Genomic DNA, 60,948 nt, shown 5'->3' with positions numbered 1-60,948 from the left:
ACATGTACCCAATGCACTAAAATGGTCACAGACCAGCAGAACATAGTTCGTGATTGAATGGCCAACTGCTATTTCTATATTCAATAAGAGAACACAGTTTTATTATTTGTTTGTGGGATGTGGGTGTTGGTGGTGTCTATCATTTATTACTTGTCCCTAGTTGCCCTTGAGAAGGTAGTGGTGGTGAGCTGCGTTCTATGATATAATTAAACAAAATAATCCTGAATTACTCTTCTGTTGGTTAAGGTCAGTCATCATTTACAGTTAAAGAATTTCCTGGACCATGCCTAGAAATTCCAATGCTTTCAAATGGATTCTTGGGATTTGGAGGGAACATTATACCATTTTGTTTCGGTGTTTCACTCCTAGGATTTGTTATTTTCCACTGTCAGGATTTGTAATGTGTGACTCCAAACTATTTATTTTCCCTTAATGTTAGCAGCTCCTTCTGTTGCAGATTTACTAATTAAAACTGTTAATTTTGAATAACGACTACAGAAAATATTTATACTAGAAAGAATGAGATAGGCCTCAGATTTTCAGATGAAATGGCTACATTCCAATCTTAATCTGTACATTTCTTTTTCCAGATGCTGCATTAATTCTGGTTTAGTATTTTCCCCTTTTATTCAATTTTGGCAGTTTTTTTTATTCTTTTATATAGATGGCTTTTCAAAGAATGGGAAACACCGTTTTTAAAAATTGTTTCTAAGGGTGACTAAACTCGAAACATTTTTTTCTCTCGCCAGATGCTTCCAGACTTACTGTGTCTCTCCGACACTGTTGCTTGTTTCAGATTTCCAGCATCCGCAGTTCTTTTTGTTTATTATATTATACGCTGCTTATATATTAAAAACCGTCATTCCAAATCCAAAATAAGTAGCCTCACTTCAAATCAGTCCCACTTTAAGGATGTATCATTAAATAAATCTTGGAACTGAAGTGCAACAATTAATTTAAGGAGAGGTTGCTTTTCCCACGTTCCGCGTGAAGTCCTAAAGCACAGGAAGTGAGGAATCACAGACAGCCTGCCGGGAGTGGTAGTTTATACTCGAGAGCTTTCTTTCTGTTTTCAGTGGAAAAGACTGCAACTCCCGGCTTCCTACAGACTGTACATGTTCGCTGATGCATTGAACAACCACAGACAGAGTTCTTTTGTTAGCATTTTCACATTCTGACTGCACATCAACTGGAAGCAATATGACCGACGAGCAGGAGATCATGTGCAAATTGGAAAGCATTAAGGAAATAAGGTAAGGATAAAGTACTTCAGTGCATCGTCAATGCATTTCTTTAGCTTCGAGAACGTGGTCCAAATGAAATGTGGGCTGATGCTTTATCCCTTATTTGCAATGGTGGTATTCAGTTTAGACTTTACTGTTTTAAAACTCTTGTGAACATTATTCAGTATATACCCCGCCACTGTGGCCAGAATAGATTTACACATCTGTCAGATTTCACTCCGAGTAAATATTGAGCGTTTTTTTTTAGATTTTACTCTTAAACAAGCCTCTGATTTGTTTCGCTGCTCACAAATCGGAGCATTAAAGAGTTCCCTGATGTTGACAGTTGTTTGACCAGATGAACAGCAGCCGGAATTGTGCTTTCTGCCGGAATCTCTGAGCACTGCTCTGTGACTCCTGCCCTGCGTACTAGTTCCGTTAGACAATACGGATTCAGAAACTAAATACGCTGCAGATTCATTTTTTAAAAGTGCTTGTTATCGAAAAGCCTTTTCCATTCGAGAGGACCACCCCTGGTGATGTACTCTTGACCCAGATTTAGAAATTGCCATAAACTTTTCACAAATTGCGCCCTGTGTGGTTTTCAAATAGAACGAGCAAAGTTGTCAGGCCTTACTTGGCTGTTCATTAATGTTGTTATCGGAGAGCCCATTGTGAAACGGGAGATGTTGAGTTTTCAGTCTTTAAATGTAGGTTTGTCTGGTGCTGTATAAATGCAACTGATGTCCTTAGTTGAAGGGTCAGGGAGTACACTCTGAGCGCTGTGGAGAGGAGCCCAAAGAAGAACTGCTGTCCAAATCTGTCATCTTTATGGCAACTCCTGCAGTCCAATGTTAAATGTATTGTTTAACTTTGCACTTAGAGTCATAGAGTCTTAGAAATGTACAGCACGGAAACAGACCCTTCGGTCCAACTTGTCCATGCCAACCAGATATCCCAAGCCAATCTAGTATCACCTGCCAGTAGCTGACCCATATACCCCCCAAACCCTTCCTATTCATGTACCCATCCAGATGCCTTTTAAATGTTGCAATTGTACCAGCCTCCACCACTTCCTCTGACAGCTCATTCCATATACGTACCGCCCTCTGCATGAAAAAACTTGCCCCTGAGGTCTCTTTTATATCTTTTCCCTCTCATCCTAAACTTATGCCCTCTACTCCTGGTCTCCCCCACCCCAGGAAGGAGACTTTGTCTGCTTATCCTATCCGTGCCCCTCATGATTTTATAAACCTCTACAAGGTCACCCCTCAGCCTCTGATGCTCCAGGGAAAACAGCCCCAGCCTGTTTAGCGTCTCCCTAAAGCTCAAATCCTTCAACCCTGGCAACATCCTTGTAAATCTTTTCTGAAACCTTTCAAGTTTCATAACATCTTTCTGATAGGAAGGAGACCAGAATTGCACACAATATTCCAAAAGTGGCAGCTTGGAGTTAGAGATGTTTGGGCAGCATTGAGTCTCCCTAATTTTTGCCCAAGCTTCTAGTTTCACCGAAGAACAATGACAGAAGTTGTTAGGCTTGACATAGCTTCTGTACAAGAGGCCAGGCTCTTGAGAGTGGATCATTAAAAGAAAAACATTGCATGTTCATCTGACAGAGAAAGAGTTCAAGGGAAACATGCGAACAAGGCAAAGGCTATGAGGTAAGACATTTGTTACTATTTGGTACAACCCTCCACAAATAGTTCAGAGTGTGTACTCTCCATCTGCTTTTCAACTCAAACAGGGTAAATTAGCTTCTTATTTGTACCTATGGTCCAATCTGTGCACTGCACTATATGATAGAGGTGAAAGACCAATTTTGTGGAGTTTGACATTGACATCAGCAGTGTGCTACATAAGAACATCTCTAACTACTGGGGGATTTCAGTACAAGAGTGGGCATGGACCGTAAGGTATGGCACACTGATCTTGGTTATTATGGTTTGGAAAGAAACTACTTGCATTTTGCACTCATGATGAGCTTTGTATAACCAGCACCCTCTTTTAGAACACATCATGCCACAGGGTGTCATAGAAAGATCCAAAATTTAGGCGTTGTCACCAGTTGGAATTGATTGCCACCAGATTTGATTCTCAACAAAATTTTTAACACATGGGGCTACCGCAGAACTGACAGTGATACAAATCACTCATTGTGAACCAGGATTAGGGAGCAACACCTGAAGAAGTTTCATGAAAGCAGAAATGGAATCCTCATATCAACACCAACTGTACTGCCTATCCATTTAAAAAGAAACTATGCCTTGGCTTAACAGATCATGTACTCTCTGGCATTCCCAAACAGAGTGCAGAAGTGAAATGGAAAGAAACCTGTTTCAAGACACTATATAATTCCACAGTCTCAAAATATGGGAAGCAAGAACAGAAATAAACTGGTTCAAAACTCACACCTCAGATGAAATCTGTCATTGAAGTTAAGTAGTCTGTTCTCCTTAATAACAAGAGTGATTAGAGCGAGAAGTCTCTGAATGCATTAAAAGTGACTTTTAATAAAGTCCAACAGACTGCTAAGCACTATGTCAGTGGCTATTGGTTACAACCTTGTATTTCCAGGATTTTCAAAATAGGTTACAGGTACTAAGGGTTAAAAAATGGAACAACATGTCCATTAACAAAGAAAGTGACTGCATTGAAATCAAAGACAGTGGAAGGGAGGAATTTCTTCTCTCTGAGGGTAGTGAATGTATGGAATTCTTTACCACAGAAAGCTTAGAGGCTGAGATGGACAGATTTTTAATTTGTAAAGGAATCAATGGTTCTAGGAAAAAGGCTGGAAAGTGGAGTTGAGGATTATCAGATCATCCATAATCTCATTGAATGGTGGAACAGATTTGATGTGCTGTCTGGCCAGCATTTATTGCCCATCCCTGGTCGCCCTTGAGAAAGTGGTAGTTAGCTGCTATGACACAGTCCAACTGTAGGTTGACTCACAATGGCCTTAGGGAGGGAATTCCAGGACTTTGACCCAGCAACAGTGAAGGAATGGTGATATAGTGGTCAGGATGGTGAGTGGCTTGGAATGGAACTTGCAGGTGGCAGCGTTTCTAAGTATCTGTTGCCCTTGTCCTTCTAGTTGTAAGTGGTTACGGGTTTGGAAAATGCTACCTGAGGATTTTTGGTTAATTTCTGTAGTGCATCACTGCTACATTGATGGTGGAGGAGGTGGATGCTATTGGATGTGGTGCCAATGAAGTGGGCTGTTTGTCCTGAATGGTGTCAAGCTTCTTGAGTGTTGTTGGAACTGCACTCATCCAGGCAAGTGGGGAGTATTCCAATACACTCTCTTGACTTGTGCCTTGTTGATAATGGACAAGCTTTGAGCACTTGGGAGGTTAGTTACTCACCACAGTGTTCCTAGCCTCGGACCTGCTGCTGTAACCACTGTATTTATGTGGCAAGTCCAGTTAAGTTTCTCATTAATTGTAACCCTGAGTATGTTGGTACTGGGAAACTCAGTGATGGTAACTCCATTGAATATCAAGGAGTGGAAGTTAGTTTGTTGCTCGCTGGTGATATCATTTCTTGAATTTTGTACTGCCTGGATGTAAATTACCACTTGTCAGACCAGGCCTGGATATTGTCCACATATTGTTGCATTTGAACATGGGCTGCTTCAGTATCTGAGGTGTCACGAATGGTGCTGAACATTGTACTATCATTGGCGAACATCTCTACTCTGACATGATGGAGGGAAGGTCATTTATGAAGCAGCTGAAGATGGTTGGGCCGAGGTTACTACCCTGAGAAACTCCTGTAGAGATGCCCTGGAGCTGGGATGACTGACCTCCAACCACTATTACCATCTTCCTATCTGCCAGGTATGACTCCAACCAGCAGAGAATTTGCCCCGATACCTACTGATTTCAGTTTTGCTAGGGCTCCTTGATGCTACACTTGGTCGAATGCAGCCTTGTGATGTCTAGGGCTGTCACTTCTGCCTCACCTCTGGAATTTAGTTCTTTTATTCACGTTGGTACCAAGGCCGTAACGAGGTCAGGAGCTGAGTGACCCTGAATCCGACTGGTTCTATGCTTCATGATCTTATAGTGTCATCACTGGATATTGTATACAGACAGGGAAACTCGAGGAACACTGCTTTGTATTTTATTTTAAGGAGGATACAGTCATTGAGGAAATATTGGCAGAGCTGAATTCTGAAACTGCATGAAAAGAGTTAGTAAAGCTTCTTATCAGTTTACTATGGACAATGATCCAGGTACTGCTGCTGCTGCAACAGACTGAAATCATCAAGCCTGACACACATGCAATATTGTGCAAACATATCTAACTGTCCACTCCAGATTACGTGATGCAAACATGCCACCTTGTGAAAGGAGATGAACATCCACGGCAATTTGCAACAGCAATCTTGTTGGACATTGTGGGAAAAGCATTTGCTCATATTTGCTTTGTCACACTGCAAAGCCTGGCTTAATCTCATGGAATATAGGGATAACTAGCCATTTGGATACAGAACTGGCTTAAAGGTAGAAGACAGAGGGTGGTGGTGGAGGGTTGTTTTTCAGACTGGAGGCCTGTGACCAGTGGAGTGCCACAAGGATCGGTCCTGGGCCCTCAACTTTTTGTCATTTACATGAATGATTTGGATGCCAGCATAAGAGGTACAGTTAGTAAGGTTGCAGATGACACCAAAATTGGAGGTGTAATGCACAGCAAAGAAGGTTACCTCAGATTACAACAGGATCTGGACCAGATGGGCCAATGGGCAGAGAAGTGGCAGATGGAGTTTAATTCAGATAAATGTGAGGTGCTGCATTTTGGGAAAGCAAATCTTAGCAGGACGTATACACTTAATGATAAGGACCTAGGGAGTGTTGCTGAACAAAGAGACCTTGGAGTGCAGGTTCATAGCCCCTTGAAAGTGAAGTCGCAGGTAGATAGAATAGTGAAGAAGGCATTTGGTACGCTTTCCTTTATTGGTCAGAGTATTGAGTACAGGAGTTGGAAGGTCATGTTGTGGCTGTACAGGACATTGGTTAGGCCACTGTTGGAATATTGTGTGCAATTCTGGTCTCCCTCCTATTGGAAAGATGTTGTGAAACTTGAAAGGGTTCAGAAAAGATTTACAAGGATGTTGCCAGGGTTGGAGGATTTGAGCTACAGGAAGAGGCTGAACAGGCTGGGGCTGTTTTCCCTGGAGTGTTGGAGGCTGAGGGGTGACCTTATAGAGGTTTACAAAATTATGAGGGGCATGGATAGAATAAATATACAAAGTCTTTTCCCTGGGGTCGGGGAATGCAGAACTAGAGGGCATAGGATTCGGGTGAGAGGGGAAAGATATAAAAGAGACCTCAGCGGCAACCTTTTCACGCAGCAGGTAGTACGTGTATGGAATGAGCTGCCAGAGGAAGTGGTGGAGGTTGGTACAATTGCAACATTTAAAAGGCATTTGTATGGGTATATGAATTGGAAGGGTTTGGAGGGATATGGGCCGGGTGCTGGCAGGTGGGACTAGATTGGGTAGGGATATCTGGTCAGCATGGATGGGTTGGACCGAAGGGTCTGTTTCTATGCAGTACATCTCTATGACTCTAATGCATCTACCCCAAATCTCAGTGTAGAATCAAAACTGGAAGGCCTGTAATTGAAATGATCTTCTCAGTCTTACAGCAGCAAGAGAAATGTTATGAACAAAGGAGCCCACTGCATGTTTTGAGAGAGCTGGAATATGGAGCAGGGATGTACTGTTGAAGTTGTATAAACCTTTGGTCAGACCACATTTGGAATATTGTGATCAGTTTTGGGTCCCAAAAATGATATGGTTCAGGATGCTGCCACCCATCAATACTGACAGTGTGATAGTGTAATGCTGGAGGTTGTTGGTAGATTCACATATCTAGATCCCACTCTCACCAGCAGCTGTCACTTGATGCTGAGATTCACACTTCATAAAAATGCTGTAGCTGTCACATCCAAACATGACTGATGGAATGCAGTCCGAATGAAAACAAAATACAAGTCTGCAAACTTGTGCTCAGTGCAATTTTTTATGATGGTGGGACCTGGACAGCAAGTACTAGGCAGGAAAAGCAGCTGAACAGATTCCTCTTTCACTGTCTAAGGTGTATCTTTGACATCCCTTAGCATGGCAAGTTCACCAACTCTGACGTCAAATTCTGCTAAGCCAATAACGTCTTTCATTATTATTATGATTATTCTGTTATGGCTTAGGGCAGGCTAAGTTGACTAATGCCCATTACCATGCTCAAGGATAGCATCCAAGTACCTTGTGAGCAATCCTTCCTCTAAGCTACTTGGCTGCTCCAAGGTTCCACCTGTAGTGGTTGGCAATCTGGTTGGTACACTGCTGCTTTGACTTTCTGTTCCAGACGTTGCTGCCAATTGCAGACTAGGCAATGTGAATGCTCTTAAGAGGCTTTGCCAGCTTGTTCTAGCATGCTTCAGTTTGGTCCAGATGAACTATCATTGCAGAGTAATGCACCTTTTGTGTTGTTAATGCAAACAAATGAAGTTGAAATACATCAGGAACTGATGTGAAGCCAATTGGAGGCTATTCAACCCATCATACCCATGCAACCTCTTTGCAAGAGCAGCTCAACTAGTCCTGCTCCTCCGCCTGTTCTCTTTGACGCATTGATTCTAATTATTCTAACCCTATTTTCCAACAATTGGCCTAGCCTTGTATACCTTGGTTCATATCGAAGTACTTCTTAAATATTGTGAGGGTGTCTGCCTACCACCCTTTCAGACAGTGAACTCCAGTTTCCCACCACACTCAGTAAAAAAAAAATGCTTTCCTTACATCCCCTCTAAATCTCCTGCCCCTTGACTTAAATCTATGGCCCCCAGTCATTTATCTCTCCAGTAAGGTGGAACAGTCTCTTCCTATCTACCCTATTCATGACCCCATAACTTTATACATGTACCCCCTCAGTCTCCCTGATCCAACTCCAGTCACCTCGCAACTAAAACTTTCTAGACCAGGCAATATCCTGGTAAATCCACACCCTCTCCAGTGCAATCACATGTCTTCTGTAATATGGATTCCAGAACTGGACAAAATACTCTCGCTGTGGCCAACATAACCAATCAGCAGAACTTCCCTTATCTTAAGCTCTATGCCTTGGCTAATAAAGGTAAGTATCCCTTATGCCTTCTTAATTACATTATCTACCTTTCCTCCTACCTTAAGGGACTGGTGGACATTCACACCCAGGTGCCTCTGATCCTTGGTGCTACCCAGGATCCTACCGTTCATCATGCATTCTCTTGCTTTGTTTGTCCTGACCAAGTGCATCATCTCATATTTATCCAGATTGAAATCTATTTGCACACCGTGATTAGAGGACAAAATTAATAATTGTATATACTTAGTTTTCATTTATATAAATTGGAAAACAAGCTGTTTACTTTATATTTCCTTCTGTGGATAATTGGGTTGCATTTAAATTCAGAAAGTGATCTCGAGCTTAAAAATGTTGGAGGCGACTGTTCTAAATGCAACCTTGGTATAAAGAACTCCATTCTCAGCAATTTGAAAGATTCCTCCAACCATACAGTACTGTGAACTCAGGATGTTTATTACAGCTTAAATTTATAGCTTAAATGAAATCATATTTTCCTTTGGTATTTTGTGCTTCATGGTTGGTATTTGTAAATTCTTTTGCCAAGTTACAGTGTCCTTTTAGTTCCACAGGAGCCACATGAAAAGTACAACACCCCAGAGCTCCAGACAGAAAGTAGTTTTATGGGAGGAAACTTGTTACAGGCATTTCTAACATTAAATAGCCAAAGAATTGTTTCCAGTGTTTTGTAGCTTTTTTTAAAATCACATATAAACCATTTGGACAATACCTGAACAGTGAATTATTTGCAAGACTGGCTGGAATGAAAGCCAGGAGCAGAAATTGGGTCACCAGCAGACTTGTGGGATTAGGACTGAATGATCAGGATAGGGGTCTCATAGAACAATAAAACACTTGGAGCATAGTTGATTATCCAACACAGTACCTATTCCTGCTTTCTCTTGCATACCTTATGATCCCTTTTAGCCTTAATTCTTTCTTTAAAATATTCAAAGTTGTGGCCTTAATCACTTTCTTTGACAGAGAATTCTGCAGGCTCACCAGTCTCTGGATGATCCTCATGTTTGTTCCAAATGGCTGACCTCATGTCCTTTAAACTGTGACCCCTGGCTTTGGATTTCTTGGGCACTGAGAACATCTTTTCTGCATTTATGGTGGCTTGTCCTGGTGGCAGTATTTATGGTGGCAGTATTATAGGTATCTATGAGATGTCTCTTGCGTTCTTCTAACCTCCAGTGAAAAAAGTCCTAACCAGTCCAATCTTTCTTCATCTGTTTGTCCTACCATCTTAGCAATCAGCCTGGTAAACTTCATTGCACTTCATCCACAGCCAGAATATTGCTCCTCAAATGAGGAGACCAAAACTGCAAATTGTAATCAGCTGTGGTCTCACCAAGGCCCTGTACAATTGCAGCAAAACATCCCTTTAAATGCTTACTGTCAGCAATTGGTACAAAAGGCTACTCAGATCTCTACCCCCTTTACACAATCTATTGCCATCAAGGTTACAATCTGCCTTCCTGTTTTTGCTAACAAGATGGACAAACGTGACTTTATTCACATTATACTTTTTTTTTAGATTACTTACAGTGTGGAAACAGGCCCTTCGGCCCAGCAAGTCCACACCGACCCGCCGAAGCGTAACCCACCCATACCCCTACATTTACCCCCTGCCTAACACTACGGACAATTTAGCATGGCCAATTCACCTGACCCGCACATCTTTGGAATGTGGGAGGAAACCGGAGCACCCGGAGGAAACCCACGCAGACACGGGGAGAACGTGCAAACTCCACACAGTCAGTCGCCTGAGGCAGGAATTGAACCCGGATCTCTGGCGCTGTGAGGCAGCAGTGCTAACCACTGTGCCACCGTGCCGCCCCTTCTTTTGCATTTGTGCGTTCACTCAGCTTGTCCAAGTCACACTGAAATATCTCTGTATCCTCCTCACGGTTCAGCCTCCCATTCAGCTTTGTACCATCTATAAACTTGGAGATATTAAATTTAGCTCTTTCATATCAATTATTGATATATATTATGAATAGCTGGGGTGCAAGCACTGATCCCTGCGGTAACCCAGTATTTACTGTCAACCACTCAGAAAAGACTCATTTATTCCTATGTTTATTTCCCCTGAATGCCAGCCAGTTCTCTATCCATGTTGGTTCACTGCCTGTAACCCCATGGTCTTTAATTTTACATGCTAATCTCTTACATGGCACCTCATTGAAAACCTTCTGAAAATCCAAGCAAACCACGTCCACTGGCCCCTCCTGTCAACTCTATTGGTTACATCTTTGAAACATTCCAGTAGATTTGTGAAACATGATTTTCCTTTCATAAATCTATGTGGTCTCTGTCTGATCTTGTTACTGTTTTCAAAGTGCTGGGCTATTAAACAGTTTAAAATGGACTCAAGAATTTTCTCCACTGCTGACTGATGTCAGGCTAACCAACTGATAATTCCCTATTTTCTCTTTACCTTTTCTTTAAACAGTGGGATTACGTTAGCAATCCTTCAATCCACAAGAACTGTTCCAGCATTACAGAACTTTGAAAGATAACAACCGTTCCACCCAATATTTCTAGGGACACTTGTTAAGGCATTCTGGGATGTAGATTATTAGGCCCAGATGACTTAACAGACTTTAATCCCATCAATTTCCCTACCAATACTAATTTCCTTCAGTTCCTCTATCTCACTTGTCTCTATGTTCCCCAATATTTTTGAGGTGTATTTGTGTCGTCTTTTGTGAAGCCAGAACCAAGAAACATATTTAATTAGTTTGCCATGTCTTTGTTTACCATTACAATTTCCCCTTTTCTGACCATGAGCCGTTTGTCTTCACTAACATTTTTCTTTTCACGTACCTGCAGAAGCTTTTGCAATCAGATTGCAATGACCCCCAAGCTTACTCTCGTACCTTTATTCACCCCTTCTTAATCTTTCACTTTGTCTTCCTTTGTGTAAATCAAACTACCCCTAACCTTCAAGTCTGCTGATTTTTTTTTTGGTCAATTTGTGTGGCCCTGTCTTGGATTGAATATTATCCCTAATTTCCCTTGTTAGTCATAGCTGGACCATCTTTCTTGTTTGATTTTTGTGCCAGATGGGAATGAAAAATTGTCATCCATGCACACTTTAAAAATATTTTCCATTGTCGATCCTTCATTGTCCCTTTTCAATAATGTTCCTCAGTGTAACATAGCCAATACACTCCTCATACTTTTTGTAATTTTCTTTATTTAAATACAGGATCCTAGTCTCAGAATCATCTACATTACTCTCTATCTTAATCAGGAATTCTATCATATTATGGTCACTCTCCGCAGTGCTTTTGCATTACACAATACCCAGTCTCGGATGGCTTGTTCTTCAATGTATTGATGCAGAAAACCATAGGCAATGTTTGTTCAGAGAAGGGAAACATATGGATTTGGGCAAGGACAGGGACTGCTTTTAATTGTAATATGAAAGGAATATTATGGCATACTCATGATAAATCTCTGATTTTACAAATGCGCTGAAAGATGCTCGATAGCCAAGTCCCAACTCTCTACAGTGATTACTAGCGTCATGTTTAAAGAAGAATAAGCAATTTCAGAGCAGTGAAAATATGAGTATTATTTGGTGAGTCTTTTTAACCTACTTCTATTGTTGGATATATTTTTGCTGAATTTTCTCCTATCAATTACATCCTGTTTTATGAGACTGTTCATGATCAATATCTCTTGATGCTATTAAATACTCGTTTTAATATAGTTTTTCCAATGAAATTAGACATTAATCCATAGGACGAGAATTTTTTCCAGCAAGATTATTGTGGGTAATTCTTCTTGGCCTGTATTAAAGTAAATTGAAAGCAGAACTAGTCTACAGATCATTAGACACATCAAAAGGAAAATAAAGATGTCAAGAGACTGAGTCTGTGCCAGATTGAACATGGACTAGTTATAATAAAAATATAATGAAGAATAATGGAAATTATTTGCATCTGTTCTAGTGCAATGCCAGAATTACTTTTAAAATAAATCCCTGGGAAATAAGAATACAAATCTATATGAAATGAAAGAAAGTACTTGGGTTCTTCTGTTCAGAGTTCTGGCATTGTGTATAATTGCATTCATTGTTTTGTCAATGCTTAGCCCTTGGTTTTATTCTCATTAACCTCTCCCTTCTCTCTCCATCCATCCCTGTCATGTCCTGGTATTGAAATGGTGTGCCTTACTCTTGCCTTTCTTTGAGGTTTAGTTCCAAACAACTAGAAGTGCTCTGCTATCTGTCTCATGAGACCATGCTTCACATGGTTCCTGAGACTTGCTCCTTCTGATGAAGGTAGACAGGTGTTGTAGTTGGGGAGAAAGTGAGGACTGCAGATGCTGGAGATCAGAGCTGAAAATGTGTTGCTGGAAAAGCGCAGCAAGTCAGGCAGCATCCAAAGAGCAGGAGAATCGACGTTTCGGGTATGAGCCCTTCTTCAGGATTCCTGAAGAAGGGCTCATGCCCGAAACGTCGATTCTCCTGCTCTTTGGATGCTGCCTGACCTGCTGCGCTTTTCCATCAACACATTTTCAGCAGGTGTTGTAGTTGGGCCAGATCCTGTTGTTAGTGTTAGTGTTCTCTTGTTGCTATTAAATGCTATATGCTAGTTGATCTCTTGAATTTCATTCAGTTTATTTTAATGTTGAGGGGGGAAAAAATAAATGGGTGATATAAGACAGGCTACCAAGTTATTTCTTAAGTTCTTCTGTTGCAGGCTTCCCCATCCTACCCTATTGCTGACAGACAAAACGTTCTAGTTCCTTAACACATGACTATGAGCGGCCTCAAAAATATTTCATTTATAGAGTCATAGAATCATACGGGACAGACCTTAGTCCAACCAGTCGACACAGACCATAATCCCAAACTAAACTAATCCCACCTCCCTGCTCTTGGCCCATAACTACCCAAACATTTCTTGTTCATGTATTTATCTGAATGTCTTTTGAACGTTGTAACTGTATCCACATCTACCACTTTCTCTGGTAGGTCATTCCACACATGAACCACTCTTTTCATGTAAAGAAAAATTGTCCTTCATGTCTTTTTAAAACTTTCCTCCTCTCACCTTAAAATTATGCCCCCTAGTCTTAAAATCCCCTGCCCTAGGGAAAAAAAATCTATCATTCACCTTATCTATGCTCATTATTTTATAACCCTCTATATTTTGAAATACTGCATTCAATTCTGGTGTTGCTCCTATTGGACAATGTCGTTAAACTTGAAAGAGCTCAGAAAAGATTTACAAGGATGTTGCCAGGCTTGGAGTATTTGAGCCAGAGGGAGAGGCTGAACAGGCTGGGGCTGTTTTCCCTGGAGTTGTTGGAAGCTGAGAGGTGACTTTATAGAAAATTATAAAATCATGAGGGGCATGGATAGGGTGAATAGTTAAGGTTCTTTCCCCAGGCTTGGGGAGTCCAAAACTAAACAGTATAGGTTTAAGGTGAGAAGGGAAAGTTCTATACCTAAAGGTCTGAGCAATGAAGGTAAACATGCGAAATGCCTTCTTAACCACTCCGTCTATATGTGATGCGAACTTCAAAGAATTATATCTCTGGACCCGTGGGTCTCTCTCTTTTACAATGCTATCCAGGCCCTACTTATAATTGTACAAGTCCTGCACTTGTTTGTTTTTACTAAAATGTAATACCTTGCAGTTATCTAAATTAACTCCATCTGGCACTATTTGGCCCATTGACCCAATTGATTAAGATCTTGGTAATCTTAGATAACCTTCTTCTTTGTCCAGGAGAAAGTGAGGTCTGCAGATGCCGAAGATCAGAGCTGAAAATGTGGTGCTGGAAAAGCGCAGCAGGTCAGGCAGCATCCAAGGAGCAGGAGAATTGACGTTTCAGGCATTCCTGATGAAGGGCTCATGCCCGAAACGTCGATTCTCCTGCTCCTTGGATGCTGCCTTACCTGCTGCGCTTCTTCTTTGTCCACTCTACCACTAATGATGGTGTCCTCCACAAACTTACTAATCATGTCTCCTAAATTCTCATCCAAATCATTTATGTAAATAACAAACAAAAAGTGGACCCACCACTGATATTTGTGGAACACTGTTGGTCACAGGTCTCCAGTGACAACCCTCCATCATTACTGTCTGTCTCCTGCCTTTTCAGCAATTTTGTACTCAGTTGGTAATCTCACCTGAATCCCAAGTGATCTAAATTTACTAATTAGTTCACCAAGTGGAACTTTGTCAAAGGCTTTACCAAAATCCAAATAAACTATGTCTACCAGTCTGCCCTCCATCTTCTTGGTTACTTCCTCAAAAAGGTCATGTGAAAAAGTAGCAAGATATCAAACAACTAAACATGACCATACCTGGAAGTACTGAGAAGAGCAGATAACCTGCAAGAACTAAATTTGGCTGTCAGCTTTGACTCAGTCTTAACACTCTTTCCTGTGGATCTAAACCTGACTGTAGCATCATAAGCACATAACCTAGGCTGAAGCTCTCGGGCAGTATAGACGAGGTTATTAGAGGTGTTGCCTTTTCAGATAATATATTATTGAGGCTCTGTATGTCCACCAGGTCAACTAAAAAGATTGCATAATGTTGTTTCTAAGATGAGAATTCTCCCAGTGTTCAAATCAGTATTTAATCCTCAACTGACAGCATTAAAACAGATTACCGAGTCATTTATTTCTTCGCTATGTGATGGATTGGCTGTCAACTTTACTTATATTACAACAGAGACTACATTTCAAAAGCAATTCATTGCACTAATGACTACACTGTTAGACTTAGTAATGACTTGAAAGGTACTTTTTTTTTGTTTTTTTTAATCGTTACCATAATTTATAATGCAAAAAGTTCTGCATTATTTATAATGCAGAGAATAACCAAATTCTTCAAACAACTCTTGTTCAGCCACCATTTTCCTACTTCATTCAAGTCAGATCACCTAAAAGTATGAGGAATATACAGAGCATTAGTACAATTGGTCTATGCTTGTGTTTATGCTCTACACCAGTCTCATCCCGTCTTCTTCATCTAACCTTTTTAACATAGCTTTCTATTCCCTCTTCTCTCATGTACTAATGTAGATGCCCTGTTCAAGAGGAATGGAAACAGAAAGCAGGAATTTCAAACTGGCACTAGAAAAATGCTAGAGTACTTTATTAATGAATAAAAATCCAGTGCAATCAAATACAGTCAACATGACTTTGTGAAAATGAAATCATGCTTGGCACATTTGTTGAGGTTCTTTGAGGATATAACAAGCAGAGTGGATAAAGGGGAAGTGGTACATGTAATATATTTGGATTTCCAGAATGCTTTCTATAAAGTGCCACGTAAAAGCTTATTGCACCAGAGGTGAGCTCACAATATTAGGGTTAATATATTAGCATGGATTGAGAGTAGTTAAAACAAAAGATTGGGAGTTAGTGGGTTTTTTTTAAGGTTGGAAAGGTGTAGCTAGTGGAGTGCCACAAGGATTAGTTGTAGGGTCACAATTATTTACTGTGGAGGAGGGGGTAGTGTTAATGAATCAAAATTTGCTGATAATACTAAAATAGGTGTATGTTGTAATGAGATCATGAAAAATCTGTAAGGGAATATAGATAGGTTAAATAAGTGGCTAAAACAATGGCATATAGATTAGATTACTTACAGTGTGGAAACAGGCCCTTCGGCCCAACAAGTCCACACCGACCCGCCGAAGCACAACCCACCCATACCCCTATATTTACCCCTTACCTAACACTACGGGCAATTTAGCATGGCCAATTCACCTGACACGCACATCTTTGGACTGTGGGAGGAAACCAGAGCACCCGGAGGAAACCCACACAGACACGGGGAGAACGTGCAAACTCCACACAGTCAGTCGCCTGAGTCAGGAATTGAACCCGGGTCTCAGGCGCTGTGAGGCATTAGTGCTAACCACTGTGCCACTGTGTCGCCCACCAAAGATAGATATAGATTCTTCCTACCAAAGTGTACGTTCATTCAAAGTACAGATTGTTAGTTAAATGGAGAGTGATTCCAAACAAATGCAGTACTGAGCGATCTGTGTGTAATTGTGCAGAAAACACAAAACATTAGAATATAGGTCTAGCAAATAACTAAGAAGGCAAATAGAATTCTGGCCTTCATTGAAAGGAATTTGGAGATGAAAAATATTGAAGTCTTGTTACAAATGTTGTGGGGTGTTGGTGAGGTTGCACCTGGAGTACTGTGTATACAAGCTTTGGTCCTTGTGTATACAAGAAGAAATATTGGCACTGGAGGCAGTTCAGAGGAGTTTCACCAGGCTAATTCCTGGAATGAAGGAATTGATTTTTCAAGAATGACTGACTAGAAGAAGGAGGGATGATCTTATTGAAACATCCAAGATTCTGAGGGACTGAGGATAGATGTTGAGAAGATGTTTCCATTAGTAGGGCAGCATCGAACCAGGCAACATAGTTACAGGATAAGGGACCTGTTAAAAACTGAAGTGCAAAGGAATTTGTTTTCTCAGGGTAGTGAAAAATTGGAATTCTCAATTCAGAGAGTTGTGGAGGCTAGATTATTGTAAGTATTTAATGAGGAAATAGATTTTTGAAACATCAGGGAGTTGAGGAATATGAGTTGAACCTGGAACAGATCAACTACGATTTATACATTGACAGGGCAGGTTTGAGTGGCTGACTGGCCTTCTCAACTTCTATTCCTTTAACATGCATATATGTTATTCACGTCAATCTCTCCTGGTGGCAGCACATTTCACACTGACTCCTTTCTGATATGTGTCTATCTGGAATTCCTTAATGGCTTTAACAGTTTACATAGACATAACTTATCCTGTAAGATTGTTTGTTTAGTTACTGTTCTAACTGCTGGCAGCAATGTTTTCTGCGACATGTTTTGTCTCTACAATCTGGATGTGTTCAAAAATTAATTCGTGGATGCTTGGATTCTTCAGCTCATATTGACAAATAAAATCTGTGTGAGAGATGCATCATGGCGATATAATTTTACTTCACTCTTTAGGAGCTATAATTCAGGATAGCATGTCAGAGCTTTTCCAAATAACTGAGGCATTGGTGGGAGGAAAAAGATCAAGAATAAAGATTTAATATTTTTCCTATGTATTGTGTATTTTAAGTTGTTAATTAAGAACTTCCAAACTAACTGCATTGTTTAGCTTTGCATCTCTGAGGGAGGCTGATTTTTGCACTGCTATCATGCTGTTATTTATGAGCAGGTCTAAGTGACTCAAATACCTTGGCTGACTAAATAAAGGTAATTATATAGTGTGCACATTTTTTAAACCTGAAAGTTGTATCAGTTCATATATAATCAACCAAGAGAGTAACTAGCTGGCATTAATTTATCTTTGCTGATCAACAGCCAAGTCCAGTCGTAGAGTGTCACGAATAGGAAATTGTTTATTAAATTAAAATTGAACAAGCAGTCAGGTGGACTTATTTCACTGAAAGACCATAGTGTTCTGAAAAAAATAATTAGTGAAGACCATTGTCCCCTGAACTAACATTGTCTCTTTTGATTCAATCAAGTGCATTTTTGTAGCAAAATAAGAAGTGAACAAGCAGGCTTGCTCTTTAGAAAGAGGCATCATAATGGCCTGTTCTGCTTTAAATACAAAGTGCTAGAATGTAGGGAGGGTTCATGTCTCTGGAACAGTGTTGCCATTGAAGTTAGGTTGCTCAAGTACATCTTGTGGACAGCAGTCACATTGTGCCAATCTGCAACAATATGCAAACATAAAAAAAAGTCATCAGAATCCCTATAGTGTGGGGGAAGATCACTTTGCCCATCAAGTCCACACAGACCTTCCAAAGAGCATTCCATCCCCTACACTCCCCATGGCTAATCTACCTAACCTGCACATCTTTGGACTGTGGGAGGAAACCACAGCACCCAGAGGAAACCTACACAGACACACACATGCAGAAGGTGCAAACTCCACACAGACAGTTGCCTAAGGCTAGAATCGAACCCTGGTCCCTAGTGCTGTGAGGTAGCAGTGCTAACCACTGAGCCACCATGCCACCCCAGGAGCAAGAGTAGGCCATTCATCCCATAATCCTCCTCTGCCATTCAATATTATTGTGGCTGGTTGTTGAGTTCAATACCCTACTCCTGTCCTCCCCCATATCCCATGATCTTGTTATCCACAAGAGCTATATCTACCACCATTTTGAAAACCTATAATGCTTTGGTGTGAACCACTTTATCTGATAGTGAATTCCACAGGCTCAGCACTCCTTGAGTGAAGAGGTTCCACCTTATCTATGTCCAAAATGTTTACCCCTTATCCGTGAACTGCGACCTCCTGATTCTGAACTCCCCCACCTTAGGGAACATCCTTCCTCCATCTAACCTGTCTGGTCTGTTAGAATTTTATTGGTTTCTATGAGATCCCCACAGCTATGATTGAATAGCGGAGTGGACTCGATGGGCCGAATAGCATTACTTCCACTTCTATGTCTTATGGTCTTATGGTCTTTCATTCTTCTAAATTCTTATGGATACAATCCTAACTGACTCAATCTCTTCTTGGACATCAGTCTTGCCATCCCAGGAATCAACTTTGGTAAACCTTCGCTGCACTCCTTCTATAGCAAGAACATCCTTCCTCAGATAAGGAGACCAAACTTCACTCAATATTCCAGGTTTGGCCTGTATAACAGCAGCAAGACGTTCTCATCCCTGTACCTGAATCCTCTTGCTATGAATGCCTGCTGGACCTGCTCTCCTAAGTTCAGCGACTGGTACACAGAGATACCTCGGTCTTGTTGAACATTCCCCTGTTTCAATTTCTAGCCATTCAAATGATAATCTGCCTTCCTATTTTTGCTATCATAGTGGATAACCTATTTATTCACATTGTACTGCATTTGCCTTACATTTACTCACTCACTCAGCCTGTCCAAATCACACTGCATTGTCCTCGTAGCTCGCCCTTCCACCTACCTTTGTGTCATTGAGCAGTTTTTGAGATATTACATTTAGCTCCCTCATCTAAACCATTAACATGTATTATGAATAGCTGGGATCCTAGTACAGATCCCTGCTGTACCTGTTTTGTTACTGTCTGCCATTCAGAAAAAACACTCATTTATTCCTACTCTTTGTTTCCTGTCTGCTAACCAATTTTCTGTCCATCTCAATGCACTACCCATATTCCTATGTGCTTTAGTTTTATTCAGTAATCTCTTTTACATGGGACTTCATAGAAAGCCTTCTGAAAATCCAAGTAACCACATCCATTAGCTCTCCCTGATCAAGTGTACTGGTTACATCCTTAAAAAATTCCATAGATCTGTCAAGCTTGATTTCCTTTGTAAATCCATGCTGACTTTGACTGATTCTACCACTATTTTCTAAGTGCTCAGCTATAAAATCCTTGATAATGGAATTTAGCATCTTCCCCACTACTGCCATTAGACTCCCTGGTCTATAACTTTATGTTTTTCTCTACCTCCCTTTTTTAAATGGTGGGGTTACATTATTTACCCTCCAATCTATGGGAACTGTTTCAAAGTCTAAAGGGCAAATAGGGCGGCACGGTGGTTAGCACTGCTGCCTCACAGCGCCAGGGACCTGGGTTCAATTCCTGCCTCAGGCGACTGACTGTGTGGAGTTTGCACGTTCTCCCCGTGTGCGTGGGTTTCCTCCGGGTGCTCCGGTTTCCTCCCACAGTCCAAAGATGTGCGGGTCAGGTGAATTGGCCATGCTAAATAGCCCGTAGTGTTAGGTATGGGGTATATGTAGGGGTATGGGTGGGTTGCGCTTCGGTGGGTCGGTGTGGACTTGTTGGGCTGAAGGGCCTGTTTCCACACTGTAAGTAATCTAATCTAGAATCTTGGATAATGACCACCAATGCATCCACAATTTCTAGGGTTACTTCAAGTCCCTGGGATGTAGATTATCGGGTCCTGAAGATTTATCAACCTTCAATCCAATCAATTTCTGCAACACAAATTCTCTACTAATACAGATTTGCTTCAGTTCCTCCCAGTCCCCAAATTCTGTGTTTCTTCATCATTTCTAGTATGTAATTTGTGTCTTCCTTTATGAAGACAGAAGTGAGATATGTATTAGATTCATAAACCATTTATTTTTCTCATTATAAATTCCTTCATTTCTGATTGTAAAACACTTAAATTAGTTTTCACTAATATTCTTCTCTTTGTATACCTATAGAAATTTTAATAGTTAGTTCTTATGTTCCTTGCAAACTTATGCTCACATTTTATTGTCCCCTTAATTAATCCCTTGGTCCTCCTTTGCTGACTTCTAAACTGTTTCCAATCCTTGGATCTATTGTTTTCTCTTGCCAATTTATTTGCCTTCTAACTATCCTCACTCAGCATAATTCGACCATCGTTCTCTTTGCACTCACATCAGACAGGAATAAACAAATTCTGTAGTTCACTCTTCTGGTCCTTGAATGTTTGCAATTGTTTAGCCACAGTAATTCCTTACAGTAACACAAGTTTTTAATAAAATAGATTTCTCCTGGGCTTCTAATATTATTTCTTTGCCTCGGTAAATAAATACTGAATGACATTGAATTATTTCAACATAGCAAGTCGCAATTTAACATGAATCCTGTGAAACCAAATTGTAGAGCGACTGTCCAATAGCAAGACTTTGGATCTCAGCAAAATGCTGCCTTAAATTTGTTTATGTGAAATTGCAGAGCTAAGACGGTGCAAATGGAAAAAATTAAAACACGATTAAAGGCAGAATTTGATGCCCTTGAGTCTGAAGAAAGGCACCTGAAAGATTATAAACACGAAATGGATCTTTTGCTCCAAGAGAAGATGGCTCATGTTGAAGAACTGCGACTGATTCATGCTGATATCAATGTGGTACGTTCAGGGTGATTAGCTTTTCATTCTCTGGATTTCTTCAGCCCAAAAGCGGCGAGTGTGTGGAAAGAAAACATTAATGTTAAGGGTCAGCATGCTATTGACTTCTTTAAATTTGATGCAAATGGGTTTAAAATAATGAAACATGTCCTAATTTATTTTGGATTTTTTTTGATTTAGCCAACTTAGGTAAGTAAGAATAGTCAAATCATTCAATTCAAATATTTAATTTAAAAGATCAAAATCAGAAAATGCTGGAAATATAAAGTAAAAATTGAAGGTGCTATCAATAACTAGCAACTGTGGAAAGAAATGAAGTTAAAAATGCAGGTCAGTGACTTTTTGTCCATTCTGAGGGAAATTTCTGCTTGAAACACTGGGCTGAAAGTTACAGGAGATTGGGAGTGGGGTGGTATGGGGAATGGGGGGGTGGAGTTGGGGAGGTGGAGGGTGGAGTTGGGGGGAATGGGGGGTAGGGGGGTGGAGTTGGGGGGGTTGGTAGGGGGTGGTAATGGATATTGGAAAATAAATGTTTTCCCACTTGATGGAAGGGTGGGGTGATGGAAGTTCGGGTTTTGAAGTTCATACGAATAGGACAGAGGGGGAATACTGTGTTCTTTTGGGGGTGGGGGGCACGGTTGGGAATTGGGTATCATTGAAGATAGTGCACCCTTCCACCCTTTAATTTGATGAAATTTTTAATGATAAAGTCCTACCCAGTCCTCTCCTACTATGGATGTCCATGCCAACCATTTAATGGTGCGTTTGTGGGGGGTAATATGGACTCGGTTTAACTTTTAACAAGCTTCCTTAAACATTATTTAATTATTTGTTTACACATAGTGGGTGGACGTGAGCTAAGGGAGGTAGGATGGGAAAGTGGTTAATTTCTCACTCAACCTATTTTATGTGCCGTCATATTAACGACACATCCAGCAGAGGGCACCTAATATCCAGTCCAGAAACTTTATCATCCTCTTCACATATACTACCTGGCCTGTTGAGCATTTCCAGCATATTCTGTATTAATTTTGTTTTAACATCTGCTGTGATTTGTTTAAATGCTTATTACCAACATAATCGAAATTTAGCAGATAATTGAGTTGGTTTTATTTAGTTCTGGTTAAGTTCTCTATTGATTTGATTCAAAATGGCAAGCTTCTCTGATGGATTCAGAGTCAAATCCAGCCGGGTAGCTTCCACAGAATCAAAAGGTAAATAATTGCCATGTAAGAGTACAAAGATCAGTATACAATAATGCTTTTAACTTTTAGTTTCCAGGGGAAAATTAAAATCCAGTAAGTATTGTAAAATCTATTATTGTTGCTTTTAATATTAGGTTTCAATTATTCCTTTTACTAGAATCATATAGTGTAGAAGAGGCCCTTTGGCTCATCAAGTCTGCACTGACTAAAACTATACTAAATCTATACTAATCCTGCTTTCCTGCACTAGGACAATAGCCTTGAATGTTCTGATATTTCAAGTTAGCATCCAAATGTTTATTAAAAGTTGTAAGGTTTCCCACCTCAACCACCCGCCCAGGCAGTTCATTCTAGATTCTTACCACTCTGTGGATGCAATTGTTTTTCCTCAAATCCCCTGCAAACCTCCTGCCTTTCACCTTAAAATGATGCACCCATGTATTTGACCTTTCAACTAAGGGATACAGCTGCATTCTACCTACTCTGTCCATGCCCCTCATAATCTTATACAATTCAATCAAGTCCCATCTCCGTTATCTTTAAAGAAAACCATCTGAGCTTTTCCAGACTCTCTTCATAGATAATCTGCTCCCACCTAAACAACATCCTGGTGGATCTCCTCTGCACACCCACAGTGCAATCACATCCTTCCTAGTGTGCAGTGACCCGCACTCCATCTGTGGCCTACCTAAATCTTTGTACAACATGACCTCCTTGCTCTTATAATCTATATCATGACTGATAAAGGCCTGTATATCTTCTTAACTACCCTATTTACCCGCCCTGCCACCTTCAGGCGACCACTTTGCAGAACATCTATGTCTTTCTCCAAAAAATGACCAGGAGCTTCTGTTGCCAACATCTCAGTCTTGGGCTTGTTACAATGCTCCAGCAAAGCTCAGCGCAAGTTGGAAGAGGACCATCTGGGCTTTTGCCCGAAACGTCGAATTTCCTGTTCCTTGGATGCTGCCTGACCTGCTGCGCTTTAACCAGCAACACATTTTCAGCTCTGATTTCCAGCATCTGCAGACCTCACTTTTTACTAGAGGACCATCTTGGTTTCAGTTTGGGGACCCTGCTGCATTCAGGACTCCATATTGAGTTAAATAATTCTACGTTCTGAGCACCTTCTCTCATGACGTTTCAGCAAAACCCCACACATGAGGCCTTGTCATCACTTGAGCTGTTATCACAACCGAACCATTGTCAGCTACTAATGGTTCCCAGAGCAGCTATTGATTCTCCCAGGCTGACTATTACCTATTCCTTTGTCTGCCCAGTTGCAGTTCACTGTCTCTGGGCTCCATCTCCACTGATAGTTTACTCTATTTCCACCCCCCCCCCCCCCCCCCCCAACCATTGCATCTTCAGTATATATGCCAACCTTTTGCCTAGCTGTAATCAATTCTGAAGAAGGGTCACTTCACCTGAAATGTTAACTGTTTTCTCTGTATAGGTGCTGCCAAAGCTTCTGAATTTTTCCAACAATTTTTGTCTTTGTTTATGATTTATGGCATCCACAGTTTGTCGCTTTCAGGGATCTGTGGACAAACAACCAGGTCTCTCTGTTCTTCTGAGCTTACTTGTGAGCCACCATTTATTCAATATTCCCTTGCCTTGTTAATTTTGTTTGGAATTTGAAATCTAAGATACAGTCTTGCATAATGTTAGTTTACCACCTTGATTATTGAGAACAGATATCGAAACTGTTCAGGCAAAACAAAGGGAAGAGGCACTCAGTTTGATTCTGAGGTAAACTGCAAAACTCCTTTACTATTGAGGCAACAGAAAGCATTTCATGGAGAAAAAGTGAAGGTTCATTCTGTGCCAATTGGTGATACTGGAACCAAGGAAATGGAAAAAATGAAAATTTAAAACATAAACCTAGAATTTAGCTGTGACTGTTGCATATAAGTGATTGGCTGATATTTATAAGACCGTAAGAAGTAGGGACGATAGTAGGTCATTTGGCCCCTCAAGCCTGCTCTGCCATTCAATAGGATCATTGCTGATCGACATTAGTTATATCTACTTGCCTGCTGTATCCCCAGAATATTTGTTTCCCTGACTGATCAAGAATTTCTCAGTTTTAAATATACATATGAACTCTGCCCCAACAGCTCTCTGTGGTAAGGAATTTCAAAGACACTCAACCCCCTGAGAGAAGAAATTCCTTTTCATCTCAGTCTTAAATTGGCACCCCTTTATTCTGAGCTTAAGCCCTCTGAACCTTGACTCTGCCATGAGGGGAAACATCCTCTCAGCATTTACCCTGTAAAGTCCATTAAGAATCTTGCATGTTTCAATGAGATCCTCTCTCATTCTCCTAAACTCCAGTGAGTAGTACCCAAATGTTTAGCCTTTGCTCATAAGACAATCCCTTCATACCAGTGATCACCCGAGTAAATCTTTACTGAGCTGCCTCCAATGAAATGATACCTTTCCTTAAAGAAAGGGACCAAAATGCTTGCTGCACTTCAGGTGTGGTCACATAAACACCTTGTACAGTTGCAGTAAGACATCCCTGCTCTTATACTTCAGCCCCCATAAAAATAAGGGACAATTTTCATTAGCCCTCCTGATTACCTGCTGCACTTGTGTGCTAGCTTTCTGTGTTTTGTACGCAAGTATCCACAAGTCCCTTTTTGTCGATATTTTTTCCATCTAAATAATATTCTGTTCTTTTGTTCACTTTTCCAAAATGAACAACTTCACATTTTCCCATGTTGTACTCCATTTGCCAACGTTTTTTCATCCTACTTAACGTATCCATAGCTCTCTGTAAACTGTTGTATCCCTCTCGCACCAGCCTTTCCACCTATTTTTGTGTCACCTGCAAATTTTGGCTGCAGCACATTCGCTTTCTTCCTCAAAGTCATTAATATACATTATAAACAGTTGCCTTCCTAGCACTGATCCCTGTGAAATCCCACTGGTCACAGGTCGCCAACCTGAAAAAGAACTCCTTATCCCCACTCTTGCTGTTTCCTGCCCATTGACCAATGCTTAATTTGGCAGGCTTTCCCCGCTTTACAAGTGGCCAGCGAGAACATATCAAGTAAATACAATTTTCTTTCTGCATAGAGCATGTTTTTGTGGGTCATGCATTATCTCTTCAACATCTCTCATTGCTTTTCCATTGTCTTCCTATCTTAGCCTGTTTTCTTAGTCCACTTTTGCTAACCCTGTGGTTATACCCTGAACTTGCCTGTAGGTAAGTTGAAGGAAACCAAATTTCCCATCCTCAAATTAAATGCGAACTTTTGTTATGTTATAATTAGTCTTGCATAAACAATCTGTTTACTACAAGATTTAAATTAATCGTATCTTATTATATGTTACCAGGTCCTAAATAACATGCGTTGAAAATGCGTGGCTGGTTAAAGCACAGCAGGTCAGGCAGCATCCAAGGAATAGGAAATTCGACGTTTCGGGCATAAGCCCTTCATCAGGAATGAGGAGAGGGTGGCAGGCAGGTTAAGATAAAAGGTAGGGAGGAGGGACTTGGGGGAGGGGCGATGGAGATGTGATAGGTGGAAGAAGGTCAAGGTGAGGGTGATAGGCCGGAGTGGGGTGGGGGCGGAGAGGTTAGGAAGAAGATTGCAGGTTAGGAGGGCGGTGCTGAGTTGAGGGAACCGACTGAGACAAGGTGGGGGGAGGGGAAATGAGGAAACTGGAGAAATCCGAGTTCATCCCTTGTGGTTGGAGGGTTCCCAGGCGGAAGATGAGGCGTTCTTCCTCCAACCGTCGCGTTGTTATGTTTTGCCAGTGGAGGAGTCCAAGGACCTGCATGTCCTCGGTGGAGTGGGAGGGAGAGTTAAAGTGTTGAGCCACGGGGTGGTTGGGTTGGTTGGTCCGGGCGTCCCTGAGGTGTTCTCTGAAGCGTTCCGCAAGTAAGCGGCCCGTCTCCCCAATGTAGAGGAGGCCACATTGGGTGCAGCGGATGCAATAGGTGATGTGTGTGGAGGTACAGGCGAACTTGTGGCGGACATGGAAGGATCCCCTGGGGCCTTGGAGGGATGTGAGGGAGGAGGTGTGGGCGCAAGTTTTACATTTCCTGCGGTTGCAGGGGAAGGTGCCGGGAGTGGAGGTTGGGTTGATGGGGGGTGTGGACCTGACGAGGGAGTCACGAAGGGAGTGGTCTTTGCAGAACGCTGATAGGGGAGGGGAGGGAAATATATCCCTGGTGGTGGGGTCCGTTTGGAGGTGGCGGAAATGACGGCGGATGATACGCTGTATACGGAGGTTGGTGGGGTGGTAGGTGAGAACCAGTGGGGTTCTGTCTTGGTGGCGGTTGGAGGGGCGGGGCTCAAGGGCGGAGGAGCGGGAAGTGGAGGAGATGCGGTGGAGGGCATCGTCGACCACGTTTGGGGGGAATCTGCGGTCCTTGAAGAAGGAGGCCATCTGGGCTGTGCGGTGTTGGAACGGGTCCTCCTGGGAGCAGATGCGGCGGAGACAAAGGAATTGGGAATATGGGATGGAGTTTTTACAGGGGGCAGGGTGGGAGGAGGTGTAGTCCAGATAGCTGTGGGAGTCAGTTGGTTTATAGTAGATGTCTGTGTTGAGTCAGTCGCCTGAGATAGAAATGGAAAGGTCTAGGAAGGGGAGGGAGGAGTCTGAGATAGTCCAGGTGAATTTGAGGTCGGGATGGAAGGTGTTAGTAAAGTTGATGAACTGTTCAACCTCCTCATGGGAGCACGAGGCAGCGCCGATACAGTCATCGATGTAGCGGAGGAAACGGTGGCGAGTGGTGCCAGTGTAGTTGCGGAAGATGGACTGTTCCACATATCCTACGAAGAGACAGGCATAGCTGGGCCCCATGCGGGTGCCCATGGCAACTCCTTTAGTTTGGAGGAAGTGGGAGGATTGAAAAGAGAAGTTATTCAGGGTGAGGACCAGTTCAGTCAGTCGAAGGAGGGTGTCAGTGGAAGGGTACTGGTTGGTGCGGCAGGAAAGGAAGAAGCGGAGGGCTTTGAGTCGTGATGGGGGATGGAGGTGTACAGGGACTGGATGTCCATCGTGAAAATAAGGCGTTGGGGTCCGGGAAAGCGAAAATCCTGGAGGAGGTGGAGGGCGTGGGTGGTGTCCTGAACGTAGGTGGGGAGTTCTTGGACTAAAGGGGCCTGAACTGTGTCAAGGTATGCGGAGATGAGTTCGGTGGGGCAGGAGCAGGCTGAGACAATGGGTCGGCCGGGGCATTCAGGTTTGTGGATTTTGGGCCTTATTTTCATGATGGACATCCAGTCCCTGTACACCTCCATCCCCCATCACGAAGGACTCAAAGCCCTCCGCTTCTTCCTTTCCCGCCGCACCAACCAGTACCCTTCCACTGACACCCTCCTTCGACTAACTGAACTGGTCCTCACCCTGAATAACTTCTCTTTTCAATCCTCCCACTTCCTCCAAACTAAAGGAGTTGCCATGGGCACCCGCATGGGCCCCAGCTATGCCTGTCTCTTCGTAGGATATGTGGAACAGTCCATCTTCCGCAACTACACTGGCACCACCCCCCACCTCTTCCTCCGTTACATCGATGACTGTATCGGCACTGCCTCGTGCTCCCACGAGGAGGTTGAACAGTTCATCAACTTTACTAACACCTTCCATCCCGACCTCAAATTCACCTGGACTATCTCAGACTCCTCCCTCCCCTTCCTAGACCTTTCCATTTCTATCTCAGGCGACCGACTCAACACAGACATCTACTATAAACTGACTGACTCCCACAGCTATCTGGACTACACCTCCTCCCACCCTGCCTCCCTGTAAAAACTCCATCCCATATTCCCAATTCCTTTGTCTCCGCCGCATCTGCTCCCAGGAGGACCAGTTCCAACACCGCACAGCCCAGATGGCCTCCTTCTTCAAGGACCGCAGATTCCCCCCAAACGTGGTCGACGATGCCCTCCACCGCATCTCCTCCACTTCCCGCTCCTCTGCCCTTGAGCCCCGCCCCTCCAACCGCCACCAAGACAGAACCCCACTGGTTCTCACCTACCACCCCACCAACCTCCGTATACAGCGTATCATCCGCCGTCATTTCCGCCACCTCCAAACGGACCCCACCACCAGGGATATATTTCCCTCCCCTCCCCTATCAGCGTTCCGCAAAGACCACTCCCTTCGTGACTCCCTCGTCAGGTCCACAACCCCCACCAACCCAACCTCCACTCCCGGCACCTTCCCCTGCAACCGCAGGAAATGTAAAACTTGCGCCCACACCTCCTCCCTCACATCCCTCCAAGGCCCCAGGGGATCCTTCCATATCCGCCACAAGTTCGCCTGTACCTCCACACACATCATCTGTTGCATCCGCTGCACCCAATGTGGCCTCCTCTACATTGGGGAGACGGGCCGCTTACTTGCGGAACGCTTCAGAGAACACCTCAGGGACGCCCGGACCAACCAACCCAACCACCCTGTGGTTCAACACTTTAACTCTCCCTCCCACTCCACCGAGGACATGCAGGTCCTTGAACTCCTCCACTGGCAAAACATAACAACACGACGGTTGGAGAAAGAACGCCTCATCTTCCGCCTGGGAACCCTCCAACCACAAGGGATGAACTCTGATTTCTCCAGTTTCCTCATTTCCCCTCCCCCCACCTTGTCTCAGTCGGTTCCCTCAACTCAGCACCGCCCTCCTAACCTGCAATCTTCTTCCTAACCTCTCCGCCCCCACCCCACTCCGGCCTATCACCCTCACCTTGACCTTCTTCCACCTATCACATCTCCATCGTCCCTCCCCCAAGTCCCTCCTCCCTACCTTTTATCTTAACCTGCCTGCCACCCTCTCCTCATTCCTGATGAAGGGCTTATGCCCGAAACGTCGAATTTCCTATTCCTTGGATGCTGCCTGACCTGCTGTGCTTTAACCAGCAACGCATTTTCAACTGTGATCTCCAGCATCTGCAGACCTCATTTTTTACCTAAATAGCATGTACCCGGTTGATTCCAATGCATGTTGTTCCTGAAACTGTCTTGAATATACTTGTGAACTGATCTTCCAGACTATCTTGGCTAGTTTAATTTATCCAGTTTATGTGACGGTTACGTTGCAAACGATTATTACAATTCATTTGTTACAAGCCCTCAGTATTGCTTGATTTATACACTGTCCCAAAAATAGCTATTTTTGGCTGAACCAAAAACTACTCCTCACCAGTGGGTTTTACTGGTTTTGCTATTTTGACGTGTTAATCTTCTGAACTCCACAGATCTCCGTAAAATAGAGTGTTTGAAGTTACCTGTTCTTATGTCCAGCTTTGTGCTGCTTTTTTATTTTCAAATGCTTAGTTGAGTTTCAATGAAAGAAGTCTGGCATATTTTCAATCTTTTTTTAAGTCTCAAAGTCTCTGAACTTAATATCAATCCAAAACACACAGTACAAATGAAACATTTAAATTGGCTTCATAATACTCTTGAATACAGAAGTGTACTTTAACTACTAAAAGTAACTTTAACTACTAACTGCACAATGGTAGTTACTTTACTAGTCAGTTAATGAATAAGGACAGAGTTCTCTGATCAATCCCTGCATTTAAAACATATGTAATTGATCATATGTCAGGGGTGTAATTTTTTTCAAAGAATTCTTGTTGATTTTTTGGGAGCAACCTTTTGGATACATTTAGCGATTGACAATAATGTTTCATACATTAACACCCATTGCATTTTGCCCCTTGTCACAGTTCTTGAACTTATGCAGCTCTTAAAGTGGAAATTCCACAATCATTTGCAAATAATTAGTTATTTGAGGTAATTCACATATTCCTGGCTCATGATTAGCTGGATATTCCCTTGTTGACAGGTTTAAATCTGTTCTCTCCTTTGCAGCCACCTTCCACTTTACTAACCCCCAATCCTTTCAAACCTCCTTTTGATCCCAGTATCCCATTTTGCAGTTTCTAACCCTGACCCCATTTCCCTTGGAATCTCCCTGTCCTACCATCCCTGTTTGAACCTCCTTCCTCATCCCTACCCTTCTCACAGGATTATTTATTCACCTGCAGATACCAACATTCTCCCACCCCCTGCTCTGCCCCAATCATCCATCTGCAAAAGCTTTCCCAATCTCGGCTGAACGTCTCTTTCCTGGGCAAGTTGATACATTTATCCTTACCCATCCAGCCTCGGTCTCGGCTGCTCTGACTCATGCTCTTTCTTTCTACCTCTTGCCAGATGCGCACCACTCCTCCAAACACTAGCTGTTCCTCTCCTGTTTGCTATTCACCAATAAACCCATCAGCAGAAAATGTGACAGAGCATCAGTCATGATAGGAGGAGCAGCTCCTTACCAATTCTGGACAGAAGTGGGTGAAAGGCTTTTGCTCGAAATGTCGATTTTTCCTGCTCCTCGGATGCTGACTGACCTGCTGTGCTTTTCCAGCACCACTCTAATCTTGACTCCTCACCAATTTTGTTAATTCTACTTATGGAGTTGACTCTTATTTACTTGCTTCCATGATTGAATTTTGCCTGCCATTTTGAAAATTTAAGGGCCAATTTGCCAATCATCCCTCATATATTTTGAGTACTGTTAGATATCTTTACATTATGCCCCCCCACCTTGCCCCTTTTGGGTTAGCTTGATAGGCTGGTGTGTAATGCAAAGTGATGCCAACAGTGTGGGTTCAATCCTGCGCTGGCTGAGGTTACCATGATGGACTCTGCTTCTCAACCTTGTCCTTCAGGTGAAGGGCATTGACCCTTAGGTTAATGCACCAAAAGTCATCTCTCTCTGATAAGAGAGCAGTCCTATGGTCTGATCAGACTATGGCAACTTTACCTTTTATATTATGACATTTGAAGTTGGTAATACCTTTTGAAACTTAACTGTTAAATGACTCCACAGCAGGCTTCCAAAAGACTTGCAAATTGACTTGCCTCTCATAGCTCCCATGAAATACAAGAAACCACCCACCTCAATAAAAATACCAATGTAAGAATACATTCCGTTCACAGCTGGCATTTAAATGGTGATTCCAATGTCACTTTATATGAATGTCAGATTATGATCTGCCACATTTTCCGCGCAGGGGAAATTGCTATCCATTGGGTCAGTGTGGTGAGGTTAAACTTCTGCCCTAGTCCTCCAGTCTGGGCCTTCATGAGTTCTCTCAATGTCAGAAGGAGATAATTGAGCCCAATGATTGACTATCAGAAAATGCACGATGGAGTATGGACCATGCCAAATGAGAAAGCACTGAACACTATCTGTTATTCTTTATTTTGAGGACAATGGATGTTTCTCAGGTTGTGGTAAAGGTGTTGAAATTTGGTCTACTCCCTTGGAGTAGTACAGGATGGCTATCTAATGACTTTGCTGGAAAATGTATGTTGAGATAGCAGGGGAAAGCAGAGATATGGCAGTTTGTAAAGATGTATATCTCACAACATTCATTTGTTTCATGCCCGAGAGAGGAGGGAAAGAAGTTGATTAGTTTACTTCAATAATACATTCTCTCCTTCTTTGTAGATGGAAAACACAATAAAACAATCTGAAAATGATTTAAATAAGTTGCTTGAATCTACAAGACGCTTGCATGAAGAATACAAGCCTCTTAAAGAACATGTGGATGCTTTAAGAATGACTTTGGGTTTGCAAAGGTTACCAGAGTTATGCGAGGAAGAAGAAAAGCTTTCTCTGGAGTAAGTATACATGATCTGAGGGGTGTGCAACTTTTAGGCTTGCATTGTTTCATCCATTTGTTGCAGGTAAAAGAGATTTGCTGAATCTAATTTAAATGGACATGGACCGACAGCATAGACAGCTTCTTTTTAGTTAAAGGCCTCATGTTAGATACCTAGAATGGCTAGTTTGCAGATTTATTGTTAGAAAATGTTTCCTTGTTAGATTAAAAAATTGCCAGTCCACTGATTAATAACCCTTTATTATTCACACATGTTTTTTTTGTTATAAAGGACAGAATAATGAGCAGAATCTTCTCAGACACTGAATGATGTGGGCATTTGCAGGCAGTCTATATTTCTACAGTCCAGGGAGTGGGCCTTGTCAATGTTATGGGTCCACAGCAACCAGTCCTGGGGTCCATGGCGTGTCAGTCAGGAATGGCACAGAGGTCAGTCAGTATCTGGTCAGTCTTCATTTGGAGCTGTCCATTCAAATCTGTGAATGGAGTGAAGCACAGTCAGTCTGGGAGTTTATCCACTAAAAGTCAAAAATGAGTTGTATCGAGGGCCACTGCTGTTCAAGGGAAGGTGAGGAACTCCGTTGTAGGGATTGGAATCAGTGTGCTAGGTTGCAGAAGGGATAACTGTTGTGAAAGTGGAGGAGTGCAGTTCAGTATATAAGGAAGTGAGACAATAGAATATGGGAAGGAAAGAGGTAATTTTGGGGGGGAGGTGTCTCTCTTTCATCGGTGGTCAGAACCAACCTGAATTTGTTGGGGTACGGTGCACAACCACGTCTGGTATGATGCCTCAGTATGCATGGGGCTTGCGGGGTAAAGTATGGACATGAATAGTGAGATAAACAGGTTGCGTGGAATGTGAATAACATCAAAACTTGATGGTGAGGGTTAATAGCTGCAAATACGAACATTTTAGCAAGAGATGACCCAGACTGAGAAGCTATGTCTGAGACACGCTGTGTGAAGTGTGATTTCTGTTTCCTTTCATTGTGATGTAAGTAGCAAGTGCACAATGAAGAAGGAAATGACTGCACACCCAGTGTGTGTGCGATGTGTTTCTTTCTGTGAAAGAAGGAACTCTCCTTTTGTGAAATGTGAAGCCCTTCAAAGGGCAGAGGCATTATTCAGACACCAATACAATGCAGGTGAAAGACAGCTGTGAATATTAAACTCTATGTGTGAACCTTAGGCATTGACGTACTCTGTAGAGTTCACATCCTGGCTCCAAGTATTCTTGACCATATTATGCAACATCAATTATCAATGTGATTAATGGCTGTGATGACAAGCAAGTTATTGCATTCTGGAAAGATTAATGCTGGTTGCCAAAGTAACAATGACTTTCCAAGATTATATAACCTGCACAAAGTGCAGGAACTGCTCACCTTACACGTTGGACTACAAAACCTCATCCAACAGAAAGGCTTGCTCTGTAGCTTTGGTCTAGTGGTGAGCAAGATATTTGCTCACATAAGCTGATGATGAAGAGTGGACATAACTTTACAAATGTAATAATGAAGTGTCACTTATGTCACCAAATTCCCTCTCACTATATCTCAGTGCAGTACCAGGATCTGCAGCTGAGATGGAGGAGCCTGCCTTATCGTGTAGCCCTTTAGCCTTGGAGTTTTAGTCTGACGGTCCGACGAGTGTTTATTACCAGAGGGGTCTGGCATGCTGCTGTATTGAGCCCGGATGCAGCTTGAATTCCTAGATCTGTACCTCCCTTTTTCTATGTGAGGAAGGGGCACCTGGAGAAGGGTCAAGGTCAGCTGATCCCCGTCCCCTTACTGCTGGTGCTGAGCACCACTGGCTGAAATGAAGAAGTGCAGGTCTGTGCCAATAGTCGGCAGACAGTGATTGTGCTGAACCTAGCTCCCCATGACAGCCCACCAACCTGTCCATGGAGGCAGCCATACACTCACATGCTAGAGGCAACTTGGTGCAAACAGCATTGGTGGAGTCCTCCAGCCTTCAAGTCAGTTTACCCAATGCCGAATAAACCTGTCTGCCGCTCCTAAGTCTGCTGGTCTGGTGATGACATGTTCCGAGTGAGTAGGCAGCACAGAAACCATACAGGATTAATGGGTGGGTGGGGTTTGGTGGATGAGAGTGAGGGAAGATTATGCATTTGATAGAGAGATTGCTAGACTATGAGCCTTTGGTGATGGTGGCTGCAGTAGCAGCGAAACATGTGTGCTGAAGTAGCCGGACAAAGATGATGGCACCTACCCTCACAGAGCAGAGAAGGTCATTGACCATCCTGCTTTGTTGGATGTGCCTCAGGACCATGAAGACTGCACTGACCTGCATGGCAATCTTGGATCAGGTTGGCAGGGGCTGATGCCATGATCTCCTCTGCTAGTTCTGAAGGAAGAGGACAGCCCTCCTCAGCATCATCTCATCCACCAGGACCCTGAGGTTTCCTTTGACAAAGCAGGATGCCAATTTCTCTTTGTCCAAAACTGTAGGTCAGTTGACAGAGATTTGTGCAGGAGTGTTCCATACAGTCAGCAAATTGGCCTGCTCCACAACTGCATTTTAAATACGGTGCTGTGAACCTAAGGAGGTCCCAGCAGTGGCAAGTACTTCCAGCTGTGGTGAGTAAGAAGATATGCCAAATGGATTGCCATGGGGAATGATGCATAGATAATTAGGTGAGGTTGGAATGATAGCGTGAGAGAAACCTTTCATGAAACTTGTTAAAATTGACACTTAGCCAAATTCAGCATAATTCTGGCCTAATTTTGCCCTTAAGTCTCTGTTCTTTTAGCTGGCTCTGGTTGTAAGTTTGGAAAGTACTGTGAATTTTGGAAGTGCATCTTGCAGCTGGTACACGTTGCTACTGTGCATTGGGATGGGAAGTATTGAATATCTGAGGATGTGGTGAATAGTATCAGGTTTCTTAAGTGTGGTTGGAGCTTTGGCCATCCAGACAAATGGGGAATACTCCATCACACGCCAGGCTTGTGCTTTGTAGGTGGTGGACTGTCTTGGGAATTCTAAAGGTGAGTTATTCACTGAAGGATTTTCAGTTTCTGACCTGGTATTGTTACTACAGTATTTATTTACATGGTTGGTCCAGTCCAGTTTCTGGTTATTGGTAACCACCAGGAAGGTGACTGTGGGTGATTCAGTGTTGAAATTATTGTCAAGGGTATCGAAATGTAAATGTACAGAAATGTCTTCTATGTTTAGGACATCATTGCAAGTACTGAAGTAAAATGCATTGGCAATGAACAAACAGAAGGTAAAAATCAAGTGTTAATGCGCTGTGCCATAACAGGCATAGCATTTGTCCACAATCTGCCTCAATTGCTTCTTAACAGCTTGGTATGTTGTCTTGCTAAATATGATACTAAGCTGTATGGATAAGAAACTCCTACATCACTTTCCAGGTCCAGAATTAGCTAATTGCAAGTGGGACAACACTTGGAATATTCTAACTGACCTCTGTGCACATGGCATAAGGCAGGGGATAGTTATGGTTCCAGTTTCTGTGTACTGTTTGTGCTGATAAGTATACACAGAGAATTTGGACAAAGACTGGATCAGGTATAGTTTTAATCCTTCTGAATATGTTCCCAGCATTTACTGTCTAGATTTCCCATGAGACTTAAAAGGATTCTGGGTAATCCAAGATGGAGGATGGGAAAAATTTCTGGTTGTAACAGCTACTCCTTTCTTTTGAGGTATTTTAGGTGTTGGAGGTGATTTCCTCAAATTTCAGGTGCAGCAATTACTGTTTTATATGCTGTTGCATCATTTTGGAATTTGGAGGAAAAAAAAGTCAAAACAGCAGCACTTTTAAAAGACACATGATGAGGTCAGTGCAGGAGAGAGAGAGAGAGAAAGAAACCTACATTGCTAACTGACAGAGCAGTGAACCTGTGAAGTTACTGCCTTTGCTGTTGAATCATATATCACTGGACATTGGAGTGCATCTGGGAAAATTTAAAAAAACAGTGAAATTCACAACTGATCTTGGAGGAACCTGTTTGGGAGAGGTCACAGCACAGAAACAGATAAATGAATATTTTTAAGTGTGGCCTTACAGGAAATCTACAGTAGCGAATAGAGTGGGTTCTTTCTTGATTACGTTTTACTGGGATATGTCTCTTGATTAAACTCAAAATATAAGCCATAAGTATGAATTTAACCTAGAGCAGTTTTTTTGTAGAGGAATAAGACAGCGCTATTTTCTGGGTCTGTAGATTTCAAGAAGTAAAAATGGCCCTTAGTAGAGTGATATGCTCTTCTTGTCAGATGTGGGAGTTTAGGGAGAGTGTACGGATTGAGGATTATATCTGCAATAAATGCCGTTGTTTGCGAATCCTATCAGATCGAATTGATTGGTTGGAGAGGCAGTTAGGGGCAATGAGGAATTTACAAGAGCAAGTGGATGTGATGGATGGCAGTTATAGGAAGGGGGGGAAGTCTCAGATGCAGTCACGTAGACAGGTTAACTCCAGGAAAGGTAAGAGAGGTAGGCAGGTAGTGCATGAGCCTTCTGTGTCTATCCCCATTTCAAACAAATATGCTATTTTGGAAAATGTAGGGGATGGTGGATTCTCCGGGGAATGTAGCACGAACAGCCAAGTTTATGATATTGAGACTGGCTCCAATGCAGTGAGGGGTATGTTGGGTTCCAAGCGATCGATTGTGTTCGGGAGCTCTCTAGTCTGAAGTATAGACAGACGTTTCTGTGACCAGCAGCGAAAACTCAGAATGGTGTGTTGTTTCCCTGGTGCCAGGATCAAGGATGTCTCCGAGAGAGTGCACAATGTTCTCAAGAGGGAAAGGGACCAGCAGGAGATCATTGTACATATTGGAACCAACAACATAGGAAGGGAAAAGGTTGAGATTCTGAAGGGAGATTACAGAGAGTTAGGCAGGAATTTAAAAAGGAGGTCCTTGAGAGTAGTAAGATCTGGAGCAGGAGTAGGAAGATAGAGCAGATGAATGCAAGGCTGACAAGCTGGTGTATGGGGGAAGTATTCACATTTTTGGATCACTGGAAGCTCTTTTGGGGTAGAGGTGACCCATACAAGGATGGATTGCACCTAAATTCGAAGGGGACTAATATACCGGCAGGGAGATTTGCTAGATTTGCTCAGGAGGATTTAAACTAGTAAGGTGGGAGTGGGGATGGGGTGGGACCAAGGGAGATACTGAGGAAAGAGATCAACCTGAGACTGGTACAGTTGAGAACAAACGTGAGTCAAACAGTCAGAGCAGGCAGGGACAAAGCAGAGAACAAGGCAGGACTGATAAATTAAACTGCGTTTATTTCAATGCAAGAGACCTAACAGGGAAGGCAAATGAATTCAGGGCATGGTTAGGAACATGGGACTGGGATATCATAGCAATTACAGAAACATGACTCAGAGATGGACAGGATTGACAGCTTAATGTTCCAGGATACAAATGCTACAGGAAGGACAGAAAGGGAGATAAGAGAGGAGGAGGAGTGGTGTTTTTGATAAGGGATAGCATTACAACTGTACTGAGGGAGGATATTCCAGGAAATACCTCCAAGGAAATTATTTGGGTGGAACTGAGAAATAAGAAAAGGATGAACATCTTATTGGGATTGTATTATAGATCCCCTAATAGTCAGAGGTAAATTAAGAAACAAATTTGTAAGGAGATCTCAATTATCTGTAAGAATAATAGGGTGGTTATAGTATGGGATTTTAACTTTCCAAACATAGACTGGGACTGTCATAGTTTTAAGGGTCTAGATGGAGAGGAATTTGTTAAGGGTATACAAGAAAATTTTCTGAGTCAGTATGTGGATGTACCTACTAGAGAAGGTGCAAAACTTGACCGACTTTTGGGAAATAAGGCAGGGCAGGTGACTGAGGTGTCAGTGGGGGAGCACTTTGGGGCCAGCAATCATAATTCTGTTGGTTTTAAAATAGTGATGGAAAAGGATAGACCAGATCTAAAAGTTGAAGTTCTAAATTGGAGAAAGTCCATATTACAGAGGAAGAAGTCTCTTGAAATGCATAAAGGTGGATAAATCCCCAGGACCTGATCAGGTGTACCCTAAAACTCTGTGGGAAGCAAGAGAAGTGATTGCTGGGCCTCTTGCTGAGATATTTGTATCATTGATAGTTACAGGTGAGGTGCTGGAAGACTGAAGGTTGACTAATGTGGTGCCACTATTTAAGAAAGGAGGTAAGGACAAGCCAGGGAACTATAGACCAGTGAGCCTGACGTAGGTGGTGGGCAAGTTATTGGAGGGAATCCTGAGGGACAGGATGTACACTTATTTGGAAAGGCAAGGACTGATTCGGGATAGTCAACATGGCTTTGTGCATGGGAAATCATATCTCACAAACTTAATTGAGTTTTTTGAAGAAATAACAAAGAGGATTGATGAGGGCAGAGCCATAGATGTGATCTATACGGACTTCAGTAAAGCATTCGACAGGGTTCCCCGTGGGAGACTGATTAGCAAGGTTAGATCTCACGGAATACAGGGAGAACTAGCCATTTGGATACAGAACTGGCTCAAAGGTAGGAGGCCTTTGTGTGGTGAAGGGTTGTTTTTCAGATTGCAGGCCTGTGACCAGTGGAGTGCCACAAGGATCAGTGCTGGGTCCACTACATTTCATCACTTTTATATAAATGGTTTGGATATAAGCATATTAGGTATAGTTAGTAATTTTGCAGATGACACCAAAATTGGAGGTGTAGTGGACAGCGAAGAAGGTTACCTCAGATTACAACGGGATCTTGATCAGATGGGTCAATGGGCTGATAAGTGACAGATGGAGGTTAATTTAGATAAATGTGAGGTGCAGCATTTTGGGAAAGCAAATCTTAGCAGCACCTATACACTTGATGGTAAGGTCGTGGGAGTGTTGCTGAACAAAGAGACCTTGGAGTGCAGGTTCATAACTCCTTGAAAGTGGAGTCGTAGGTAGATTGGATAGTGAAGAAGGTGTTTGGTATGCTTTCCTTTATTGGTCAGAGTATTGAGTACAGTAGTTGGGAGGTCATGTTGCGGCTGTACAGGACATTGATTAGGCCACTTGGAATATTGTGTGCAATTCTAATCTCCTTCCTATCGGAAAGATGTTGTAAAACTTGAAAGGGTTCAGAAAAGATTTGCAAAGATGTTATCAGGGTTGGAGGATTTGAGCTATAGGGAGAGGCTGAACAGGCTGGGTTGTTTTTCCTGGAGCTTTGGAGGCTGAGAGGTGACCTTATAGAGGTTTACAAAATTATGATGGGCATGGATAGGATAAATAGACAAAGTCTTTTCCCTGGGTGGGAGAGTAAAAAATGAGGTCTGCAGATGCTGGAGATCACAGCTGCAAATGTGTTGCTGGTCAAAGCACAGCAGGCCAGGCAGCATCTCAGGAATAGAGAATTCGACGTTTCGAGCATAAGCCCTGGGAGAGTCCAGAACGAGAGAGCATAGGTTTAGGGTGAGAGGGGAAAGATATAAAAGAGACCTAACGGGCAACGTTTTCACACAGAGGGTGGTATGTGTTTGGAATGAGCTGCCAGAGGATGTGGCGGAGGCTGGTACAATTGCAACATTTAAGAGGCATTTGGATGGGTATATGAATAGGAAGGGTTTGGAGGATATGGGCCGGGTGCTAGTAGGTGGGACTAGATTGGGTTGGGATATCTGGTCGGCATGGACAGGTTGGACCGAAAGGTCTGTTTCTATGCTGTATATCTCTATGACTCTGTAGCTCTATAATATGCATGCATACAAAAGTTGTTGTTTGTTGAAAGATCTTTTGATTATAGAATTGGGGGATTGCCAGGTGCCATAGAAGTATATCCCAGCAAGAATTGGTGTTGTTGAGGGTTAGATGAATTTGGTTTTAGACAGATATATACCCGATACTTTTTAAACATCAAATGAGGGCGGCACGGTGGCACAGTGGTTAGCACTGCTGCCTCACAGCGCCAGGGACCTGGGTTCAATTCCCGCCTCAGGCGACTGACTGTGTGGAGTTTGCACGTTCTCCCCGTGTCTGCGTGGGTTTCCTCCGGGTGCTCCGGTTTCCTCCCACAGTCCAAAGATGTGCGGGTCAGGTGAATTGGTCATGCTAAATTGCCCGTAGTGTTAGGTAAGGGGTATATGTAGGGGTATGGGTGGGTTGCGCTTCGGCGGGTCGGTGTGGACTTGTTGGGCCGAAGAGCCTGTTTCCACACTGTAAGTAATCTAATCTAAAAAAAATGAATGGAAGATGAAATGCTAAATAATGTAGGAAAACCCATCTGGAATTAATAACTGCGAATATTTAAATCTTTCACTCACCTCCAATAATACCCAAGGGTCATTGATGCTGGTCAGTAAGGATTTCAATGTTTTTGCTGTTTAGTTACTTTGAGAAGCAGAAAGCAGAATGGCAGACAGAACCTCAGGAACCACCTATCCCAGAGTCACTTGCAGCAGCCGCTGCTGCTGCCCAGCAACTTCAGGTGGCCAGGAAACAGGATGCTCGGCAAACGGCCACGTTCCGACAGCAACCACCTCCTATGAAGGTAACTGTTCAAAGTTTTTTGGACTGTTTAACAAATTGTCTAAGACCATTGTCCAAATGCTGTCTTGCATTGCAGCCATTGTGTCAATCTTTCAATCCCAGTCCCAATACCCATGTGCATCAAAGGCAATCGAAGTGTAGCAGACCCTGTGGAAAACCACATTCTAAATGATTATCTGAAAATTTTGAACATTTTGTTAGGTTGAATGGTTCGACTGCCTCTTCCTGTTATAATAATTATTAGTTTTTGCCAAAAAATGCATTTAAATATCCTATTTACTATAGATTAATAATTTTTGCTTTCTTTATCATGTTAAATGTGAATTAAGTAACATAACTGGCAGTGCAAATACGTATTAATATATGTTTTGAGCTGGGATTTAGTGTCCTGTGCACTAAGTATTAGAACAGATCAGGAACGATTAACTGTCTGCACACCGAGAGAACTCATTGGAACCAATCTGGTACTTACATGTTGCGTGATAAGCTGCTCATCTAATCTTGCCCCTGAAGAGTTGCCTGATCTGAGGCTGCTGGTTGATGGAGAGCATTGCTGGAGGCCGAGCAATGAAGAGCTGTGTGATCAGGCTTTTGACAGGGAATTCATGGAGTAGGGCATCACAGGGAAAAGTGATGGTGGAAGGGGGAGTTAAGATGGTTAGAAGCAATGTTTGGGGGTTGATTTTCAGCAATTAGCCCACTGTTCCCATCCCTGCTGCTGGTTGACATCAGATTGGGGTAACTAGAGGTCCCCATCCATCTAAACCCAGCAGGCAGGCCATCCCCATTTTACATTAGGAAAGCAGCAACTTTTATTGCTTGCTGAGAATAATTCAGCTGATTGTGGGCCAAGATCCTTAAGTCGCATGAAAGTCTTAATTGGTGGCACTTCAGGAACAAACCTTCTCGTCCAGAATTGAATTGCTGAGATGGTGGGAAGAGGTGAGTATCTCTCAGGGGCCAATTCCAGAGAGGAGGAATACGCCCTTGGCATATACCAATTCATTATACCACTGATTGGATTTTGCACGAGCAATTCACCAAAACTTAACATGGCTTTTGAGATGTGGGATCACCTACTTCCTACATGCTGAAGCATAATATCCTTCCTTTTACGTTCAATTCCCCTTATAACAAAGGAGAGCATTCCATTAACCTTGCTAATCACTTGTTGTACCTGCATACAAATATTTTATGACTCATGCACGAGAACACTCCCTAGATCCCTCTTGTCCTCAGTGAAATAACTCCACAGAAGCTGGTATCCTGTCACCCAGTCACCCTTTGTTTACGTGTGGAGAATCCTTGACACTGATCCCTCAGAGCCAGCTCTCAGAATGAGCAGGATGTCTGATGCTCCTGTTTATATCTGTCAGCCAGTGCTTGCTGCCTGGACCAGATTAACAGCCCCAATGGGGGAACTCATTCTGTGAGATCCACCTGGCTGACCTTGTTACAATTATTATACTGAGAATTCTGCAGTCTTTCATAATTTAAAGAATATTCTGTTTCCATCCCTTCTTAACTAGATGGGTTATGTTTGCTCCTTTCAAGTTTAATGGCAACTTTTCAGAATCTAACAAATTTTAAAAGATTAACACCAACACATCTACCATCTACTTGATTGGCCACTTTTTTTAACACTCTGATCTATCAAGACCCAGAGAATTATGAACCCACAGTTCATTAGTTCAGTCAGTGTCACTTCCCTTGGGATTATAATTTTGCCTTGTTCCTCAGACCCCTTCCATGACATGATTTACAGGTGTAACTGTGATGTGGAGCAAGGGTTTATCAATGTTAGAGGATGCAGATATAAAAACAGAAATTGCTGGAGAAACTAAAGAAACTCAGCAAGTCTGTCAGCATCTGTGGAGAGAGAAATACAGTTAATGTTCAGAGTCCGATGCAACTCTTCTTCAGAATGTTTCTGTCATCAGTTCAGGAGAAAATGAACCACTTGATTGCCTTTTCGTAGAAACGTGGGCATAGTCACAACTTTGCCATCATGGTCTTTCAGTTGCCTGATCACTCTATTCAGTGGGACAAAGGATAATTTCCTGCTACATTTGGGTATCGAATACAGTTTGAAGAAAGCTGGTGAGAATGTGAGCATTTTATAGTATGTTCACATCACCTGAAAAAAATTCCCAGTTATATAGTTGTGGGTTATATTTGCATTATGTCTGAGAGAGCATTTAGACCCATGGGACTAGATTAGTTTAGTGTATCTGATTGGCATATATGGAGTTGGACTGAAGAGTCTGTTTCCATGCTGCACATCTCTATGACTTTATGACCTGACTACATTGACATGTTAGGGATTATGGGTCTCTGGCAAATGATAGAAATTTTGGGGTTCGTTTGAGGTGAATATTGCACCATCTGGTTTGAGGTTTTTTCTTATGTTAGATACAATGCAGGTATGTGGCCACACTAGTTCTCATATCAATGTCTGTGTTGCTGTGTATATTGGTAATAACTGCTTTCTCTTTGTATCCACAGGCTTGCTTGTCTTGTCATCAACAAATCCATCGGAATGCACCTATCTGCCCTCTTTGTAAGGCAAAAAGCAGGTCTCGTAATCCTAAAAAACCCAAGAGAAAACAAGATGAATAATAACTCCATTGAATGTGCACAAATCAACCAAGGTTTAAATGTGGCAATGTTACTCAAGCGTAAAATGGTGTTATGTAGTTGTTTTATATTTTTATTTGTCGTAAGCACAAAACTGTATTTTGCTTTTAGAAAAATAAATCCTTTGTGTGCTAATAGCAAGTTATCCAAATAATTGTATTTCAGGTAGAATAGAATTTGTGAAATTGTTTTAAGTATGACTGCTAACCAATATTTAATTAACAGAAGGGAAATTACTAAAAATAGTGTATGGAATACTACTTGGATTGAAATGTTGACATGTATGTATTGAGATTGTAAATGCCCATTGAGCCATACCATGGTTATATAATTTGCTGAACAGAAAGTCTTTACAAAATTAATCAAACTTAAAAACTGTGCATTAGTTACCACTTTAGAAGAGAAAGCATTTGTTGCTTGGAGTATAGCCTAGAAATTATACAGTGCCATATTAACAAATCACTGCATAACACTATCGTATGAAACTAAATTGTTGATGATGGCTCAGTGATAGAGCGTATACTTCTAAGCCAGAGATTGGGAGTCAAACCCCACTCCAGAGATGAGCACATTACCTAGAGTGTTGGTGCTGTTGTCTTTAAAGTTAAGAATTTATGCTAAGGCTCGCTTCAGGTAGATGGAAATAATTTAATGACATTGATGGACAGGCATCTCAACCAATATTTATTCCTGAATCAACATCATGAAAAGTGGTAATTATCTGATTGCTGCCTGTGGAATCTTGTTGTCTGCAAATTGCATTGCATTTCATACATTGCAATGGTGACTACACTTCAAAGATATTTCACTTTCTGTAAAGCACTGTGGGACATCCTGAAGATGTGAAAGGTGCTATATTTGGTGTCTAGATTATTTTAATATTTTACCAAACTTGGATACTAGCCAGGAGAAATTCATATAAGTACATTACTTGATTTTTTTATAGTGTTGTGCACAGCATAATTTCAAGGCTGGTTAGAGTAGAAAAAAAAGATTTAATTGTTCAAATATCCAACTAAGTGTGAGAAATTATTCCAAAGTTTCTATATGCCTTTTATTAATTTGCAGAGAAACACTGTTTATCCACATTTTTAAGGTGTTTGTCCAAATTTAATTCTACATCCTTACTTGTACATAATATTCTGTGGTGTAAAATAGCCTGGGTTCTTTTTCATGAAATGAAACAAGATGATTCAGTTATAGTTAAATAATCAGGTTGTTGTTCTTAAAGTTGATAGATGTGCCTTCTCCACATTTCTGTTTTAGAATCTATTTCCACAAGATAAATACAAAAGGAATACATTTGCCAATTCTAGCTCATTTATCCAAAAAAAATCTATATTGCATATTCAAATTTACTAAAATTTTTAAGAATATGTACCATATGGACCTCAGTCTAGTTCATAGAACATTCTCAAACCTCCACAAGCAATAAAACATCTGAGATAGCAGCTGACATAACACAGGCTATTTCTTTTAGTACTCCACAGTAAGTACCAGTAGGTTTGGCAGAGCAATCTGCCTTAACAACATTAATCCTAGCCAGAACAGTGGATTTCTGTTGGTTCAATTTTAGCATCGCATCTATCAATCAACACTGACAACACAGCATTATCTTCAGTAGTGAAGAAGTGCAAAGTGACCCTTTAATACCTCATCTATAACCTGGAACTATACATAATTGACCTACACAATTTTCCAAAGGTTCTATGCGATCTTTAATTGTTACTTGACTCCTAATATTACAAAAAAGTCCACTATCACTACTACATCCATCCATTGTTTCATTTCCTAGCTTTTCTTCAGTCAATCTGAAAGTGGATTTTATTCCTGGTTTCTCAGTATTATACACATTCCTATTATCCTAATAGATATTTTGTTCTTATCTAGTAAAATGCTTTCAACAATAGCCATTGATGTTATTTTACAGTATGCCCTGGCTTCCATGTCCTCATCTATAGCTTTAAGATACCTTGATTTTCATGTACTGCAGTAGTCTCTACCTGATAAAGTGAGCCAGCAACCATATCAAGATCTTTCTGCATTTTCACTGATTTTTACCTGTGTTTACATATGATTTTAAGAATGAAATCCATAAGAAGCACCATTATGTGCTCACTGAAAATGTTTACACAAAGCATTCTATTCATCCATTTGGTACTTCCATGGACAACTCAAATTTGTCTATCAATTCTTTTGTTTAAAGATCCATGTCTTGTTATCATTTAATCTGTGCTTAAATACTCACTAATTTAATAAGAAATTGTGAATTTTAAGAGTTGTTCTAAAACTGGCATTAGACTAATTTATAGTTAGATTAAGCATTTTCATCTTTCCCTTGAAGGGAAGTGATACATTGGCTATAGTCCAGTTGTCTGGTACAAATTACTTGCATGGATTCCTTAATCTTAGGCCAAGCTACTGCTATTTCCTCCCCAGTTTCCTTCAGTGGATTGCAAGCCATTCTAACAAGAAGCTTGATTTCTTACAGCTCAGTGTACACCAAGCTCTGCAACTGTCAATTTTCAGTACTGTCCCAAAAGAGAGCCTTTCGATCACTCATCCAGAGTTTTATGAAACCAGGTCCCGCAGAGTACTGAACCAACCAACATTACAGGCTGTAAGGCTAATCAGCCATTCCCAATGCCTCTACTGCTTTCCTCACAGTGATCTGTATTGTATCCAGTGTGCAAATTTATAAATGAATGCATTGGAATTCCTTTTACTACCATGGTGCTTATGGAAGGTGGAATGTTTGAAAACAAATTTAAATGCTATCATCTTTTTGTCTAGTCTTAGGGAAGGTCTATAGAATGAGAAAAGAAATAAATAATAACATTTAGGATAACATGTCTTGTACATGAGTGTTCAGTTTCTGCTTTAAAGAAGTGAGGGGTGATATGGTGTGTTTGATCCTCAAATCTGATAGGACACTCAGGGAGTTTGTTGATGTGAAGGCCTGACTGGACCTTATTACTAAAATCTCAATTGGATCTTAACCTGAAACCAGCCGGGTACCTGGTCAGTAGCTGAAGTGATGATTGTAGGTTGCATTTATAAGACAGATATCCAGGAAGCTTCCGTGACACTGCCAACATATGCCAATCTACAAAACCAAAGTCATTAACTTGAAGACATTTTATTTGTTGATTTTCTGGGAATCAAAATTATTCTTTGTGGTCATGGCTGATGATTGCAACATGGCTTTATGAGAATTGACAAGGTGGGGTGCCTTGGTCCATCAAATAGAGTGAAGCTCCTGTCAGTGGCAGTGTTATAGAGCAGCATTGGCAGGAAGCTCATTTAGGCAATTTGTATGAGATTAAGGCAGCATAGGTTAGAGAATGGAAACAAAAACAGAAATTGCTGGAAAAGCTCAGCAGGTCTGGCAGCATCAGAGGAAATTAGAGGGAGGGTCACTGGACCTGAAGCGTTAACTCTGGTTTCTCTTCACAGATGCTGCCAAACCTGAGCTTTTCCAGCAACTTCTGTTTTAGTTTCTGATGTACAGCATCCACAGTTCTTTCATTTCACTTCTTGTATTTGATTAAAAAATGGAGACCCCTAATTGCAGATAATATCAAATAAGTATTCCAGTTGCTAATGTCATAATCTGCCTTCTTTGCATGCTGCAAGTGGTCATGTACAAAGATGGTATTCAACACATTTCCTGTTGGATGTGTTCATAGACCAGTGTTGCAGTTGTTTAAGAGTACAGAGCCCATTATCACTTAGTGTCATGAATTTGCATCTTTGTCAGAAATCTTGCAATGTTTTAAATTTGACTTAAAGAAAATGACATCCTAAACCAGACCAGATGATCTGTTCTGCCATTTTTAAGTTGGTAGCTGTAAGATTCAGGAGTCTATCATGAGATGAAACATTGAAGCCACACCTGTACAAGGATAATGACAGCAAAATTAGAGGTAATCTAAACATCTTGGATTTGAAATTTAGATGGAACATAGAGTTCTGGAAAATTAGTAAAGGGGATGTTGTGCGCCAATGTTATACTGCTGAAGTAGCTGTGATGGATGTAGGATCATACACAGCATCTTTGTGCATCCTCGTCAATTAAGAATTTAAAGTTGAGTTCTGGGAAAGACGGATATTAATTTAGAAGACAACAGAATCACAGAATAGTTGTAATGTGTTCAAGGCCTTTGGAGTGGGAAGTGAGTTTGGAGATGGGTCAGTAGTTTGTTGGGATGGTTGGGTCAAGGGTGGTTTTCTTTTGAGTAGGCTGAGCATGTTGCATTATATCTTAGATTTACCAATATGTTCTATGGGCAAGAAAAGTTAATTCAAGGCCTCAACAACAAATACCCCAACATAAGTAAACATTGGAAAAAGTGAAAAACATAATGATTACTTAACAGTAAATGATATTTTGGTATCTAGGTTACCTTTTAGAAATGTTTTGGCAGCCTGCTGAAGAGCATGAATGTCTAATGCATAGCCGACAGATCATACTTCTGTAGTTAGCATGATTCCGTAGATGATATTCTTCCCTGTGTGTCATCAGGATATATGTTTGATCCTCACACCAGCTTAATTTAGTTAGTCTGATGCTCAGTGGAGTGTGGAGAATTGTGGCTTTGTCAAGTTTCCACTCTTCACATTAAATATTGAATTAGGGTCCCGGGCACTTAGGTGGATTTTAAGGGGCCTCTGATACTGTTTGAATACAAGTCCATAGGTGCCCTTTTACAACCTGCTCCTTGATAAAAATAATCACCCTTAATTGTAGTTTGGGACATTTTTTTTCATGAATCGGCAACTATATTTTAAAATATTTATTATATGTAAAGCAGAATAGGATTTACATGAATTTGGAAAGGCAAGGATAGATTAGGGATAGTAAACATGGCTTTGTGTGTGGCAAATTGTGTCTCACTAACATGTTTGAGTTTTTTCATGAGGTATTAAGGAAGGTCGATGAAGGCAGAGCAATAGATGTCTGTATGGACGTCATCAAAACGCTCAACGAGGATCTCCCTGGAGCATTGGAGGCTGAGAGGTGACCTTATAGAGGTTTACAAAATTATGAGGGGCATGGATAGGGTAAATAGACAAAGTCTTTTCCCTGGGGTCAGGGAGTCCAGAACTAGAGGGCATAGGTTTAGGGTGAGAGGGGAAAGATATAAAAGAGACCTACGAGGCAAGTTTTTCAAACAGAGGGTGGTATGTGTATGGAATGAGCTGCCAGAGGATGTGGTGGAAGCTAGTAAAATTGCAACATTTAAGAGGCATTTGGATGGGTATATGAAAAGGAAGGGTTTGGAGTGATATGGGCTGGGTGCTGGCAGGTGGGACTAGATTGGGTTGAAATATCTGGTCGGCATGGATGGGTTGCACCGAAGGGTCTGTTCCCATGCTGTACATCTCTATGACTGTATGACTATTACTGGTTAGTAATGTTAGATCATATGGGATCCAGCAGGAGATAGCTAATTGAACACAAAATTGACTTGAAAATGGGAGGTAGATGGTGGTGTTAAATTGTTGCTTCTTGGACTGGATGCCTGTGTCCAGCACTGTGCCACAAAGATCGGTGCTGGGTCCACTGCTTTTTCTCACTTACATAAATGATTTGGATGTGAATGTAGGAGATAGGGTTAGTAAGTTTGCAGCTGAAATCAAAATAAGTGGTATAGTGGACAGTGAAGAAGATTACCTCCGAGTACACCTGGACCTTGAGGAGTGGCAGATGGAGTTTAATTTAGATAAATGTGAGGTGTTGTATTTTGGCAAGGCAACCAGAGCAGGACTTATACAGTTAATGGTAGGGCTGTAGTGGGTGTTATTGAATAGAGAGATCTAGGGATGCAGGTACATCAGTCCTTGAAAGTGGAGTCGCAGGTAGACAGGGTGCTAAAGAAGGCTTTTGGCACGCTTGCCTTCATTGGTCATAACATTGAGTATAGGAGATGGAACACCATGTTGTGGCTGTACAGGACATTAATGAGACCACTTTTAGAATACTGTGTACAATTCTGATCACCTTTCTATGAGAAGGATATTGTTAAACTTGAAAAGGTGCAGAAAAACTTTACAAGAATGCTGCTGGGACTGGAAGGTTTGAGCTATAGGGAGAGACTGGATAGGCTGGGGCTTTTTTATACCCTGGAGCATCAGAGGGTGACTTTATAGAGGTTGAGAAAATCAGGAGGGGCATGGATCAGGTAAATAGTCAAAGTCTTTTTCCTGGGGTGGGGGAATCTAAAACTAATGGGCATGTGTTCAAGGTGGGAGGGGAAAATTTAAAAAAGACCTGAGAGGTAACCTTTTCACACAGAGGGTAGTGCGTGTATGGAATGAGCTGCCAGAGCAAGTGGTAGAAGCAGGTACAATTACAATATTTGAAAGGCATCTGGATAGGTATTTACATAGGAAGGCTTTAGAGCGAAATGGGCCAAATGTTGGCAAATGGGACTGGGTCAAATTGAGATGTCTGGTCAGTGTGGAAAAGTTGGATTGAAGGGTCTGTTTTCATGCTGTATGACTCTAAGGTAAAGGAGGTTTGGTTAGCTCAGCTGGCTGCATGGCGCGTTTGCCAATGCAGAGTGAAGTCAGCAACATGGTTTCAGTACTTACACCAGTTAAGGTTACTGTAAAGATCCTGCCTTCTCAACCTTGGCCCTCAACTGGGACCATGGTGACTTGAATTTAAACCTATCAGTTAAAAGTACATTTTTAAGAAGTTTTAATTAGTAATACAATAACAAATAGTAAGGAGAAATTTCCAGCTTGAACAAGGAACTCAAATACATGTAAAATAAGTTGATCAGTGCATTGAGTATAGGAGTTGGGAGGTCATGTTGCAGCTGTACAGGACATTGGTTTGGCCAGTTTTGGAATACTGTGTATTTCTGGTCTCCTTCCTATCAAAAGGATGTTGTGGAACTTGAAAGGGTTCAGAAAAGATTTACAAGGATCTCACCAGGGTTGGAGGGTTTGAGCTAGAGGAAGAGGCTGAATAGGCTGGTGGTATTCTCCCTGGAGCATCAGGGGCTGAGGGGGTGACATTATGCAAGTTTATAAAATCATGAGGGGCATGGATAGGGTAAATAAACAAGGTATTTTCCCTGGGCTTGGGGAGTCCAAGACTAGAAGGCATAGGTTTAAAGTAAGAAGGAAAAGATTTAAAAGGGACCTAAGGGCAATCATTTCACACAGAGGGTGGTGTGTTTATGGAATGAGCTGCCAAAGGAAGTGGTGGAGGCTGGTGCATTATACACATCTAGCAGCTTTTGAAATGTTATATGAGTAGGAAGGCTTTAGATGGATATGGCTGCAAATGTGTTGCTGGTCAAAGCACAGCAGGTTAGGCAGCATCTCAGGAATAGAGAATTCGACGTTTCAAGCATAAGCCCTTCATCAGGAATAATAATCAGCTATTATTCCTGATGAAGGGCTTATGCTCGAAACGTCGAATTCTCTATTCCTGAGATGCTGCCTAACCTGCTGTGCTTTGACCAGCAACACATTTGCAGCTGTGATCTCCAGCATCTGCAGACCTCATTTTTTACTTTTAGATGGATATGGGTCAAATGCTGGCAAATGAGACTAGATATATTTAGGACATCTGGTTGGCATGGACGAGTTGGACCAAAGGGTCTGTTTCTGTGTTGTATATCTCTATAACTCTGAGAATAGTCTCCTTATTTTGGTCTCCTTCTTAGATACGTATTCTTTATATTATTGCTGCAATGCATTCCTTTCACCACTAAGGGGCACCTTTTAGCTATAGCAGTCAGTGGAGAAGACAATTTCTGGTCTGAACAGAATTCTGATGGATAAATGAGCTTTTACAAATTATATAAGAGGTGCTGCTAACCTGTACTTGCTGATTGAAATGCAGCCAGGATAGCAACTTCAAGTTGTCTACACATTAGTTCGATTGCAAGCAGCCAGCTGTGCCTACAATTCAGTGCAGCTCCCTGATTATAAAAATCTTGATCCAATCTTATTACCTAATCCTCGCAGTTTGGGGGTGGAATTTTCACATGCCTTGAGCAGTGTGGGCAATAGCAATGAAGTTGGGAAAATACAGTGGAATGAAAAAATAAGATTTCTGACATTAGACCGTTTTCTCAATTTACCCTGTAAGGTTCAAATGGTGAGTTCAGATATTCCTCATTTCTACGCAGCTGTCCATCCTCTGCTCCTTCTCTGAGGAAGTAGATGATATAAATTCCTGACCTGAAAGTCAGACCTGTTATGGGGCAGCAGTAGCTCATTGCTTGCTTCCGTGGGCCTTTGTCCAACTCCACTGTCACCACCCTGAATGCTCCATACAGTTTGAACCCGGGCTAGTACATATGAACCTCTGTTCACTAGTACACTTTCTTCCATTAGTAACACCCCCTCTCACTAGCACACACAGATGGGGTTGTAGTCAATTTTTAGTTCCTTTTTTTATATCTTCAAGGAAGGTCAAAACACATAAAATATATGATGTGGTTTCTTCTGAGATGGGGGCAGATCATCAGCCTCTCATTACTTTTAAAATAAAACAAAGATCTGTGGATGGTGAAAATGTGAAAAAAAGATCAGAAATATCTGGAGAAACTATGGTCTGGCAGCATATTTGGAGGAAGGGGACACAACACTTAAAATGCTGCCAGAACTGCTAAGTTTTTCCAGCAATTTTTAATTTTCTCCCTTGTTATCTCTTGCTGTTTTTTGCCCCCTCCCTCTCCCTTTCCTCCCCTCCCACTCTCTACTTGAGATTCCCTTGACATTCGATAGGTGCAATATTCCATGGGTATATTACCAAACAACCGGGGTTTACATCTGCAGTCTTCTTTTTGTTTGTAATCAGTTCACTTTTAAAAGAAACGTTTTGGAATTTAAAGTTAAAAGATTCCATGCTACCTTGGGGTTCTGAGCCATCATCATGGCAACTGCACCCACACAGGCTCGAGAGTGCCCCGTAACAGATTGACAGAGTTCGTCAACTGAAAAGGTTTTCACTCCATCAATGCCCAGATCATCACCACAAAAGGCTGAATTCTAGACTTGTCTACTAGCTATTGTGGGAACTACCATGATGTATGTACTGGATAACTCACAGGTTCCTGTTTCCTTCCAAAGCCTTTGACCCATACAAAGATGGCTACTGTGATTCAAGAGCTACTCTCTCTACAAGAGCTACCTCACCGTAACTCTCAGACTGATGAAGAACTGAACTACAACAATGCCTATGCTTCTACCAACACAATAGCGTTACAGACCTTTGGCCTTCTTTAGATGATTTTTTTAATGTGTGGACTGCTCAGGCAGGGCCTTGATGTACAGTACAGAAAGTGTGTCCTGTATGACTGTGGTAAGCTGTGTCTTTCACAACTGGAGCTGACAAAGGGATGCTGTCCCAGATGCAGACAAAATGGGGGATTGAGAGTATTCCTCTAGGGATGAGGATATTAACTTGGTGTGACATCCAAGTGAGCATGATAGAACTATACACCATCAAAGTGTGAGAGACCAGACAGAACCACATTGCAATGTGCTTCTAGAATGAATAAGCTGGATTTGAATTTCCTTTCATTATGTTACTTTCTTTGTGTTCTATGGCAAATGGTCCTTTATCAGTCCACAGATTTTTTTTATAAATGTTTGACACACAAATGTTTTATTATCTATATGATTGTATTTGTAGTATCTTCAGCTGATTGCATCTTCATGCATTTTACAGAGCATCCTCACCATTTGGGACACAGCAACAGTCCGTGAGACAGGTTAGTAACATGGCATGATGCTGAGGGTTGCTCTTAATACTTCAGTCAGCATAGGAACCTGAGTCATGATAGACAGCAGGTTTGGAACAATCCTGAGACTCCTTCTATATATCCTTCCATCATTAGTTGGTCTTCAGTGTTTCAGGGTTTGATTGGACTGGTAAATCACTCTGAAGTGCTTAAGCGTCTGTCGAACAAGACTTTTTCTAAGGGATAGTGCTTTGTGCAGCCTCTCTTGGTAGAACAATGAGATATGAGGATGAGTGCAGGTCAAACCTCCTCTTGAACACTTCACAGCCTTTAATGGCAATGCATTTCCTTGGGAAGGTGAAAAATAGAATGCAATGTCATCTCTGGGGATATGTAGAATCATTGCTGCTTCTGTACTCTCACTCACAAGGTGGGTCTGAATATGGACGACTTGTTCAAGGCAGGCTCTTTCTCGAGCCTTGCGCATTACTTGTAATCTCAGTGTTGTCCATGTTAAAACATGTTGGCCTGTACTCACCATGACGTCATGGTTCAAAGGTCCTTGACATCTGATGCTATCTTCAAACAAAGAGTCAAAGAGCTTGTGAGAGATGAGTAATGATTAGCTATTGCAATGTCTTTTCTCCTTGGAATGGCTGAAGAGGCTGTTCATTTCGCAAGTGGGTGAATATGTCACCAAGACAGCTACAAAGAGAACACAGCTGGTATTTTAAGAATGTCAGTGAGCCTATATTTACAAAAGTGCAAGATTATTTACAGTGAAGTGTCACCAATGTGCCTTCAGTGTTTGTTTTTCTCTTCCATTCCCTCCCCCTATGTTGAAATGCAGTCCTGATGTCTGCAGTTAGGGTGGACAGTGCCAACTCTGTATTTGACCCTGTTGGCCTGGAAGACTTGACAGGTCATTCCCTGAGGTCTCTTGTACCTAGAGGGCCCACTACCGTTGACAGGGTCCTGTCCAAATGCAGGATCACCCTTCTTGGCTTGGACTTCTGCAAATTACAACATCACGGGCAAGTGAGAGATGGAGGGACCAGGCACCTCTGGATGGAGGTTTCTGAGGTCTCATACGTAGCTCCACCTTGCTCTAGTGACTTTTAGCATCACCCTGTCTCCCTGCACCTGGGAGTGAGGTTGAGGTCCCTTGTCCTCCTTTTATCTTGCCTATGTTACTGAGCACCAATGACTAGAGTGATGGACAAAATCAGAAGTCACACAACACCAGGTTATAGTCCAACAGGTATGTTTGAAATCACAAGCTTTCAGAGAGCTGCTGCTTTGTCAGGTGAAGCATCAGCACCTGATGAAGGAGCAGCATTCCGAAAGCTTGTGATTTCAAGTAAACCTGTTGGACTATTACTTGGTGTCATGTGACTTCTGACTTGGTCCACCCAAATCCGACACCCGCACCTGCACATTGTAGAGTGTTCTAGACCTGCATCTCTATTGCAGCAGTCAACCTATCCATGGAGGCATTCAGCCAACTAAACTGAGAGCTTTTCCAGCCAATCATCTTTTAAACCCCGTATTGAATGAGGAATCTTTAGATTTTCAGCTTATAGCTCTCCCAACTGAGATATTTCAGCCAAGCAAGTTCTGAAGAAGGATCAGTGGACCCAAACATTAACTCTGCTTCCACTCCACAGATGCTGCCCAGACCCAGTGAGTTTCTCCAGCAATTTCTGTTTTTGTTTCAGATTTCCAGCATCTGCAGTTCTTTGCTTTTTACTGGTGCCGAACAGAGAAGGTTAATGGATTTTCAACCTTTGATTCAGGTTAGCAACTGTGCCTGCCAACCCTGCTTGCTTTCACAAAGTGATTAATGATCAAGACCATGGGATTGTTCTTTGCTTGGAGCTGAGCAGGTGCTTGGACTTCTGCAGTCTTATGAGCATCAAAGACCTGGGAAATTACTTCCCTGGCCAGATGTGGAGATGTAGCCATGATGTCTTCAGCAGGCTGTACACCCGAGTCTAATCTAGACAGAGAACACACTGAGAGGAAAGTGTCAGAGTGTTGGAGGGTGAAACCTTTCTGTTGCATCCTCTGAGAATGGAATGGTGACCTTCTCAGAGATGGAGCTTGAGCTGAGTGGTGATGCAGCTGGCTTCTTACTTGTTACCATTTTTTAGGTCCTTCTCGAAGCTGCATGAGAACAGAGAGGGAATTAGTTGTATAAAAGGAGCAAAGAATTGTGTCAGTTAAAAATGACTCAATACTGGTTTTAACAGGAGAGCAGCACAGCACAAAACATCAAAGTTCACTCACCGGTTTTCTGTAGAGGTCCCCGTGTTCTCTTGAGAGAGATAACCCTCTTTTCCAGCCAACTGCAACATTAGGGTGAGGTATCTGATGTCCACCACAGTGTGTTGATCTCGGCTCTATTGGCCTGGCTATGAGAAACTTATACCTACAATGACGCATATGGAGGAATTGAGTTTGAGGAAAGTGGATTGGAAAGGCATTAGTGGTAATACAGGGACTGGAGAGGTTGGTGAAGTAACCCTAATTAATGAGTGGAAAATGGAAGCGACAGGAGGGTTAGTAATTTCGGAAAATGAGATGGGTGAGAGCCACTGAGTAGACAAACCTCAAGCAGCAGTGAGAGTTGTAATCTGTATATGTTGTATGCAGTGGGGGAGTTAGAATAAAAGGTGGTTATCTTGTGAATGTGGGCTAGTTGAGAGAAAATGTTTGCACATTACATTTGCAGACCACAAAAGGTCATTAAACTGCCTGCAGCACTGCTGAGCATTTATTTTATGTTGGGACACCACGTTGACGTAGAGACATAGGAACATGTGGATCCAGAGGAACCCCGATTATCCAAATACCAATTATCCGAAAATTGGCTTAACCAAAGGAGATTGTGAGGTCCCAGCAGAAACATTACATCAAAGACATGTGTCCTACACTGATCGTGTCTTTTGTTTGCAATGATTAAAAATGCTGCCGAGAACAGTCCTGGACTGATGGGAGCGCAGGCACCGTCTCTAAATGACTGACCTCCCACCCTCTCTCTCTTTCCCCACATTTTTCCGGGAGTTCTACACAGGGGTGTACCCTAAATCCCCTGCCCCAGATAGTCTGTCCAACAGGGTAAAGTGGAACCTGTCAAAAAGTTGCAATAAAAAGATGTGTGTGTGTGTATGTGTCGGCGTGCTATTTGGAGACTCACCTCCCCCCTACCCCAAAAAAAGCAGTAGCAGAAGCAGCAGTCTTGCTGTTGGTGTCCAGTCTGGTTACCCCGTAGAGGGGGGTGGGGCAGTGTTGGGAAGTGGGGTTGGGGGTGGGCTGTGGACAGTGTTGGAAAGGACCAGAGTGCGTATGGGGGCGGTGCTGGGGACAGACCGGGGGGGGGTGGTGTTGGCGCACTGGGAGGGCGGGCAGGGGGCTGTCTTGGGGAGGGGCGGACTGGGGGGCAGGTTTGGGTTGCACCGGGAGGTAGGGAGGCAGGGGTGAACCGGGTTGGGTCGCACCGGGGTTGGGGGTGGGCAGGAGGCGACTGGGAGGGTGTTGGGGGCGTGTGGTGGGTTGTGTTGGGGGGCAGACTTGGGGGAGGGGGCAGGCAGGGCTTGGTGTTGGGGGCAGACCAGGGGGGTTGGTTTTTGGGGTGGACTGGGGATGGCAGGGAGCGATGTTGGGGACGAGCGGTGGGCAGTGTTGGGGGAGGACCGGAGTGGTGGTGGGCAGGGGTGGTGTTGTGGGTGGATGGACTGGAAGTGGTGTTTGAGGTGGACTGAGGTCAGATGGCAGGGGGGTGGGGGCGGTGTTGGGGCGGACGGGGGGGGCATGGTGTTGGGGGCGGACAGGGGTGTGGGCAGGGGATGGTGTTGGGAACAGACGGAGGCGTGGGCGGGGAGGCTGTGCCAGGTAGGCTGGTTTTTGGGGCAGTCCAGGGCTCACGTACTGTTCTGCTGCTAGTCTCCTGAACGGTGTGCAGACTTAATAGAAAACTCTGAGCCCCAGAGGAAAGGCATTGAATCGATTAACTGAATCAATTATCCGAACAAAATAGTGCCTGCCATCCCGTTCGGATAATCGAGGTTCCTCTGTATAGGGATAGCTTGTTGAGCCTGTCGTACAATCATAAGATCATAGCTGACGGAATGTGTTTTTTTATTAACCCCACCCCGTTACATGACATTATTGGAACTCATCTATCAGTCTCTACTTTAAACATACTTAAAGCCTGAGTTTCCACAGCTCTCTGTGGTAGAAAATTCCAAAAGTTCATTCCTCTGAGTGAAACTATTTCTCCCCGTCTTGGATGTAAATGACATTCCCCTAATTTGTAAATTGTGCTCTAACTAGGGGAAACATCTTAAATACATCTAACTTTAAAAGTAAGTTTCAATGAGATTACCTCTCATTCTTTGAAACTCTGGAGAATACTGGCTCAGGTTACCCAATCTCTCATCACTTGACAGTCTGCCATCCCAGGAACAAGTCTGGTGAACCTTCATTATACTCTGTCTATGGCAATTATGTCTTTCCTGAGATGAGGAGACCAAAGCTGCACACAGTACCCCAGATGGAGTCTAACCAGCCTCCAATACACTTGAAGCAATCTTCACTGCTCCTGTACTCAAATCCTTTTGCAATAAATACTCATCTTCTATTAGCCTTTGAAATAGCTTGTTGTGCCTGCATGTTAGCCTTCAGTGATTGATTAATAAGAATGTATAGGTCCCATTGTACTTTTTACTCTATTTTCTTACCATTTAAGGAATACTCTGCACATGTTTCTCCTATTGAAGCTGACAATCTCACATTTTTCAAATTAAATTCCATATGCCATGTTCTTGCTTATTCACCAAGCCTGTCCAAATCCTCCTGAAACTGCTTTAAATCTTCTGCACAATAGAGCTTCTCACTTGGCCTTGTATCATCAGCAAATTTAGAATATCACTTTTGGACTTACCTCCAACTCTGATATATATTATGAACAGCTGGAGCCCAAGTACTAATCTTAGTCACAGTTTGCCAATGTGAGAATGACCCATTTATTTCTACACTCTGTTTTCAGTCTGTTAGCTAGTCATTAATTCATGCCAGTATGTTACCTCCTGTTCCCTTGTGCTTTAATTTTGCTAACCAGCCTCCTGCTTGAGGCTTTCTGACCTGACTACTACACATAGCAGATAGCAATCATTTCCTAAGCATGACCAGCAAGTTCAATTGTGCTATGATGGCTAGGATGTTTGCGCCCACATTAGAGGTAGACAAATCTTCTTGAATCACAGACCCAGGCAAATATTAAAAGTTGTGGTAGAATGCTGGTTGCATAATTAATATCCCAAACCCCTCCCTCTATTTATTTCTCAGCCCTTTTCCCCCTCCCCACTTCTGATGAAAGGTTCAGACCTGAAACATCGACTCCCTCGCCCCGGCCTCCAACATCTCATCAACATCATGAACATCCAGTCCCTCTACACCCATATTCCCTATGAGGAGGGCCTCAAAGCCCTCCTTTTTCTTCCTTTCCTGCAAACACAACCAGTACCCCTCCACTGACACTCTCACCAACTTGGCAGAACTGGTCCTCACCGTTAACAACTTACCCTTTTAATCTTCCCACTGCCTACAAACCAGAGGGGTTGCCATGGGTACCCGCTTGGTTCTGAGCTCTACCTGCCTCTTTGTTAGGATACTTGGAACAGTCCTTCTGCAGCTACACCAGCACCATTTTCCACCTTTTCCTTGACTACATCAGTGCTCTAACGTGGAGCTCTAACAGTTCATCTACTTCACCCACACCTTCCACCCTGACCTCAAATTCACCTGGATCATCTCTGACACCTCCCTTCCCTTCCTGGACCTCTCAGTCTCAGTTTTTGTCTCCAGTGACTGACTCAGCACCAGCATCTATTTCAAACCCACTGACTCCCACAGCTACCTCAGCTACAACTCCTATCATCTGCTGTCCGAAAAAAATGCAATCTCATACTTCCAATTCCACCACCTATGCCCCCATGATGAACAATTCCAGTCCAGGACATCCCAGATGTCCTCCTACTTCAAAAATTGTAATTTCCCCTCCCCCGTGATCAACAATGCCCTCAACCACATTTCACCTCAAACTCCACCCCCCCCCTCCTCCCAACCACAACAAGACTAGAGTCCGCTGGTCTTCACATTCCATTCGAAAATCTCCAGGACATCATCCTCCTGCATTTTCGCCATCTGCAGTCTGCCCCACCACCAAAATGATATTTCCCTCCCCACCTAAACTACTATCCGCAGGGACCGTTTCCTCTGCGATTCCCTCACACTCCCCACCAACCTCTCCTCCACTCCCTTTCTATGCTGCTGCAGGATGTGTGACGCCTGCCACACACCTCCCCTCTTATCTCCATCCAAGGCCCCAAAGAATCGTTCCAAGTCTGGCAGAGATTCACCTGCATTTCCTCACTCATGATTTATTGCATCTGTTGCTCCTGATGTCATCTCTACATCGGATAGACCAAACGCAAATATGGGGACAGTCTCAGGGAATATCTATGGTCTGTATGGTCCAATCAATCCCACCTTCTTGTTGCCAGCCATTTCGACTCCCCCTCCCACCCCACCAATGACATGTCCATCCTTCGGCTCTTCCACTACTGAAATAGGGCCACACGCAAACTGAAGGAAGAACACCTCATCTTCTGTCTCAGGAGCTTACAACCTTATGACCTCAACATAGAACTCAACAGCTTCCAAATCTCCCCATCTGCCACCTTACCCCAGGTCTAGCCCTCCTTCTCCACCCTACCCCCTTGACCTGACCTAACCTGTCCACCTTCCTTCCCACCTATCCACTCCACCCTTCCCACTGATCAATCACACCCACCAACACCTTTCCAACTACCTTTCCCCAGCTCTATCCCCTTCCATCTATTTATTTCTCAGTCCCTTCCCCTTTCCCAGACCCGATGAAAGGTCCTGACTTCAGATGTTGACTCTCCTGCTCCTCTGATGCTGTTTGACCTGCTGTGCTTTTCCCAGCTCCACACTTAATCGATTCTGCATAATTAATGCGTTAAGAGTCGATGGTTGTGTGAGAAAAGTCAACATCAGCCATGCCAGACAGCCTGCCGTGACTCTTCTCCAAAAAAAGAGGAATACTTTGCCAAAAATTGGGAAAATTGCATTCTGGCATCTTATTCCTGAACCCCCAAGGCCAGCAAAAGCAAACAACATTAGACACAGTTGGATGTCGGAGTTGATAGTTTTGTTCCTGCTTTTGTTTAATTAGATCTCAAAGCCTATGTACTGGCATTAATGATACGCTTTTTTAACACCAAAAATGACCCAAAAGGGGAATTGCTGGATTTGCTGTTGTACCTCCTGTCCTACTTCGCTTAAATCTAGCCGTCATTACTTAAAGTAGCTTGCACCTCAAAAAGGAGAGGTGTATTGTGGTTACTATTGCTGTGCAACTTTAGTAATGGCTGACAAAGGAATGCATGAACACTAAGGTTTTCAGGTACTGCACCAGACATCTTGGTTGAAGAGGCCAGCAGAAGGAAATGTGACTTGTAACCTATGGATGGAAAACTTTTCACAGTCCCCTGGAGGGATATCATTATCTTCCCTGGGTTTTGCAAACTTGTTGTCTCATTGCAATTGACTCTCTAGTAATGTAATGGTAAATACCCTGATGTAGGTTGAAATCACATTGTGTTTCAAAAAAATGAGTCTTTAATAATGAATGATGCCAGAGTAAAAAATTCGCTCAGGAATAGTGACTACAACACTGTATAATCTAGCTTTCAGTATGAGAGGGAGGAGCTTGAATCAAATAACAAATGTGCAACTAGGCTTAAATAAGGGAAATTACTTGCGGCGGTTGGACTGGGGAAGGAGTTCAGCAAGAAAATCAGTTGAGGATCAACGACAGACATTTAAGAAAATAGTTAATCGCTCACAGCAAAGGTATATTCCAGGAAGAAGGATTCTAGGAAGGAGGAAGCCAACCATGGCTAATGAGGGAAGTTAACAATAGCATCAGATTTTCCTAC

At 42.4% G+C, this 60,948-nt stretch overlaps 1 protein-coding gene across 1 annotated transcript; it reads left to right on the top strand.

The window, feature by feature from the left end:
• Nucleotides 1-1,116: 1,116 nt before the first annotated feature.
• On the top strand, nt 1,117-43,343 carry zc4h2 (zinc finger, C4H2 domain containing). Its single transcript, XM_060832129.1, has 5 exons — nt 1,117-1,253; nt 21,026-21,197; nt 31,881-32,053; nt 40,410-40,572; nt 43,077-43,343. The coding sequence occupies exons 1-5, from the start codon at nt 1,201-1,203 to the stop codon at nt 43,188-43,190; spliced, it is 675 nt and encodes a 224-aa protein (XP_060688112.1). The 5' UTR covers nt 1,117-1,200; the 3' UTR covers nt 43,191-43,343.
• Nucleotides 43,344-60,948: the final 17,605 nt, after the last annotated feature.

This window comes from Hemiscyllium ocellatum, chromosome 11 (genome assembly GCF_020745735.1).
Source record: "Hemiscyllium ocellatum isolate sHemOce1 chromosome 11, sHemOce1.pat.X.cur, whole genome shotgun sequence".
NCBI lineage: Eukaryota > Metazoa > Chordata > Chondrichthyes > Orectolobiformes > Hemiscylliidae > Hemiscyllium > Hemiscyllium ocellatum.
Note: the sequence above shows the minus strand (reverse complement) of the source record. Positions and strands in the feature narration are given on the sequence as shown.

Excerpts from the sequence above, each read along its gene's own strand:
- zc4h2 (XM_060832129.1), top strand. The coding sequence starts at position 1,201 with ATGACCGACGAGCAGGAGATCATGTGCAAATTGGAAAGCATTAAGGAA. Across the intron at positions 32,054-40,409 it reads GAAGAAAAGCTTTCTCTGGA|TTACTTTGAGAAGCAGAAAG; the intron begins GTAAGTATACAT and ends TTTGCTGTTTAG. Across the intron at positions 40,573-43,076 it reads AGCAACCACCTCCTATGAAG|GCTTGCTTGTCTTGTCATCA; the intron begins GTAACTGTTCAA and ends TTGTATCCACAG.